Genomic DNA, 71473 nt, shown 5'->3' on the forward strand with positions numbered 1-71473 from the left:
GAGTGGATGTGGCTAACTTGATAGTTCAACTGACGCTAGGATTAAGCATTTACCTCTTTATAAGTGAGTGACTCAGTCACTATTATACAATCTAACTTTTCATATACCTTAAGGATAGAAAAATTCTCTGCTGTAAATTATCCCTCATTTTCCACCTGAAGATAAATCTAGCAGCCCTGAATTTCTATATTTTTTTTCTTTAGCAGCTGAAAGGAGTTGCCCAAATGTAATAAATGATAAAGTCTTATGTCTGTCGATCTCAAAACTGCTTTTGAAATATTTGCAACAATTACCCCCAAAACCCTCAGGCTTGCTAGACATTAGGAAAATGCATACAAATTAATTGTGCTAGATTTTCCAAAAGCACCTTGTATAGATCAGGGCAAAGCAATAGTCCTGAATATAAGCACACATTATAGGCATGACATTCTGAAATTGTAGCACCTTTTGGCACTGAATGAGGTTATTTACAGAAAAGCAAAACCCACAGAAAATTATGAAAAGACAAGTAAAATTTCTATCTTTTTTTTTTTCTCAGCCAGTTTCTATTTACTAGTGTGTAGACTATATAGTTCAGCTAATTAAAATCAGATACACTGCTTCAGCTATCTGAGCTATGTAAACTGTCATCAACCAAACATGAATACTTTAATTCCTAAAAAAAAATAAAATACTCTTATAATTCCATATTTTCTTTGTTTCTACCTTATGCTGATAATATTCTGCCTCACCAACTACTGTATTATCCCTTGGGGAGGCCACAGGCTTTGTGCTACTCTATGGAAAAATTTTTACACTTTTCTTCAAATGATATTTTTCAGTACACTGATTTCAATTGGTCACACTACTGAGAGACTTGTCTATTGTTTAAGGAACTTAATAGATTAAACCTGTTGCAATAAACAAAGCCCTACTCTTGATATAAAACAGTAATACCCAAAACTCATAGTATAGTCACTTTAAGTGCCCGGACATGCGAGGCAAGTTATCAGGTTAGTATAAATATCTCTGGAGGTGGAGCAACAATTTTTTTCCAAGGAAGTTAAGGCAACTAAATTAAATCAGCTCATAATATGGCTTTCTTAGAATGATTTAGACCGAACTGATCCTCAAAACAAAAACTAACAAAACAAAAACCAATGAGAGCAGCACATTTACCTCATGGTAAATAAGGTAAGAATTTGGTGCTTCAGTTTTTTGAGTATTCTTATTTTCTTTTTCTTTTCATAGGGTTAAAGTTTTAAAGTAGTTTAAGTGCTATTACCACTATTCTTGCAGTCTAGCATTTCCTCCAAACAAACGTGGAAAACCCTAGTGTATATGACAGTGCTACATTTTCTTAGCATACTTGCCACGTTCAACATCTGCATAATGGTTAACATAGAATAACTTATACAATTCCATAACAAATAATGGGACTGAATGGGTCTTTGGTGTATAAGGAAAACAGTCTTATTTTACTGCCTAAAAATGAACTTAGGAAATTTAATATATTCTAAAATTGGAACAGAGTTCCCTTGCTCTCTCTTAAGGTGGAAGTGATGATACTGCTTATTTTCTAAAATCTTTTGTCAATATATTTCAATAATTTTTGGTAGAAGCTTGCTGTATACGTATAAACTGCATCTGTGACCCATGTTTTTGTCCAAGGTCTTTAGACACAAGTCCAAAAGATCCTTTACACTGTGAGATGTAAAATGATCTTTAAATAAATTATTATTGGATTCTTTTTTATCAAATGTTATTTTAGGAGTCTTTTTATACTAACCCTTTCCACAAAGTCACCCTGGATAAGTATAGCTTCTCATAAATACTTCATTTCTAGAAATGTATTTATTTCAGCAAGAAGGTGAAGACTGGGCTGGCTTTTCAATTTGATTTTTCAGGACATTTTCACCATAATTAAATAAATAAATAAAAGAAAGCTTTGTACCTAAGAATAAAATAATATACTGAAATGTTCTCAGAGCTATGACTCCCTAATTTTATATTGTGATTATATCTACTATACACTACTTCTATACTTAAATTTATATTCTTTAGCATACCGAACTTTTATATGCCAGTATATTTTAAATGCTCATTCTTTACTTTTCAGCTATTATTGGTTTCCAAAAATCGGCCATAATGTCGAGTCCTATTTGCACACTCTTTGGTTTATGAATTGTTAATCTGATTGAACTGCTGCAATACATAGCAGCTGTATGGGTTCTTCATGCTCATTGTGAATTCATGTGCTGAATATTACTCTGAACCTTACTGTGAATTTATTAAGTATACAATATAGTAATTGGTAATCTCAAAAGAGTGTAGTGTTTCACTTTCTTAAATTAGCTATAAGATATTCAATTTCTTTTACAAACGTCTCAGCATATTTCTACAACCAAAGACAACCTGATTCCTCTGATTTGTTATACACAGCAAGGATTGCTTTATTATCTTGCCAATTGTATTTGCTCTATAGTATCATCATTTTTAGAAGTATTTCCTGTTGTGTATATTTCCTACTGTATGATAAGATTTGCCTTACAGTAAAGGTTATCAAGAATCAGTACTAAAAGATTTATATCAATACTACAGACAAATCTAATGAACAGAGCACAGGAGTTGTCATGCTGCAGCACACTAAAGGTTTATCTAGCTCAGTACCTTTCCTCCAGTAGTGGCCATTAGCAGATAATTTACATGTCTTTAAATGTTATTGCAGCTGTAAAAACAGCTGTCTAAATCCACAACTCAACCAAATGCAGTACATACCAGATATAACCAATGCTCCTTTAAGTTGTCAGAGGGTTAAATACAAAAAGACTGTACAGATGCATCTTCATGAGTGTCACTAGCCCTACACTAAAAAGTCTTATACAAAGCCATATTTTGGTCTAAAAAAATGCACTTTTTGTGTTTGTTTGTTTGTTTGTTTCAAATTTTATTGTCTCTCCTTGTATTTAGCAGGGGATTTCTCTGCTGTTCAATTTTCTAACTGCTCTTCAAACTTGGAAACAGCTTGCTTGGAAACTACTGCAGAGCTATTTCATTGACCATTGACTGTTTTCATTTTAATTCTTACACCTTTCTTTGGAGAGGTGCTTAAAAAAAAATGCAGGCTGCTGCCACCCTGATCCTATCCCACTAGCCATACATGTCTTGTTTCTTATTCTGTCACGTGTGGGGTGACTTTACCCAGGTGCTGCATTTGGGTATATATCTGGTTTGCAAGTGCTTGAGAGAAGAGACTGTATTTTTCTCCTGAGTTTGTACAGAACCTAGTACAAGATTCAATACACTTCAGAAACTAAGTATCTTAGCTGTCATGACAATACATAGAATAAACCCCAACCTCTCATCAAAAATCTCCTGATCTGATCATATTTAAAAATATGCACCATTATAAAAAGGGTTGTAGATTTGCACTAATGTGATTCCCCAAGCTGTGCTTTTAAAATATGTATCCACTCTGCTTTTATGTTGTTTCTAGATTTATGGCACTCATGTGAATGTTCTGCCAATAAATTGCCAGTCCTGCATTATTCATTGATATAATGCATAATACCATAGGAATCCATTTCAAAATAATTAGTTCTAGTAAGACCTTTAAATTTAACAATAGATGAAAAGCCATCTGCCTGCTGCTTTAAACTCGTTAAGTAACCAAGTCAAGGTATTTCAGAAGCTTAATACAATGAAATGATTAGAGCCAAAGTTAACAACAATTATACATTTGTCTAAAACATTTCCAAGGGCTCTGAATGCTATGATATACCTTTACATGCACAAGCTAAACAGGCAACCCCCAAGAGTGTCAATCATTATGAGTCATAAGCATTTCAGTTCCAGAATCACCATTGGCTACAGTGAGAGTTCTATATCTAACTGGCATGTAAAGATATATCCCTCCAATGATAGCTAACTAAAGATGTCAGAAAGAATGAGTTCCCATCATAAACCAAAGGGGATGAGGAGATAGCCAACAAAAATGCCCAGCACAAAACATTTGGACTTTTACACTTTCTTTTTGCATTTCCATCGTCTTAAGAGATCTCATAATTTCATATTTTAGGTATTTTTCTGGATAACACCAGTGTTAGTTGATACTGAGATGGAGCTGATGGAGCTTGTCTATGAGAGATAAAAAATCAAAAACATTTCAGGTCAATTCCCTCTTGGGACTAGACAAATTCAAAGTCACAGATCCCACTTTGAGGCATATGTGACATCCTCAACAGAGTAGCCCATCTAGGAGAAATTCCTACCTTTTCCATTAATGCTGGGTTTCTATGCATACAAATTAGAAGAGTAGGAAGGAGATGACGAAAATTAGAAGTTGATTTTTTAATCAAGTAGTGGTAACAGGAGGCCAAATGGTGAAAGGCTCAGCTTACAATTGCTAATTGCTCTTTCATTTATACATTTTATCCAGGAATTAAAAAAAATGTATATACATATATATATATACATATATTATTGGGGATTAAAAAGAAAAAGAAAGAAAAGAAAAGAAAAGAAAAGAAAAGAAAAGAAAAGAAAAGAAAAGAAAAGAAAAGAAAAGAAAAGAAAAGAAAAGAAAAGAAAAGAAAAGAAAAGAAAAGAAAAGAAAAGAAAAGAAAAGAAAAGAAAAGAAAAGAAAAGAAAAGAAAAGAAAAGAAAAGAAAAGAAAAGAAAAGAAAAGAAAAGAAAAGAAAAGAAAAGAAAAGAAAAGAAAAGAAAAGAAAAGAAAAGAAAAGAAAAGAAAAGAAAAGAAAAGAAAAGAAAAGAAAAGAAAAGAAAAGAAAAGAAGAGAAGGAAGGAAGGAAGGAAGGAAGGAAGGAAGGAACGAAGGAACGAAGGAACGAAGGAACGAAGGAAGGAAAAAAATATTGTTTAGCCAGGCTGAACACATTTCTTTTTGCCTTTTGAGCCAAGTCATTGGACCACTTTTTGTTGATTTCTCAGAACAGCCTCTTTTTAGTCAATGTTTTCATGCAAATTACTTGCATGGGAATACGCATGAGAATGTTGTTTCAATACTCCAGTACACATGCAGCCCAAATTTACCTGTTTTGCAGCAAGCAGTTTAACTCTTCTATGTAAGGCCTGATCAAAAGGAGAATTTCAAATGATGGTAGACTTAAGAAAAATACTACACTGGCTAAAAATTTTAATGTTAAAGTACAACAAAGAAATTTTTACACAGATTTCTTCTGGAGTTTATCTTGAACACTGCCCAACATAAAATAATATAAATAGATAAGTATTACATAACAAGCTTTTAACCCGATTTGCCATCCAAGTCATAAATTAGTATTTCTGTTCTCGGTTAATTTTCTGAAAGTATTTCTGGCTGCATATGTCAGCAAGACCTTAGAGGTTATTCAAGGAATATTCAAACATGATTTTTAGATACCATATTCTCTTATTATATTTTTTTCCTTACTGTCCTTTTATAGGCACGATGCTTTTTGCTTTAGTATTTTATACAATTCTCAGTCCTCAGAAGAAGGAACTGATAGAATTAATTCAAGTTTGTCATTAAAGGTATCAAGAAATGCCCAATTTAGTCATAATGATGGTCCATCCAGCCCAGTATTCTGTCTTTGAAAGTGACAGGAGAACCAAGTATCCAGGGACAATACATGAGCCTAACCCCTTTTTGTGCTCCATTCCCCATGCTCTTTGTGTTAGGGATATTAGAAATTGCATCCTTGATATTAATTCTTCCCACTACAAATTAATGGACGTACTGGACAAGAATTTGTTCTTTTTAAAGCAGCTAATGCTGACTCCCGTCACAACATGTTACACAAACTCATCAGGCACTGAATACTTTCTTTTGTCTGATTTTGACTGATATCTCCAGTTGTTACAAGGTTACATGTACATTTGGTGGTAGATTGTTCTCCCTGAAGTGTGCAGATGCCTGAAACTCTGCAAAAGCATTAAGAAACTCCTTGGGGCTCATCACAGGCAATGTATCATTTTCCTTTACAGATTATTTATCTCAAAAATTAGACGTACAAATGAGGTAAACTGTCAGAATTTCTGTTCTATGAGGAGTTCTAAAGATTTTTACGTTTTCATTGATAATGTTTGAAGCAGAATTGATAAAGAAGTTTTGAGTATTGACCAGTTCTAATGTCTGGGTTAAATGCAACGTTAGATGCTTGTCAAGTTCTATTGTACTTGTAAATTTGTTATTATTCCACAGTGCCCATTCAGAACCAGAACCTGAGCATAACAACTGCAAGTTTTCAACAATACAAAATTCATGTAAATACATCACAGTCTAACCCCAAAATGAAACAATTTTTAGAATACATATTCCCTCACTATTCAGGTCTTCACAGTAGACTTTTGCTTACAAATAAACAGATACTCAAAAAGGTGTGAATTTTCCTTTCAGCACCAGCAGCCATAAATAAATAGTGAAAGCTGTTTATCACCACTATTTGACACAGCTCAGAGTGTTTACTCAGTTCAGGCTATTCATCGAGACAGCTACTTCTCATTAATGCAGAAAATTTTATTCATGGAGGTCAGGGTTAAAGTAATTGTTGAAGTATGAGAAGAGAAGTATATGCTAAAATTGTCAGCCCCAAAATGAAGTGTGAATAAATATATAACATATTGCATTCAGTACATCATCTACAACAGATAATATGTGAAGAACACAAACACAATGATTTGCAGATTACAAAGTACTGTTGTGAAAACAGTACTGCTGTAAAAAGAGTAGTGTTTCCTGGTGTGAAATGCTGCTGATATACTTCAAGCACATTTAGGGAAAGAAAAATTTCTAAATACCAATTTACCTTTAAAATCTGTCCATAGATAATCTCCAAAAGCTAAGTAATTGTTTTTTAATAATCTACAAAAGTTAAGTAATTGTTTTTTAATGTAATTTTTACAGGGGCATCCACTGTTCTTAGCGGAAAAAAAAAAAATCAGCTTTCTGGAAAGTTAAGACTGTGTGACCAATGTGATTTATGAAGCATGGACCATGTAATCTATTTAAAGTTTGATACTGCTATGTATTTCTAAATTAATTGTTCTCATAAATAAACTATGACCTGAAAAAGCAGAAATGTCATTCACTAGTAGTTTCTAACAAGAGTATATAGAGAAACCAGTCATAAGTTTGTGACTTTTAAAATAGCCATCTCATTGATATTCAATAATAATGTAGTAGACTTAGTGATTAAGTATTACTAAACGTAGGTTTGAGGAGCTGGGACAAGACCTTTATCATTGCACTTGTGAATTCAAGCAGTCATTAATGTCTGGATGCAGGAAAATATTTGGAGTAAGATATGATTGTCATGATGTGTATGTATTTATGAATATGATATCCTGTTCTGTGGAATAAGATCATATTCCCAAAGCATATTACCCTTTTAAGTACTCCTGGACATAAAATATTGACACCACGCAATCAAGAGATAAAATAATATGAGAGACATCATGATACCACATGTGCAAGTACTTATTAGCAATGAAAGTTTCATCTCATGGTACTATGACCCATTCAAAAACCTTCGAACTAAGCCATAATTAACCCCTTTCAACACTGCTGAGACTTAAAACTATCACCTGCCTGACATTCAGTTAGATGATTCAGTCATGAAATATGCTAAATGCTGTGGCTTTTGGGAAATCAAAGTACAGCACTGAGGCTAGTAAAATCATAGCTGAGTGAAGCATTGTTTAGTTTTCAGCTCCTTCCACTGATGTGACACCTGAAAAAATACTATTGAGTCCATTTGAGAGAATTGATCCAAGTATACAGAGCAAACTTTGAAATTCTTAACCATAATTCAAATCATCATGCAAAAAAAGTGACAGGTTTGTGGTCTTTTTCAAGATGCTGATTTGAGCCAATACTACCAGCTTAGATGTAACAAATCATTATTTTTAAAATACTTTTTTATTTTTATTTTTATTGAATTTCATTCTGTTTTGTTCCATAAAGGTTGCAAATGTGCAACTGAGAATGTCAGGAAGAATATTAGAGAGAAAAGCTTAGATTTGTAATTCCTGACCCTCTTGGATAAGAATTACATGCAACCTTGAAAAGTGCACATAAATATGGGGTCACTGGACCTACTAGTGCTCAGAATGATTATTGTTCTCTTAGGGGAGAGGAAAAACACATTTCTACATAGACAACTAGTTATAAACCTTCTTTTATAAGCCTTCTTTTTCAAAATTGCATTTTTACTTCCAGGAACAGGCTGATTTCTCTTTTAAATCACACATACAAAGCACAAGCCTAACTCTTTTTTAACACCATGAGGAGTTTTAGCTCTTCATAATGACCAGAATTTCACTCTTCCTTCCTCCTCTTCCCCTTTCCTTCTCAGCTGTTGACTCAGAATGAAAGCAAGTAAACCATTGTCAAATATAGCAATTCACTAAGGCTGCACATAACTATTGAGGTTTTTCTTTTATTTGGGACTGATGAGGGATTAGCCTAAAATTCAGTGAGTAACCAGAAAAACTAGGAGTATTATTTGTGGCACTTCATTGCTATCAAAATATTGAACTTCTTCTACCCTTAAATTTATCTGTTTCAAGATTGTCTCTTCTCAGTGTCCTTCCCTTTCTTCAGGACAGCAATAATTTAAAAAAAGATACAGAGAAGCAGAGACACTATCTGTATATATATTTCTTTCTTTTCCAAGTCCTATGAAAAATCGGCAAGCAAATCTCCTTTCATCTCAAACAAAATGTTGACATCTAACAAGACATTTTCAAATAAGTTTCTATAGCCATACAATATTAATTTTTGATAATCTGCTACTGTTACAGAAATGATGCCCAAATCACCACTAAATATTTTAATTGTCTTGCTTATACTTTGCAGATATCATTTTCAATTAATACTTTCCCATGAAGTTTGGTCTTTTGAATTTTTAAGTCTTTATTTTTTTTTAGCTTTGTTTTTGTTTTGTAGATACCATGCAGCTACAAAATTTTGGAGTTTTTAATGAGTATATTCTTCCTGTGTTCTGTGCTTTCAGTATGCTTGCTTTTATAGTCTTTTCTGATGTTGGTTTGAGGCACTGCTGACTTGATATATCCTAGTTACTGCCAAAATAGTTAGTTTGAAATGCATCATGTTTAGTGAACTCCAGTGTTGAGGATATTGTTCATTATAGCTTATGTGTCCTGTTTTGTTAATTAATGATTGCTAACTTTATTATGGGCTAAATCTTTGCAGGTTCATAACTGGGATTAAGGTTCAGTTTCATCAGCTTTGCATTTTGGTGTTTGGATAGTTTCTAAGAAGTTTATTCTCTGTCTTATTTGAAAGAAAAATCTGCATTATAGTAACTGTCTTCACCACTAGATATTAAAGAGGGATTCATACTTTAAACAGGATGAAGAAAACTACCTCAAGGGTTTTATCTAAGAATAATTACAGCAACTCTTCTAATAAAAATGGTTATCCTGCAGCTATCATTGTCTCTCTTGTGATCACTTTACTGTCATGACAGACAGTTCCAGAACTATGGTTGTGGTTTCTACTGTGCTCTCAAATAAAGGATTTTACTGGATTCATGTATCCTAATTTTAGGCACTTAATGGAAGATCAGCAAAAGTTTGCTTTGACAAAGAGTGAATGAAATCAGTTTAGGTAACAGAGAAAGTGTTTAGACATGCCAGATAGGGCAGAAGTCTGGACTTATCCTACCAAACTTTCAGGAGCTTAATTTAGGGGTCAAAGCTAGGAATTAAGTGACACTTATATCAGTGGAAAGAGATTCATGTTTACACAAAGACATACAGAGCACAGGTGGACTGATTCATCTTCTAAAAGTGCCTGTCTTTGTCTCTTCTTTCTCAACATCAGGGAACTTAGAACAATTGCACTCCTAAGTCTGATGTCTTTGAGTCATCTAAGCAACATTTCTCTTAAACAGAAAATTCCATGCATCAAAATTTAATGTGTTAAACATATTATTTGATGTTTTCAGAGGTCTTTGGTCTTTTCTTGTACTTTCTTTCTATGTCTTTAAAAAGCCTAATTAAATTAATCTCAGAAGAACCTATGGAGCAGCTATCTCTCCACAATTGTGAAAGTCAGAAAAATAAAGCCTAGATAAATTTATTGTTACATATTCTGGTTGGCAGAAAAGGAGTTATCATCAAGCTGAATGTTGTGGTTTTACTACAACCTTGGTTTAACCACCACCACGAGCAGGCAGTAGCAAATCTAAAGAGGACGTTATGCTTTGGAAGAAATGCAAAAACTGCCAAAGTGAACCTTTTTAACATTCCTCCCATTCTTAGTTATAAAAGAAAATAATCCAAGTGCAGTGAAGGTGTGTGACTATCACATTATAGCTGAGGCTTTATTTAGAGGATTGATGAAAATTTGATATGGAGGGGATGAAAAGATGAGCAAATAATAAAACTAAGCACATTAGTCACAGAAACCTGAAAGTTTTTCTGAATGTTAAGGCAGAAGCCAGACAGGTGTTATGGACCTACTGTGACCTGTTGCATACCCTAAATTCCTTTTGATGTCTTTGGGAACTGCTCAGCACTATCTAGTAGTTTTAAGTCCCAGAACACCAAGAAGAAGCTTCATGTCTAAAGAGTTATGTGCATAGTCCTGTCACTTCTCCACTAGCCTTTTCCACACACCTTCCACTGATGTTTGACTTGACAAAGTACTTAATCAGTCTCCCTCTCAAAAAACAGAACTAAATCACACTTTCTCATTGCAGTGGTTTTAGCTGGGATAAAGTTAATTTTCTTCATATTAGCTCTTAGAGTGATATGGTTTGTATTTGTGACAAACCTAGTATCTACAAAATAGTATTTTAGCTGTTGCTGAGCAGTGCTTACACAACCTCAAGTTTTTTTTCTGTTTCTTACACTACTGCCCTGTCAGCAAGTAGGGTGAGGGTGCACAAGAAGCTGGGGGGGACGCAGCCAAAGATGGCTGATCCAAGTGCCCAACAGTTCCATATGTTTCATAACAGATGATTTCATGCTCAGTAATTCAAACTGAAGGAAAGAAGGAGAAAAAGGGTGGGGAGAAGGGGCAGAGCAGACATTGGGAGTTACGCATGATGGATCCCACTTTCCTGCAAATGGCTAAACATCTGCCTGCCAATGAGAAGCAGTGAATGAATTCTTTAGCTTGCTTTGCCTGCACATTCAGGTTATTCTTTACCTATTGAACCGTCTTTATCCCAACTCACAAGTTTCCTCATTTTTACCCTTCTAATTCTCTTCTCCATTACGCTGAAAGGGGTGAGTGAGTGGCTGTGTGGTGATTAGCTGCCTACTCATTTTTTAAAGTTATCCTCAATAATCTACATAATAATCCAAAATTATCTATAATATATATAAACATAAAGAAAGAAGGAAAAAAGAGTGATTTACGAAAGACAGCATGAGTTTGGCACAGCTGCAAATGTTACTTCTTTTCCTAAAGAGAACATAATTTACTGCATGTTACAGAGTGTTCAAGTGCATTAAAAAGCCATTTTAAAATGTACAGAGCTAAGGGCTTTCCACCAGAAATACTCTTCATAACATTTTGATTTAGCTAGATGCTTAAACATGGAATCACCTAAAAGAATGATATTAATATAATATGTATTTTCTACTATAAATAAGTTTAGGCTCACAATTCCCATGTACACTCATGGCATCTGCATCCACCCCAGATACTTTGTGTTTTATTGCCATCTGAAACTATGTTCATTCAACACAATTTAATTTTGTTGTTATCTATCAAAACTGCAGCCACTGTGATTTTCCTGTTGTGGACCATGTTTTCTGAATCACTAATTTGAACTACAATGATTATGGATGTATCTAGGTATGAGTGAGCTGTACTTCTTTTCTGTGCAGCAAAAGTTGTCATGGTGAAATTAAAAATACCCTTTGTACTAGAAAATGTATCTAATTAAACTAGCTGAGAGACAGGTAAAATTCATTCCTAATATTACCAAACTGTCAGTGTTTGGAAAGTGAAACAGTTGCATAGATATTTCATTCTCTTTCAAAGGCAGCTCTTTTGGAAATTAAGACGTTGTATATATTATGGTAGGCACGAAATAGCAATAACTTATAGTTTTCTCCAAGATAGCTTGTTTGCTCAATATTTTCTCCACTCTCTGAGTGAGGTGTGTGACTTCCTGATCTGTACCACTTCCAGCTGCGAAGTTCTACTCAACAGGTATCTCCAGAACTAACAATACCTACCCTTGCTTTGTTTGTTATAACTTTGTCCTTAGAGTGGCAATCAAGTTTTGTTAGCTTAAGATTTTGCTGTTGTTTTACATGAAACAACTCACACATGCTATAACTCGTCTGATGTCAGTAGATTCAGCTGAAGGTAGTCTGAAGCAAAATGCATAGTAAGCTTAGCAAGCCTGTGGAAATCTGTAACACCAAATCATTGCTATGTCACTTTTGTAGCTAGATGAATTTAACCTGGAAATATAAATTTTTAAGTAGTGCTATCCTATTCTCAGTGTTGTTTGTTGTTGTTGTTTTTGTTATTGTTTTTTTAAAGAAATACTTAGGCATCCTAGCACTGATAATATCGTGGGCTGAGAGATTTAAAAATGTGTGAATTTTGAAAGTTTAAAAGCTTTTTTCTTCATGCCTTCGTCTTTACAAATGTTTGTTCTTAACATTTTCAGACCATTTTTTTTAATTTCATAACAGCAGACAAGATACATTAACTGTCAACTGCAATAGGAAACAGAAAGTAAATCACAGATGGAAATGGTTTATAACAATTACTCAAGTGTCAGATAGGGAATAAGCTGTGAGTAGGTGGCAGCAAATCTGAAGAGGACGTTATGCTTTGGAAGAAATGCAAAAACTGCCAAAGTGAACCTTTTTAATGTTCCTCCCATTCTTAGTTATAAAATAAAATAATCCAAGTGCATTGAAAGTACCCTGTTATTGACAACAATTACCAGCTGCTCCTCAATATCATGTTCTTTTTAGTTTACTTTTATTCATTCATTTGACAGATACTTATCCTGTTTTGCAAAATATCATACAGAGACAATTCTACCTTCCAAAAGGAAAAGCTGATTAGATTAAATTCTCTTCAGGAAATAAATATGAGGGATTGAGGACCCTGTGACCATTAAATTTGACAGAAGCACATACTGTACAGAAAATATATCCCTATGTATTGTTGCCAAATGTTCTAATCTAATCTGAATCTACTGCTAATCTGAATATTCATTTTAAGAGCTTTTACTTTAGAATGGATTCCTACATGGATTCCTACTAAATGATACCTTGACTAAATCATGGGGTAGCTACCTAGACTACAGTACTGTGAAGAAAGTATCATGGTTTAATTCTACCTAGTGCCAACTCTGATTTAGTAAAGGATTTAAGAGTGGGAGTGTCCTGCTATTGGATATGCTCACAGTGCTCTGCACCTTCTGTAATCAACACAGGAAAAATTCTAGTCAGTAAAAATCCCATGGTTATGTTACAATTTTTTTTTTTTCTCTTCTAAGTAGTTCCAAAAGCAGCTAGAGGACCACCAAAATTGTTCCAAACGATGCAGTCACACTGTAATTAGTTCAGGCACGCAGAGCTACTTTTGTGTACTCTCAGTTTCATTTTCCCTGCAACACATTTAGGCCACCCTCAGAAGTGTGGAGAAGCTCCTTGTTACAGGAGGGGAATCCAGTCCCAGAACTCTTTGGAAAGAGTGCAATATTTAAGCTTTTCACTTTTATCCAGTCTCCTAGCTTGATGGTACAAAGACGTTCCTGGAGTTAATTAAGCATTTTTCCTTCCCTACACTCCACCATGCAAGAGCTATGCATTAAGCAGGCAAAAAGTTCAGGCTCCAGACTCTGCTGCTGCTCCAGCCTCTGTCCACGGACTGCCAGGACGGAATGGTTCAGCGAGAGCATTCATGGTGAAACAACTTTGCTGAAGCCAATCTGGCCTGTAGAAAGGAAAGTGCTGTATGTTCTCCTGTGGTGCTATAGCTGCCTGCTCCGTAAGTACTGCAACAAGAGCATGTAAAATAAGTTCTGATCAAGTCAGTCTGAATTTCTCCTGGTTCTCATATCCCTCAATTTTTCCAACACACTGGAGGGTGATGGGTTAGGGTTAGGGTTACATAAGCAGGCCTGTGGATATACTTTCAAATGTTAACTTTCCCACCTCCTACCTCAATTTCCCAAGAGTCTTCCTACCGTGACAAAAATCCTCACCTTCCTGTAAGTTTACCTGTAGACATAAAATTAATGTGAAGCAAGAGCACATTACAAGTGATCTGCAAGTTTTTACTGAATTGTGAATCATTATGGGATGCTCCTGGTTAAGCAGTGTTATGGCGGTCAATATGGTACTGCAGTATAGTAGTTAGAATATGCAAGAATAAAAATGTTAGGAGCTTTCCATACATCCGGAGAGGCTGTTTTCATTTTTTCATGGCAAGACAAAACTTTGAACTGGCACATCTAGTTATTCTTTGCACAGCTTTTATTCCTGGTACTCTTTCTCCAGTACAGAAATTTAGCCTATGTTGCAAAAGCTTGCTTTAGACTTTCTGAAGGAAACAAGGTAAATTATAAACGAATCCAAAATCTCAGTGCTATGGTGCAGCTGCAGCTGCTGCACTAATGTTTATCACTTTAAAACTGTGAACTGAAACATTGTCTAATCTGTTCTGTTAATTGATGTATGTAGGTTATTGAATAAAAGGAAAACTTCTGAGAAAGATCTTTCCAACGTACCCAGTTGGTATGAGTTTTTTCTTCCCTCTTTTCCTTTCATTGAGTTAAGGCCTGTTTTGTATTAAAATACATTCTGTGTTATTATGTTTCTTGTCTGTAAATCTAGTCCAGAAGTCTCTGGGTGCTAAGGGTAATCTCTGCATCTATGCAACCCAAATTTGAAGATTTAGAAAAGCTACTTTTCTAAAACTGAACTCTTTATCTTATATATATATATATATGCTATACTTTTGTTGGTTTGTTATCCTAAACTGCCCCCTTGTGTTTTTTGATGAGAAGCAAACATTTTGTTCCACTTTGCAAAATGAAGGTACTTGTGGTAGGTAAATACTTATCAAAACACAATAACACTTTCTGAAAACAATCCTAAACCTTGGCCTGTGAACAACAACAGATAATCCATATGTTCTGTTTATTTGCTTGTTTTTATAACTGGAAGCTACATATGCTGCCATACTAGCAATAGGCAGTATTTTGCAATGGCAAAGTTTATTTTGAAACTTAGTAATGTAAAATTTATCAAGATGATGTATTGTCCCTGAAAGGAGGGGAGAAAATTGGTCAACAATATGATAGAATGAGGGTCATCATCAATTTGGACTACAGAAATAAATCTCCATCAACAGACATAAGCTTCTCTCTGCAAATCAATAGTCAGGAATTTAGAAGATTAAGTGTGTTCAATGAATACCACTTTTAAACTAATCTCAAGGCCATGCTTTTAGTAAACTTTCTTCTAGATAACAAGATATACTCTAATTGAAAGTAAAACCCAAACTATCAGAGAGGAGCCTCTATCAGTGAGAAAACACATGAACTAAAAATAGATGAATCAATTCAGGGGAGAGGGGGTGGGATCAGTATAACTTATCTGAATCCTCCTTAACTTTAGAATTGAACATGAACAAAAAGTGCCTTTCATGTTCATAGCTGAGTTGTGATACAGAAGTACAGAAGTACAGAAGTACTAACATAAGGTTGAAAACCAGTTCCCTTATTTCTTGGCATGGAAAATTAACACCAAGCAGTAGAGAGAGAGATTTGCTGATGTGCAGTACCTAAAATGGCAGAAAGATAAAAGTGACAGCCACTGATTTCCTACTTAGACAAGAGAAAAATTCCAAATTTTGTCGTGGAGCTTTATAAATGAGCCCTGAAAAGACTGGTGATAAGTACCCTCCATATAATTTCCTCTTACAAAAGAGCAAATAGCTCAGATAGTGTTGTGTGTTTTGTTGTTGTTGTTTTGTTTTGTTTTGTTTTGTTTTGTTTTGTTTTGTTTTGTTTTAATGTCTGCATGGATTCCCAGCTGCAACCTTCAGTCTGGAATACTGCAAGTTTGGTAACATAGATAATAAAAATATTTACCAGTAATAACTCTTCAGTTTAATTCCAGCCAAAACTTGAAGTATCTCCCATATCCAAGAGTTACTTCAAAAAAAGGAATTGCCTTCCTGTGGAATTGTGATTTCAATACTGCCCAAGTATTACAATATTATATAAAGATTTAAATTTAATGTTGCGAGTACACCATCCCAGATTTGGGTGAAAAGAGTGAAGAATGTCATTCATCTTGAGCACTTTCAGTTACATTTGAGGTTGAATCATATACAGTCATCATGTGGAAAGAATCCTCATTCCCCTAGTTGGAAAATTAGATATCTTGTGTTTTTCATAACAAGGTGTAAGTCATTTTACCAACATATCTCAGAAAGTGTCTTTAGCAGAGAAAACATTATGCAGAGGGACTTAGACAGGAATGTTCTTCATAAGGTATACAAGCAAAAAGTTACTCAACCAACCTTAGAAAATGAATAGAAGGTTCATCCTTCACATCACCATTTGATGTTTCATTACCCAGTGACAGTAAATGCAGGTGGAAGCTGTTATAAGGAATTATGCAAGATGACAGCATTCTAACCTGACATGATATAGGCAGGTCATAGCTTTTGATCTGTGACACTAACTTTCTGATAAGCACTATGGGGACGGGGATCATAACAGTCATAACAGAAACATAATCATCATGGCAAATCAATAAAAGAAGTCAGCTTCATGTATATACAAAATATATATATATATATATATATAAGAGATGCTGAAATAACCAATAAAGGCACACATTAGGTACAACATTAATAGATTGTATTTTTTCATCTGTGTTCTACTATTACAAATTTACAGCTACTAGCTTTAAATAAATGCATTGTTTCATACTTAAAATTAATCATAAAACTAGCTTTAACTGATCTGACAAGTAAAAGATATGCTATCTTTTTTTAGAGCTCTTTAAAAAATGCATGCTAGTATATCCAAAATCCCAAAATATTTTTGTTTCATGGTGTTAAACTTCATAGCTCGGAAACGTTTTGAAGAAAAGGAGGGTTTTGTTAGAATATTAATCCCTGAAAACATTCAGTATTTTGCATTTTGTGTGCTCTTACACTGGTGCCATTGATGCTACTCACGTGAATAAGTGTTCATCGAGGGTTAGGAATAAACCCTCACACTTGATCAGAAAAAGCAGTGAGATAAGCAAGCACTGTATTTGCAACAAGAATTTAAGGCAACAAATCAAGAAATTATGGTAAATATAGTCAGATCTTAATGTGAGACTGGTGTATGTTTCATGCAACAGAGACATTTTAGAGTATGAGCTACAAAAATGTGAGTACTGAGCAAAAAGTAGTTATCTTACCAGTGCAATAACCCTTTAGACAATATTCAGGCCTGGAAGAATATAACTATCCTAAAAACATTCTGACTGTAAGCCTGTGCAATTCAAACCAACCAGGAAAGTCTATGGGATTAAATTCAGTAGAATTAAATTCATATTAAATTATTTATTCATTTGAGCCATATTTTTTAATAATTACCTTGAAAAATAAAACTAATTCCTTGACTTTTTAGATAAGAACAGAAATCTAAAGGCTACATTTGAATTTGAATTACATTTGCCCACTTTCTTTTGTTGTTGTTGTTTTTTTGCTTATCCATATTTTTAATTTAATGACAGAATATTGGCTTTGCATCCTGCCCCAGATTTTCCATTTGCACACCCCTTGAGAACATTGTACAATGTGGGAAAATAAAAGGCAAAAAAATGTATAAATGCACTGTTGACCACCAGCAGGAAAGGATTGACACTTGTTTAGTACCCTTGATAAGAAAAAAAATGAAATCATTTGATATTGTCACCAGCAATCAAGTGAAAGGACTGAGCAGAATGCAAGGAATAAGTAAGGCTTAGTGTTATTCGTAACCCTCCTATGTCAGCTGCACTGCAAACAGAGAACAACATGCCTGATGTATGATAACTTGAAGGATCCCCTGTGCCAACAAATAATTTGGTCTGTTTTTACCTGGGCAACTTTTAGAATATTTCAGTGCCACCACTCTGCAAGACATGCTGACTATGCCAAGAAGGATGCGGTTTCTCTAGAACTCCTTTTCATTAACCCCACAAAAGCTGAATATTGAGCTCCCTGCAAGTTGCTGTCTTTTCCAGGTTGTTGCTGCTGCTTCTGACCTTGCAATAAATAGAAGGTCAATGAGTTAAGCAGAGAGTGTAACCTTGGGGGAGAGAAGAAATTTTCAGGCTCCTCTAGGGAAGCCAGGTAGATGGCTCTCTGACACTGTCAGGTCACAGAGTGATTGTAGTGCAACAGGAAAGGTTTCACAGAAGGAGTAAAGCATCTTTCAGTGCTGGCTACAGGAACTGAGGTGTTCAGGCTTGAAGTGGGCATGGGTTAGATTTGGGAGATGGAAGAAAATTTCAGGGAAGGAATATCTGTTTTATTGGCACATCCAATGGTTCAAAGATAGCACAGGTAACTCATATCTGAGGGCCAAGAGTAATCGTGGTGGAATGATTGCTAGTTGGAAGACAAAAAGGGCAGATGGAGAGCAGAGAGATGGGTTTATCAGAAACTAACCTCTGCATCTCATCCTAAAATACTAGGATTATTTATAACTTTGTACAAGATCATGACAGAGAGTAGAGGATATCCTTTTTTTCTTCAAAACATTTATGATTCAGACTTTTCATATTGCCTTTGTCCTCCTACTTCCCCATTCCAGTTACAGTCATCCAAATAATGAGCAAAAGTAGTGAGATGTGGACACCATGGACATGCATGAGTGTCTAAGAACAGTTTGCTACCCGAAGGTAGCCCCCTAATTGTTATTTTGGTGCACTATTTACAGTTCACTGTGTGTACAGTACCGGACATTTCACCTTTGTAATAGATCAGTTCAGCATGCCTTTTGCCAGTCTGATTCATCTGGGTCTTCCAAAGATGGCATTTGAAAACTCACTATAGCACAAGGAACATTAAATAAACATTGAACTGGATTGTCACGAGTCAAGTTGATCCAATAGATTTTTTGAGATCTAACTATTTTTAAGGGGGAAAATCTGCTCCTTATACCAGATTGAGGAGTGGAAAATAACAAAATTAGGCATCCACAATACCATTAAAAAGTGCTGAATTTTATTTCTAGAATCTGAAGTTAATTAGATATTCTTTGGCAAGTAATCTGACAATGAAATATTTTGGTGTTACTATACTGGGAAATATAAAAAAAGTATGTTCATAAGGAACTTGGAATACAATTAATTAGGAAATTTTTGCCAAACAAACAAACAAAAAAAAAGACGGATGTAACTGGAATACTATTTTTAAGTCTTTCCAACTAGCAATAAGAAAGAATGACAGCAACAAGCCTTGAGAAAAGAAAAATATGATATTGTCAAAGCGAAATAGAGGTCACTATTTAAAAGTGGAACTCCTGGGTTATGGACCAAAAAGCAGAAAAGATAGTTCACCAAACTAATCTCATTTCATGAGTCACACTAATGGACCACTTTGGGTTTTTACCCATTTTCCTTACCCAAACTGAAAAACAGAAAGCATTAGCTTACAGCCACAGGTATGATCTACTTATTAAATAGGATGCAAAATATATGCTCATAACATGAGGTAATACATGACAAGTTCATAAGCTGTTGCAATATGATTGATTTTATTCATTTCCATTCCCTTCAGTCTGCACTTGCCTCCCTTTGACTGCTAAAAAAGATCTTGTACAAGACCACTCTATACAATTAAATGTGGATTTGATTTTTCAGATGTGTTTTCAGAGCCCTATAATTGACTCACTGTGTGAAAATTCACTGCATTTTGCTAACAGAAAGTTAATTAAGTCACTATGAAAAAATAATGAATTTTGCCCATCTAAAAAAGCATTTACAAACAGCTTTGATCTAGCGCTTTTTTGTCTCATCTTCCATCTCCATCCTTTTCTCTTCCCATTTACATTACCAAAAGAGCTCTGGTTTTGCAATGTTTTTCATAAATATCAACTCTCTTCTAATTCTATCAATATTGTCATAGCCAAGGTCAGTGTCAGAAATTTTATTTTATCTATGCCCCTGTGCATTCTAAAAGGTCTGTCATGATGTGTGCATTTCTGTTCCTTTACAGTCTACTAAAATACACAAGACTATCTTAATCCCCTTGTTATTCCTGTTAAGAGAAATGTATCAGAACAAAGCAGACAAACCATCTCACCACAGGCTGGCACTTAATAAATGTGTACGCTTAGAGGGTTCCAAAGGAGAAACTGGAAGAAACTGATACACAAGCATGTTGACTTCCTGAAAATAAACATATTTGCACAGTGGGACAAGCAAAGAATGTAGTACCTCACCTCTTCAGGCAGCATGGCAGATAACAGAAGGAATAGGAGGGCAAGTAGGTAGCCAATGAGAAGATCGGGTCAGACACAATACTCCTGGGGTGAGTAGCATCAAAAGGGTTGCACAGAGCTTAGCAGCACAGGGGAGGATCTAATGGTCTGCCAAAAAAAGAGGGTAATGAGAACTTGTTCTGACCTGATGGGAGGATCTTCCAGCATCAGGGGGAACAGATGTATGGGAAGGAGTGAGGAGACAAGCAGTGTGTATGCTCTCCCAATCATGGGCACTGCTCAAGGCTGCAATGTGGCAGCATGGGGGCTGCAAGCCTGCTCTGTTCAAAGATGTTTCCCTCTTCCCCTGACTGGCAGGACAGACCTGTCAGGAGAAGCCCTCTCCCAGGTAGACAACATCTGTGCATGAACATGTATGCCTGGCACTTAAATGGAGTGCTCCTTTGTCTTGTTAAATAGTCTTTTCTCAATCTCCCCATCTTGTTCTGGAAAATTATAGTTCTTTTCTCTGATTATACCTTTCTTGCATCTTTCACTGTGCTCAAAGGTGTCTTGATGGTAGTAGCTCAGCTACGTGTGTCATTCCTTTCTGCAGGCAAAATAACCTCTCTTCCTTGTCAGACACATTTCCTGCCTATGCTGTGCATGGTTTCCATCACTGAATTTTAAAGCTCTAGCTATTTTTCAGCTAGGTTTTAATCTGTGTTTTGCAAGAATATAAATGCTTATCACACACTGATCACAGAATCTGGTAACCCCCCTACACTGTTCCAGTGAAAGAAACACCAGAGTGGTAGTGAGAATATATTTGAGAGATTTGACTGGTAATCATGCAATTTCATTACTGTCAATTTCCTACTTTTTTTTTTTTTGGCAAGTTTTCAACATTTATTTCACCCTTGCATAATCATAAATTGAGCATTGCTGAATCAGAATACTTTGTAGTTCTTAATTGTTATTAAAAAGTGCTCCCAGTCTGTGTTATTATGTACACTGCATTTTTAATCCTATGTAATAGGACTTTTTGTATTCCAGAGCACTAAACAGGAAATACAGACATTTCTTTCTCCTACACATGTAAACTTCTGCCACATATCAGCTATTTGACAAATTCTGTCTTCTGTCTTTTCCTTTTCATACTTTCATACTCCATTGCTTTTGAACGTAATAACCTATTTTGAAAGATTATTCACAGAACAATAATTCATTATATTAGTAGAGAAGTGGTCTCTTTAGTAGGAGCTCCTTAGCATCAAGAATGAAGTGAGCAGTATAGACATTCAACTGATACTGAGAGAGGCATCTGCACAGCCTAAATTCCTTCACAGGTCTTCAGCCCAGAGAAAACTAGATACTTGTGGAGATTCTTGAGGTACTTAGGTAAACTAGTGCTTAGGATGCGTAATAAACTGCCCAGAGATGGCCAGTAAGGAACAGCAGACTACAGCAGATATGGCTCTCTGTGAATGACACAGAGCATCAGCTTCAATGTGAGGATCTCACACAATATTCCTGATTTGGGAGTTCAGCTGTTACATTACCCGTCTTCTGGGGCTTTCCTAATGTTTGCATATTCCATATTCATTTCTTGATAAAGAATTATAGTCTACACACTACCAAGCAACTGCAGCAGTTGAAAGAGGATTTTGCCTGTTCAATTTAGAATAAATAAAACTACCAAAGGGACAGTTTATTTGAAAGAATTCAGAACATTCTGGTTCTTACCAGACTAAGGGCATAAAGATAATTGAATCTGTTAGAAATGCTGTAAGTGTTTTGGCAGTCTGTGGACCAGCTCTACCACTCGCAGATTTGGGGATCTGGATTCGCCAGATCTCCCTGTAACTGAGAACGTTCTGGGCATGTGCTCATGCAAAGCAATCCTCTTTCCCTGTAAAGCAGGATGGACTTTAACAAGTTAAAGTGCAGGGATTATGAGCAACAACACATCACTGTGAGAGACAACTATTGGAAGAGAAAGTGCTTTTTGTTAGCGTAACAGAGCCAAGAAATGATGATTCAAGTATGGACAGAACCGATTCAAAGACTAGCCTTGCTGAACCAAAACTGCAATCTATTAGCAGAGCAATTTCTTCACTGGGTAGTCATTTCAGAGGGTTCTCAAGTCTTGTGAAGTACTTCATAACCAGAAGGCAAAACAAGAGGGATTTACCACTCCTGACAAAGGAGAAAAAAAAAAAAAAAAAGCCAATGGACTGAACACTGATTTAAGAGGCATAGTAGTATGTTTTCCAGCCATAACTGGAAGCTGACTCTACATGCTTTGGAGAACATCATTTAAATTCTCTGCATTTTATTTTCCCTCTTGCAAAAGGAATGTTTACTAAATATTTAGGTTGCTTCTCTCCATTTCAAACACTACTTCATTTATGGGTAGATGATATTTCAGATCATTAAGCATAAATTAGAGCAGAGGAGTCTGTCCTTTTTTCTTTGTAAAATGTTTGAAAATACAGCAGTTAAAAGTGTAAATTTTATTGTAGTTGTTAAGACAGAGTATGGAATACTTCAGTTGCAGGGAAGTGTACTCAGATCATTACAAAGGTTTCTGTGATGATCTTTGAAGCAAAGACATTAATACATTTTGAATGAAATGAGACATTGCATTTTTACAGATTTTATAAAGTTGCAAAAAAAGGCTTTAGAATTCAAGCAAATAAATACTTCCACATAGACTGAATGAAGAACTGTAAGATAATATTTCACAGTTCAGAACACTGTATCCAATAAATGCTTCCAAATATATGCTTAGATGAGAATATAAAAACAAGAGTATTGAAAGAGGAAAATATCAATAAACAAAAACACAAATTGATCATGATAGGTGTGAATTTTGATGGTGGTGATTGGACTGAAAGAAGCCACTGAAGGAAAACACAGTGTAAGTAGATAATACTCTGCTGCACTTCCTGAAATTCAAAAGCTATTAAACATTTTATTGCAGTTTCTACCCTCAAACATAGCCTTATCCAAAATTTGGTGTACACTAAATTACAGTAAATAACTTCAGGCTCTTGTTAATGAGAACACATTTCAGAAGCTTTTAAATCACATTCCCTTGCTGTCAGAGTCATTAATGCTAGGAATGTCTTTTGTATTTTAATTCTGTATTTCATAGTTAGGAATACTGTGTGTAGGAAAAAAAGTCTGCTTGCTTTGGGGTTTTTCCTCTGGTAAGTCTCATGCTTCAGATTTTAATTCGAAAATATAGCTGTCCAAGACTGAGGGAAGTTTGTAGCTGGGTTTATAGCTACACTAACAGTTTTATACATGTAAAATTACATTTGGATTTTTACATAAGGCCATCAGCATTTAAAACTAATGCCTTGATTTTGGACTGTGGCTCATAAGGTCACTAATTCAAATCAAAATCACCAGACTGCCACAGCATGATTTTTCTTGATAAATCTGTTTCATGGTATGAATATACTATTGCAGCAGCATTTTTGTGCTGTTGATACAAATGTGATGTTGATCTGAAATATTACAACTAAATCTTTGCCAGGAAATGAAATCCAGTTTGTACACCATGGTATGCATTTCTGAGATCCTAGAAACCTATTTTCTATTTAACTATTGCCATTAGCAATGTTTAATATATACAACTTTCAGGAAGGTAAGGGTAGAAGATACTTACTAATCATCCTGATTCAAATGTTATAGCAGTCACATTCCACAAATGAAAATATCTGAGTGTGAAAACTTGTCTAAAATGTTCATAATGGAGCTGAGTTATGTTTGCCCTGAGAACAAAAATATACTTCAATTACTGCTTGACTAAACTGGAGTTTAAAGTTAAAAGCTGTACCCTGAAAGACTTGGCTGCTTACAATTCAGGTGCAAAAGTGCCTGATTTTTAGGTACTGGGACCTCCGCACAGATTCCAGAACCCAGAGTTCAATATCCGTATTAAAATGTCTGCTCAGTGTATTGAGAAAGCTAGGAATGGCTATTTGAAGCAGCTATGGGCTACTTAAATGGCTATTTGAAGTAGCTAGTGCAAGGAGCACGAAAGCACTTAGAGCAAACTGGGAGGAAACAATGAGCACACAGATGCACACAAAACACTGTTACACTGCAGATGCTCGGGCAGAGCTTCACAAAAGCATCTTTTTTCCCCAGTACACTCCACCCACAATGCTCTTCTGGAAGGGATGTTCCACATTCTTTTTTTCAAAAGGATGCAACAAAGATCATTCTTTTCATTTTATAGACAGCTGGAGAGGGAATTGCTACATATCTTTCTATAATAGCTTGATTGTTAGTAAATTTGTGCATACATTGGAGTGTTGAGTTCAGTTTTCTTCTCAACCTAAGGGCATTCAAACTAACATGCTATTTCCCCAAAGAATTACTGAAAGAACTGAAGGCTGTAATAATCTTGTTAGTGAGTAATATATAGAATGGCTCAAAATCTTACAGAAGAAAGCTTATGAAATCTTATGAAATCTGTCCTGGTTTCAGTTAGGACAGAGTTAATTTTCCTCCTAGTAGCTGGTAGGGTGCTATGTTTTGGATTAGGATGAGAAGAGCGCTGATAACATGCTGATGTTTTAATTGTTGCAGAGCAGTGCTTACACCAAGCCAAGGACTTTTCAGCATCTCACTCTGTCCTGCCAGCAGGCAGGCTAGGGGTGCAGCAGGAGCTGGGAGGGGACAGACCCAGGACAGCTGACCCAAACTGGCCAAAGGGGTATTCCATACCATCTGATGTCATGCTAAACAATATATAGGGGTGGCTGGCCGGGGTGGGGGGGCCGGCTGCTCGGGGATAGGCTGGGCATCGGTCAGCGGGTGGTAAGCAATTGCATTGTGCATCACTTGTTTCGTACACGTTATTAGTAGTAGTACTATTATTATTATTACTATTAATTATTTTCCTGTCTTAACAAACTGTCTTTATCTCAACTCACAGGCTTCGCTTTCCTGTTTCTCTCCCCCATCCCAGAGAGGGAGGGGGGAGGGTGAGCGAACGGCTGTGTGGTGTTTAGCTGCCAGCCGGGTTAAACCACAGCAAAATCTTGTGAAGCAGAAGTAGCATTGTGTAACATTGATCTGAATATACTTAGTTTCAACATCAAGACAGAAACAACAAAGACCTAAAGATGTACTACCATTGTGTTCTACTTAGAGAAGAAAGCTATGTAAAAAAGATGAAGCTTCTTAAAATGAAACCAAAAGAGATAGCTAAGACAATTAAACCCTTCCCAGCAGCATGCAGATTTCTGAAAGATATCATATAGCAAACACAACAACAGTGCATGTCATCTGCTGAACAAGATTTGAAAAAGGAAAATATATTAAGCCAGCATGGCTACTCAGCCTAGAAAAAAAGATATTATTAGAAAACAGAAAGTAATTATCAAAATATTGTACAAAAATAGATAAAAGCCTCATAAATTTTGACAGCTTAGATATAAAAGTACAACTATGCAGGCCAAGAAAGGGTTTGAAGAGCAAATAGTGAAATGAATGAAAACTTTTTTAAAGCCTTCATCTAACATGACAGCAGCAAAAATCCCTCCAGTGAGTCTTGCAGAATCCATCAGAAGGGTTATGTGAAGGCTTGGAAAGGGTTGGCAGCTCCCTGGGGCCAGGCATACAGAGATGCAAGGGATATGTCAGACTAGGAGCCTCACCAGGGGTGTCCATCCTACTGTACCCAGGCAGGGAGCAGGAGCAGGTCAGGTTGGAGGACGGTGCCCAAGAGGGTGACGGGCAGCCTGGGTCAGTTATGGCACTGTGATAATCAAAACCATCATGTACATGCTGCAGATCTCTAAACCACAGATCGACCAAGAAAATTCACATGCTAGTAGATGTGGATTTAAAACTGGCTGAACATCTGGGCCCAGAAGGTGGTGGTTAGTGGTCCAAAGTCTAGTTGGAGGCCAGTAACTAGTGCTGTACACTAGAGGTCAATATTGGGTCCAGCTCTATTTAGCTGCAGTGTGGAGATCTGCTCCATGTGGGACCCATGGGCTGCAGGGGGACAGCCTGCTCCACCAGGGGCCTCTCCACAGGCTGCAGGGGAGCTTCTGCTGCATGCCTGGAGCACCTCCTGCCCTCTTCCACCTCGGTGTCGGCTGGGCTGGTTCTCACTCCTCACTCTCCTAGGTGCTGTGACACAGCAGGTTTTTTCCCTTTCTTAAATCTGCCCTCCCAGAGGCCCAACGAGCATTGCTCACTGGCTTGGCTCTGGGCAGCAGTGGGTCCCTTTGGAACTAGTTGGAACTGGCTCTTATCTGACATGGGGCAGCTTCTAGGCACTTCTCACAGAGGTCACCCCTGCAACTACCTGCTATCAGGTACTAAACTCCTCCATTAAACCGTGTCACTAAGTTCTACATCTACATGTTTCTTGAAGCCCTTGGGGGATGTTGACTCAACCACTTCCCTGGGCAGCCTATTCCAATGCTGCACAACTCTTTCAGTAAAGAAATTTCTCTTAACATCCAACCTAAACCTCCCCTGGTGCAACTTGAGGCCACTTCCCCTCATCTTGTCACTTGGTGGCTGGGAGTAGAGACCAATCCCCACCTCACTATAGCCTCCTTTAAGGTAATTGTAGAGCATAATAAGGTCTCCCCTGGGCCTCCTTTTCTCTAGGCTAAACAGCCCCAGGTACCTCAGCTGCTCCTCGTAAGACTTGTTTTCTAGCCCCTCCACCAGCTTCATTGCCCTTCTTTGAATCTGAAGATTTGCTGCATCCTTCTGAGCAACCACAGTTTCATTGTTGTCACCTGCTTCCTCAGATAAATCAGGGTTAATCAACCAAGGTTGAAGGATGGAAAAAAACTTGTAATGAAAACATTAACAGAATATAGTATTAAAGAATTGGCCATAGAACACTGAAATGATGGATAAGTAAGTAACAAAAAGAGGGATGTTATTTTAGAACTGGAAAAGATTCAGAGACAGGCAGCAAGGCTTTCCAGAGACATGGCATAACTTCCATATGACCACACCATTCCATATGAAAAATGGCTTAGTCTGTGACACTTCAACCCGGGCAAGATGAGGCTTACAGAGATGTAATAGAGGTCTACAAAATAGGAGCACCATAAAGAAGGTGGATAGGGATCAAGTATTCATTGTCTCTTACAGCAAAAGAATTATGAGCCATCATGTGAAGCTAGCAGGAATCAAATTCAAAACAAACAAAAGTGTTCTCTGAATGGGTATCAGACCAGTGGAGCAGTGTGCCAAAATCCCTGCTGAGTACAAAAAAATGTACATACATTCAAGGAGAGGCTGAAAAAGAACTTGAAAGAAAGATCAGCTGAGAAGCTAGCAAAGAGAAATCACATCAGGCTCACGAATTACTCTGACATGAACGTAGTCAGATACTGGAAAGCATCTTTCAGGGAAAGAGCATATGTGCTTACCCCATTATTTTTCCTTGACCATCCTCTCTGATGGTCATCACTACCTAGATGATCTTGGTTTGAATAACTGTAGCCTTTTCCTGTATTACTCTGGAATTTTGTCGTAAGTATAGTGATCTGTCTTCTCAAAGCATTCATAGATTTACACAGAGGGAAACAGAAGCATTGCTGGTGTGGAGAGAGAAAGGATGAAAACAGTTGTGAAAGTGGAAGGGATAAACATACTGTAGTTCCAGCTAATATTGTCCACTGAGAAATGTATGTTCAAGGTCACCTGATACAAGACCTCTGCCACCGATCATAGTACCACTGCTAGGAATTAATTACTTGGTTTTACAGGTAATCTGAAAACAATGGAACTACAGGAGAGTGTTGAGTAAGAATTCAGTCTTTCTACTCAAGGTCTCAAAGAAAAGTGTCACCTGGTAAGTAACTTGATTTCTGTTTTATTTTTTATTTTAAAAAGTCTATTTGAACCATATAATATATATATACAGGCCATCATTCATGCCAGAGAAAAAGCTCTCTAGAGGGAAGAAAAGACAGATAAGTAAATAGCATGTAAGTAACCAAAATGCTATTGCTTTATAAAATATAATTTTGTTATTAGAATTACAAATATTTTAATTCAAAACAATGGTTAAAACCAGAGTCATCTGAATATAGATGCTAGCAAACATGAAGAGATTTTAGGAACTGGAAGTCATTTCACAAAGAATGTTCTGATGTATCATGTTTCAATGGGCCACAGACTGCAGCCTGTAGAGGCAGAAGGTAAATATTTCAGGCTTATAAAATCTGATGAAGGGAACAAAAAGGAAGAGGGGGAAAGCAAATAAAACAGAATAAAAATTCCAGACTATAAGCACTGTATTATATCAAGTTATGTATTTATGCTTATCTCCTCTGAAACATTTTATACATAGTAACATGTACTTTATAGTATTTAGTTCTTTCAGGAGGAAGTGGAATCATTCAGCCATATGTGTGCTTGCTTTACAAAGTCATGCAAATACACTGCTAGCTAGAACTATAAAAAAAAAATACAAAAGAATTTTGTTCCCCATTGCCCAGTCATTTAAATTCAGGTGATGTTTTTCTGCAGTATGTTCTCTCAGACTGAATCTTTCTTTCTAAACTGCTGTGCTCAGTAGGACACTCTTGATTTAGTCAGTGACACCTTGTATGCAATGGCTTTTGGAAACTTCTTACTGACAGCAAAATGTATCAGATCACTAATAATCACTTTAAGCAATCTGAAACAGCCTGCAGTTACTTGTGAAAGACATGCAATCATTTTTTTGCATGTACACCTCTACAAACCATCACAGATGAACTCTACTGGTGAATAAACATATTAAATTAAGGTCTATTACATTTTTCATTACACACACTGGGCACATTATATGAAAGATATCTGAAGTTACTTCAGCAATTTAATAGCATAATCTAATGGTCTCACTACAGTTTAGAGGAATTATCACAGAAAAAGGGCCACTAAAGTCAACTGTTAACAGAAAGTACTAATTTTTTGTCTAACTTCAAGACAGTGGACATATAAACCCAGTAGTCTCAATTACATTACTATACCTTCCTTCAAAGCTTCTAGTGTTATCAACAGACAATACACACAGAGGCATCTCATCATTCAGATTTCCTCGATGATCTATACAGAGACACAGCAATTCACTCCACCCTAAAATGTGGATTCCTGCATTCCTAATTTCCAATTAGATGTGTACTCTGAGGAGAGATCAGCTGGGCCCACTGGTTTCTCCGAAGACAGAGGACAAGCCTGAGGGACCACATCTCTGAGCACAGAGTGCCCCCCGGGAGCTGGATGGAAGGGTTGTGAAAGGGGCATTGAGATAAATGTGAATTCTATAGTTATTTGTTGTTTCAAGCTGTGCATGAATAACAGTGTCACCAAAGTTAGCTGCCTATAGAAACTACCACAGAGTTTTAATTACATGGTCACTTTATGGTCTGAAGGAAGAATTTCTCTTTTACTAGGTTTCATTTCAGTATCAGAAAAACAGGTGCCCATCTTTTGCTGACACCCTTGTATTTCTGACAACAGCAAACTTATTCCTCACTAAATTTAACTATTTTTCCACTGAACTTCAAAGTGCAACTATACTCATCCATTATTTATTACTAGTCTGTTAACATATTAAAGACATCTCCTAATTTCAAAATGCCACGCAGAAGTCCAAACATTAAAATCCATGTTAATATTTCTAGAAGTATTAAAAATGAACTTTAAAACTTTAGAAGTGTTGTCAGGAACAGCATACGTCTGATGAGAAATTTCCTGACTGAAGGTAAATTGCTCAAGTTTATTAGTTGCTCTGTAAAAATTTAATGAAATTACTATAAATAGGTCAAGTGTTGTGAGAACAAAGTATGACTTGGATGCAAAAAAATGAATACGTACCAACTGTAAAATATAAAATTACATTTTAACTTGTATTTATGAAGGCATTTAGCATTTAGTGAGCTCAATAACCTCTTCAACAAATTTCAGTGATGGTAAATTTCAGTATGAAGCCCTCAATTAGTGATTTGCAAAATCTTATTATAATTCCTAAGGAAATATTTTTTGTGTAACCAATGTAGAGGTAAACTGAGAAATAACATAATGGTAATATAAATGTTATCTGTTTCAGCATGAACAGCACATCCCCACTCTCTGGGTAAATTTACATACTTCCCATATGGAAGGTGACAGACAACATTTTAATGATGAATAATCAAGTTAATCAAGTTAAATCTAAAGGTCATTTGTTACATTTATTCATTATGAAAGGGAAAATATCACATTAACCAAACTGAGAAACAGTGAAAAGGTTACATTTTTTGAATCACAGTAAAAATATCTCAGATCCTACAAACCTTTTACCATTCAGGTTCCAGAAATAGTTACACTCACAAACTCAGGTCATGCTCCCATAAAGTGGCCCCCTCCACACACACACACCCTTCTCTCTTCTTCATTTATGTTTGAAGTTTAAATTTTAGCAATATTTGGATACAAAAAAATATCCCTCTGGAGTCTAGATCAGATGTTATAACGGATTAATCTCCCCAGGAGACTTTTAAATTTTAATTCTGAAAAGGAAATAGTAGAAAGGAGGGAGGGGAAAAAAAAAAAAAAAAGATAAAAATACCAAGCTATTCCAATAGGCCTCCTGGTATAACTGCCTGTTTGCAAAGCCTTTCAGGGCATCACATATATAGCACTGGGAGCAATGTGGCAATGAAAACAGCTTCTCACATGCTCAGGAGTGAAAATGTCAGACTTACTGTAAGTGTGCTATGAGGGCTGGCATCTCTCTGAGGTCGGAGCACTCCTGAGCAGCAGGACCTCACCCTGGGGGCAGCCAGAATGGATCTGGAAGCCAGGGCCTTGCCCCTGGCCCCAGTCAAGAGCAGGGCAGCCAGGGGCAGCCCCAGCCCCATCCATCAGGCAAGTCCCCAAGGACAGGACAGGCTGGGATGTTGGTCCATGGGTGGGCCTAGCTTGGTGGCACACTGCTGGGGCGCACAGGAGCTCAGACTGAAAGCTGGTCCAGGGTTTGGCCTTGGCCATGGCTGCCCCACAGCACTTGAGAGCCTGTCCCCCAGGCCACCACACAAAAGGGGCCACCCTCAAATCTGCTGGCTCTGAGCTGGCCCCAAACAACATCAGCCAAACCTCTGGGAGCAGGGATGCTCTCAGATACCTTACACTTATTACTGAGTAAACTTCCCAGATTTTACAAGAGCTAAGAATACATCTTTTAAAAAAAAAATGTATATTTCAGTATGCTCTGTACTTTTCATGCCCACACGTACAAAGTGGGGAAAGATTTAGCGGAGTGCTAGTGATTTTCAGTACCACTTGCCTTTGTGAGTCAAGAAAAGAGTTGGAGTAAAACTGCTAAGAAATGAAACATTGGTCTAGATTCTCTGAGGTATCAAAAAATGTCTGCCCAGGCTCTCAAAGCACTTTCTCTTGGACTGACTGCTCCCTCTTGTCTGGTCAGATCCTTTCCTTACTGTGTTTCAGTTGCATTGTGCTCCCCTAGGGCTAAACATCAGCTTCTTCCCAGATGAAATACCTGACAAAGTCTATCTTCCCTGAAAAGACTTGAAGTTTCAATTCAGGGTAAAATAAAGCCAAGTGTATTTGAAAACAAAGATAAAAAAATCACAATGTAAGCAACATCTAAACAAGCTGTATATTAATATTGCTGCCAGATTTGCTAGACAGGTTTCTGAGTCTGATGCATGGTAGCACCATGACACAATAACCATTGTTCCTGCTCTAGCTTGGAATGAACTTGGGATCAGAGGCCTGCCCAAGCAAACGAAACAGTGCCAGAGCATGGGCATGGTCCTATAATTATCTTAACTGTTTAGGCAGTCTCTGCATTGCTGAAGCCAACCAGCGCTCTCCAAGTGTTACTGGCACAAAAGCATTTCCAGCAGGCGATTTAGATTTAGCCACCCATCTGGAAAAGGCAGCCATGGAATAAGCATAGCCCTTGTAGTTAGGTTCAGTGCCAAAATTCAGGTCTTGGCCATTTTATTTCTCAGTGGAGATACTGCTTGGTACTCTGATTTATGAAGGGATTTGACATATAACACCACCATTCATGCTGTCCTACTGGATGGTTATCTTAAACTTTAAGTATGAGCAGCTTAAACATGTTGCAAAATTTATTTTATTGAATTGCTATTTAATAACTTCAGTGTTCACATCTGACCAGGTCATTGACCAGAGCATGAAATTCACCCAGGGGTCTATGTTTCGTGTTCTCCTGCCATGGTGCTCTTGTCTCAAACACTTCCATGGTAGGGCTGCAGCCACATTACTGATTTGGATTCCATAATCTGGTGATGCAAGGCAAAAGAGAAGCTTCTGCACTGCATCCAAGATGTTCTCTATCTCTTTAAAGCAATGCAGAAGTGTACCAGCAAGCAAACTGTGTCAATGAGCCATCCGCTAAAATATATCTGGATTCTTGTGCTCCTTCTTTTATTTTTTTTTTCCTTAGATTGCATTTTTTCCCATTCTGTCATGTTTTTTCACATTTTCTGCTGTCTCTTCACTTGGTCTCTTTGTTATTTATATATCTTTAACCTTTCATAGCTATACGTTCTCTTCCCTTTCTTTTCTCATTCTGTTCCTGTTCTACTCTCCTACTTGTGACATCACTCCCAGAACAATCCTTAATTCCTCAGACACTGCACTTTCATTTATTCCCTTAAATCTGTCATTGAATAATACTCTCAGTCTTTCCAAATATGTACACAAAACCATTCCTACCAAAAAGCTTAGCAGACCTCAGACACACTCCTCACCCCATCCTGAGACATCTCCTATCAAATTACCGCAAATATCTCTTCCCAGCTTGTATTTATTTGGTACTGCAAAAGCCTTTGCTGTTTGTTCCTTAAACTATCTTTCATTTGCAAAATAATAATAACAATAATAATAATAATAATAATATCAGTAAACCTCTAAAACGGCATTGTTCTGAGTAGCTAAGTTCTCACCCTTCTCCCATTGAGATCAGCTGAAGACTTGTCCATGGAATTCAGTGGTGGCAAGACTGACCTCAGTAAAAAAAATAGTCTAGTATAATATGAAAGAATAATACAGCAGTTAGTTGGTTTTTTTTTCATTACTACTGTTTTCTTTTTCATTATCACTAGTGATGTTAACATATCTTTTTGGCATTCATTTCATTTCATTCAGCATTCCTGACAAATGAACTTATCATCTGATTAATCAGAGAATATAAAATAAACATGCTTTATATCTACAACTGTTTCAAATCAGTAGAAAAAGATGAAATATACATTCAAGTACTCTGCAGACAGTGTATTTCTTCCAGCTTATTTGCTTTGACATTAACTGTACAAATAATGTCTTCTAAGCATGAGCAAACAAACCTCTGTAAACAGCACAACAGATAATGCTGGAAAGTCTAAGGCACATCTGAGAGGATCTACTTTGCTGTCCATGTTGCTATATTATTTTTTTAACAAGTTTGGCAAAGAAAATTAATGTATTTAGATCCAAAAATGTGTCAATGAATTTGCTAATGAACTTGTTCATATCATTGGTTTCAGTCATTTTTCATAAGTCGATGATCACATTTGAAGTTTTTAGGCTGAGGGATTTTAAACTCCACTATGTCCTTCTCACTGCACCAAAACTCACACACTAGTAACTAGAAATGTAAGTCACATCCTTCAGTGAAACAATCTGTTATAGAATCATTCTAAGGTATTTTCTACAGCAAGGGATGAGCAAAGGCAAACAGCCACCTGTTTAAATCTCATGGCAGACAAGAATCACTTTTTTGCTACTTTCTGAAGCATATAAGACTGGCAACTTGCTTAAGGGGACCACTTTTACCATGGAACAAGGAGGAGAATTAGCAGAACATATGACAGCTTCTCTTGATAACAAATGTTGATAAATATCTTTGTTACGAAATCAAGCAAGCACTAGATCCCTCTACTACTAATATGTAGAACCTGGGAAAATACATTTTCAAGAAACACATTTAAAAGTGACGGATTGCCTGTTGTTGTCCATCTTGAAAACTTTTCCTTATGCTGTTAACTGCAATTTTCTACTAAACAGCTTTCCAGGAGAAGGCCATATGGTCTTTAAAGTAACTCCAACTAACTCCGACATAAAGCTAGTTAGCAATACAACTTCACTACTGTTATATGCTCTGAAGAAAAGAGCTAGCTATTGACTAGAAACAAATAAATAGAAATCAGAAATAAAAGGTCCACTGTGGGCACTATGCCGTGTCACAAGTGTGTTCAGGGGCTGGAAAAGTGGCTATTTAAAAATATTATTGCATAAGGTTTTTAATCAATAACTGCATCTCTCAAAGTGGAACCCTCCCAGGCTGATAATTTTAAAAATGACCATGAGTGACCAGCTAAATTATAACATAATGTATTAACTGATAAATTACAGAAAGCTGCTTGAAAAAAAAAATGCTATAGAAAAAAAAACACATGCCAAGCTAAAACTGAAAAACATTTATTTTCAGAAAATAATCTCTAATCTCAGAAAAGAGAAATTTCCACAGCCTAAAACTAGGGTTTTCTATTTTCACAACCCTTACAACTGTCCCATCCCAAGGTCATGAAAAATTAAATTTATACTCTGAAAATCCCATCACTTCATCAGACTAGTCAGCTATGGCAACACCAACTATCAATTCAAAAACACTAAGCTTCTAAGTGGCTATTGTGTGATATCTGATACCTGCAGTGGATTAAGTGCAAAGCAAGGACCTTTCTTTCAGTGTATTCTTAGGATATAAACACAAACAAAGAAACAAAAAAGATTCCTTGTCATGTACATACAAATGTTCCAAACTTCCCAACATAATTGTTATTACCAGAAGGGCATACTGGTTTTCAGATAAAGAAGCTGGTCTAAAGTCAACTACTGCCTTACACAATCAAAAGCATTATTAACCCCAAGCAAATGTTAAATGATGAAAGTAAACTGGACCTGAAAATTTGACCTTTTTATGTATAAATTATGTATCTGTATACATAATTTGTATACATATGTGTATACATGTGTGTGTATTTATATACTTAAATGATATATATATATCTTTTGCAACAAGATAAAATGTAGAATGATTGGTACTCTTACCTGAGTTAGAGGAGTTATATTTAAACTCTCTCTCTTATTTTTAAGTATCTGGAATAAATTGTCTAAGTGTTACAGGAGAACTAAAACACAGCTCTGTAATACATGTTAATATGAATTAATGTTCTAGCACACCGAGCTAAAATACACACTCCAGAATCAAATCTACCTGGTAGATGACTTATCAGACGTTTGGATTATTACCAGTTATTTTGAATCTATGGCTAATTCTGGCCATATGTATTAGCAATTCAATTTCTGACTCGCAGATTTTCAGAAATTAATGACTTTACTTATGTACATGGCTATATTTTAAATAATGGAAAGAACTTAGGAAAGACACTTGGGTATCATTGCTGACAGCTCCAACAATGCCCCTGGTCCATGTAAAGTAGCAGTTACTGGTTATGAGATATAAATCGAATGTCCACACATACAAAGGAGCAGGTGAGGGAACCCAAATAATGTAGTACTTACTTAAGTGTAATACTTACTATGGGTTGGAGGGATGAACATTTTGGGATTACACAAGGCATGTTATGGGAAGTAACCACAAGTGGGGAAAGAGAGGGATCTATGTGGTTGAAGGATGAACAAGCATAGGAAAATAGGGGGTTAAAGAGATAAAAGGGGCCAGTCACATGTACTGGTCAGTGTGTTAATCTAGCCATGCCCTGTACCTGCCCTGCACCTGATGAGTGGTCTGTCCTGTCTTCTCATTAAATTCCATTTCTAACTGTTTTTGTTTGTTTGGTTGCTTGGTTTGTTTTCTGGTTGAAGGGGCTCTTTATGCAGGTGCTTGTGTGAATGGAGGTCTAGCAGATGTAGTCAGACCATGCATCACAGGGTTGTGTGTCTGTGGTTCCAGCAAGTGGAGAAAGTTAAGGATGTGTGCACCAATGTGTGATCACTAGCAAATATCAAGCTTGGCTAGCCAGTAAGTAGGTTAAGTGACCTGGAAGCCAGGGGTGTGTTTGTCTCAATTGGAGTGAGACAGCAAGAATTCAGTACTGGTGGGGACATTGGGGATTGAGAAATTGGCTGGAACACCCATTTATGCATGTGTGTTTTTCTCTGGGTGTGAGGCAACTGTGGAGAGCAAGGATCCAGGGACCAGCTACTAGGTAGACTGAATGTCTAAAGCCAGTCATTGTGCATATTGTACATTATACACATACATTTTTATATTTCCCACTAACATAACTTAATCCTAACCAGCCAGAGAGGGGACCAGAATGAAACTCTTGGTGTCATTTATTGTTTCTGTGAATGCTGAGTGGTTTCTGTCTAGACAGATCTGCATGGCCAGTCATGTATATATGTATACATGTAGTAGACAGTGTGTGTGCCTATTTGGAAATGTGCTTGGCCTTGATACTGGTTAGACCTAAAGGAAGGGAGCTACAGCATCCTTGCCTTTTTCAGGCCTATGGGATTCATCAGCCCATGTCAGGGACTAAAACAAAATGTTTGGAAATACAAAATTGAGATGTCATCTCATCATTTAATTTTCAAAGCATAAACTAAATCAGAGAACATTCACCTGTACAATATTCTGTTCTAATATTAGGATTTCAGGGGGAAAAAAATGTGACAGACATAGAAAAGTTAGGACATAGATAGTGATAATAGCCATCTGATGGAAAAGCTTAAATAGGAGAAATGTTAAAATCCAAGACAAACTGAAAAATCTATTTCACTCAGGCATAGCTGCAAATGAACTATGAGGGTCTTCATAAAGGTATGAAGGAAGGTTGGTATTGTCCTTTCCTAATTCAAGAAAAAGGGATATTTAGTTAAACTAAAATCATATCTAAAAGCAATAAATTAAAATGCTTTGTTATAGTGTGCATTATCCAGCAATGATACTCATTGTCAAAAATTAATAGTCAACACAAGACAGATGGCTAAAGAGGTATTTTAGCTTCAATTTTGATATGAAGATTGAGAAATATTCACAACTGTGAATATTAAGTAGGATACAATAATAAGAATTCAAGCCTTCATACCTAAGGGCATAAACTGATGACTAATTAAATATGATAGGAAAAGAATATCATTCTAAACACATTCTTCTGTAATTGTCCAGTTATATATTTTTTTGCATCTGGTAGTCTGTGCTGATGAAGGCTGAATACTATAACTGAGTAATCCAGTAAGCTTATTCAATATGACATTCTTAGGATCTATTTTAGTTTATCTAAATTTTATTTAAATTACCTTAGCAGTGGACAGTTGCCACAGCTTTCTCACATATAAAGAAAACAGGTCACCAAAGGCTTTGAAAAGTTTAGCATTGTTCTAATATTTATTGCCAGTCTTGTTAATGCTGATGCTTCAAGCAGGGGGATGATTTTCAGGTAAATAACTTTTCTACAAATATATATGTTTATATATTGTGGTAAACATTACAAAAGCAGATAGTTGTTACCAATTATTCAGCATCTTTGCCTAATTATATTTTTCATCAGCAGAATAAAACAGCTAAATAATGAACACGAGTTCTTTAAAATGTATGATGAATTACTTATCAAAGGCAGATCCTTGGTAATGTTGTTTGCCTCTTAAAGATAATACTAATCTTAACATAAAAGTCCATATCTTCTCTACACTGAGAGGATTTGCTTTTTCTTAGCTGGAAGCCTTTGTACTGAAAGCTTTATCATGGTGAATGTACAGGAATGAATATGGCATTTCAACATTGTTATTACAAAATAGATTACCCGTTGTCTTCAAGTTGCTAAAAGTCTAGGAATCATATTGTTATTGTTGAAAGCATTTAAAATGGCATCTGCATGCTTTCTAATGAGCTGTGTTCTCTTTTAATTTGTTGTACATTTATTACTATGATATGAATGTACAATGGTGTTTCTTTTTTTTTTGACAGTAAATATTGTCAGAGGCGAAAGCCACATCTTTCAGCGAGGTTTCCTCATCTATTATTTTAGACAGTTGAATAAAAGCTCTTAGCTCACTGATATGTTGTTGTGTTCATTTTAACAACTTTTATATTAATTTAAGTTGTAATACAGAGTGAGAAGTCCTAGGATATTTAGAACGGAAAGATTAACATTTCAGTTCCAGTCTGCTAATTCTAGTTTGATACTTTTCAATAGAGACCAACTACTGGCCTGCATGGTGTAAGCTTTGGTTATAAATGCACTTATTGGCAAATGGTTTCTAACTACTGTGCTGCGTATCCTCCCAAATGCCAATTATGTCTGACAAAAGTGAAAGGTATACAGAACCTGAAGTTTTTTCATAACCTTTTAGGATAGAGGTCTTCCCACTAGGGTCAAGAAATCAGACCAAAATCCCAAGGTTTGTCTTTTTCTCTTTGTAGCTTTTTGTTCTGTATGCCATCTTTGTGTGCACAGATTTAGTGCCTGTGAAAGTCGCTATAATTATATCTCTGGAGGCTGAAGTCCTTTTATGCAGTCACAAAGAAAACAAAGTGCAAGCAGCAGTCAAATACATTTTCCCTCTGGCTTGCTTCAACCTTGACCTGATAATACACAACTGTAGAGGTGATAATATGCCTTTCCCTATTCTCCTCTGAGGTGACGCTGCTTGAATGCAATTTTTAGTGAGGATGCAAATCAGGTCACCTTAACAAAAGACACATCTCTATAAGCTTACAAAATAACCAGAAACAGTGAGTGGTTCTGAAAAGGAATAGACTTTCTCAGCTTATGTCCAGAAAGAAATTGCAGAAAGGTCAGTACACAAAAGTCATAACAAATTCCCTTTATGCAAATATATGGTCTAAATAGTCTTTGATCTAACCTTCTATGAAGTGCTTATACAGCTCACAACATATTGGACCTTTCTGCCATTGGAATCTTTAGAAAGTCTCATAACAGAAATAAAGAACACATTTTTCCTTAGCACTCACTTGGCCTCAGCATGAAAATATCTAATACCCTCAAAATCCCTACTAGATTCAGCTACAGAAGCATAACTGCAACTAGGAAACTGTGGTTATCATCATGTTATAGCCAGAGACTTTGCTTCAGAAGAGGATCCAAGCAACAGAAATGACCCTAGGCCTCATAACATGCTAATGTGCTTACAAAACTTCTTATTCCTGGGGTAGCTCATTTGAATAAACTAAGGTATTTTTAAAGAGCTCTAGCATGTTTTGTGTAAACATACACAATTTTTGGAAGTGCATGGGAATGTAGGAAAACCTATTGCTGAGAGTCTTCAGACTTTCATTTTTCTTGCTAAAACAATTTTAGGAAGAATGATGAACCATCTAGAACAATGAGAATTAACCGTGGATTGAGCCTGAGCAAGAAGGTACTTTCTCAGAACGCCAATGAGATGAGGATTAATGTGAGATGTATGTAAACACAACTTAGTGGATTTCTTCCTTTTGCAAGTAATTTTACACAGAGCATGAGTCATCAAAGAAACTGGTGTTCTGGTGTGAATATAATAGGGAGCAAAAAACAATTTAAATCTCCTTCTATCTCCATCTCACCCTGTCTTTCCACCACATTGACATTGTTTGTATTTCCAAAGCAGCTTTGTAGCTCTTTTCTGACTCCCTGACTCCCTACACCAAATCTGGAACAAAAAGGACCAGAATACTTCTGAATACCAGAATATTTTAGGAATGTAAATTGTGTTAGCTCTAGAATAGAGTAGCAAGGCCAAAGGTCTGAATCAATCCTTTCACACCATCCATACCTGGATAACATATAAAGAAGCAGCTGAGTACAAGAGTTACAGAAGCAACCTGTTTCCCTTCCTTTACAAAAATTCATACATTCCTATTTGTACTGTTGTAAGAAATCATGCATTCAGTAATATCACTTTTTTGGAGATAGAAACATTTTGAACTCAAATCTCAGAAGGCTGTAGTCAAAAAAAAAAATCTCTAAAAAAAATTACCTGATTATGAGTATTTGTTTTCATTTCCATAGAAATTCTTTCTATCCATCATCACCTCTCCTACTTGGGAACATCTTGTTTATATTGTGGAGCTAAGAAGGAGTTTTTATTTTGAACCCATTGTCAAAATGGTATTATAAGAAAATAATGCAGATCTTTATCATCCTTTTGTAGGTTTTGAGGATCTTTCATGATTTTTCAGAGTTCTCAGAAGGCAGGAGTTTATACAGAAGAATTGAGTGTATGGCTGATGCACATGTTTAAGAATATACAATTATTTATCCTGACATATTTATTTTAATATGTTCATATATATAGTTATATTGCTTTGAAATAGCTTTTCATTTTCATGCCTGAAACTATATAACAAAAGATAGCTGAGCAATGAATTTTAGAGTTATGCAATGTTTCCATCACTGGATTTTCTGAGGATATCATTTGGATTTGATATCTATGTAGAGTAAAATGATCAAAACATTTAGCCTCTAAGACTTTGTTTTCATGTTACTTTTCTCCCTTGACAGTTCTCTGTAAAGAACAAGGACAGAAAAAATGTCAAAATTATTTTTCACTCAGAGGGCAGTAAGGCACTAGAACAAGTTGAATACAGTGAAGCTGTGGATGCCCCATCCCTGGAGGTGTTCAAGAACAGGTTGGATGGAGCTTTGGGCAACCTGACCTAGTGTGGGGCATCCCAGCCCATGGCATGGGTGTTAGAACTTGAAGATTTTTTAAGGTCTTTTCCAACCCAAGCCGTTCCATGATTATATGATTTATGGAAATACACTGCATATACAGGCCAGTGGTAATATTCTACTTTGCTCCTAAGGCACAGTGGACATCGTATTTAAGGTATAAAGCACTTTGAACACCAGGCTTTGTTCAAAGGTAAGCTCACACTTCAGTTTTTGCCTCTGTAAAATTGGTGATGCAATACAAACAGGATGAACAATATGAACTAATCTATCATGGCTCTGATCTGCAGTAAGAAAAATAAATCTACAGCTTTTGGGAAAAGTATTGTATTAGCTTGCAATACACATGAGGATATCGAACTAGACAGGACCTCTCAGGTCAGCAAATACTGTTCCCTATCATGTTACAAAAGCCTGTGCAGAATGCAACAAATTTCTTCTTAAAACCAATGGTTTCTAATCCTATTTCTTTTCATAGTGTTAATTAAACCATAATTCTTCTACCATATGTATATTCTTGATTCATATGTGCTCAGTATGTGATTGTTTTCATACAAACATGTCTCTTTTATTTCTCTCTCCTACTCTTATACCCCAGATATATGGCCCTTAAAATTGTTATGGAAAAAAAGAAGAAAGTGATCACATTTTATTTCAGCCTTCACTGAATTCCAGCAGACCAAGCCCTTTCAGTGTGTTCTAGCAAGAGAGATGCTTCCCACCGTATCAGCCGAGCCAGATTGATTCTATCTTTTAATTAAGCTTTCTTCAATTTTTCTAATCAGATTCGAGCACAATGATTTGCTAAGGTAGCTCCTTGCTATTAATTCTTTCCTACATATAGTAGAAGTATTTGGGTAATATTCCTTGGAATACTTGGAACACCACAAATATTGGATTTGAACTTTTTTGATAAATGCATCAAATTGCCATGCTTACTTTCATATTCTGATTGTCTAATACAATACTATATTCAAAATGTGACATACAAAAATAATTATTATTAGCATAACTGGCATAACATCCTAATCCTGTTTGTAATCATAAATAAGGCAATCCACTATGCCTATGCCAGTTCAGCCAATTTTTCCTGCCTTTCCCTTCTATTTCTCCTTTTCACTGTTGCTAGTCATTCCCTCATGACAAAATTTCTATAATTTCACTGAATTCCAAATAGATTAAATTTGACATATTATCCTTATCTAATCAGTTATCTTCTCCATAAAGCTACCCAATTAGTTATTAAAGCTGGCTTACATTTCTCTTTTATCTCTATGCCACTAATTAGTCCTTTTTTCAGAGTATTTGTTGAAGTCCCCATAATGGTTTCATGTGAGGTTTTCTTTACTGTTCAGAAAAGGATATTAATGGTAGCAATGCATAAGATGGGATCCTGACATGTTGGAACATCTGTCAAAACATCAGTGTTGCTCTTTGGTTTGTTTGTTTGTTTGTTTGTTCTACATATATATATATATATAATTTGGCAACAACTTTGTAGCTTATCTTGCACATAAAGTGATACTGAAGTGAATCTCAGGGTGTGTATAAAAAAAAAAAAAAAAAAAGCCAGAAAGTCTGTAGGTTTAAAGTGGTAGAAAGATGAACTGCATGAAAACATGACTAGATGATCCCATGCAAGACAGTCTGTGGAGGTGTCAGTAGCAAAAGGATGTGATAAATACAAAGAGCAAAAGAAAGAATGAAAAAAAAATATTTTTTTTTTAGTTTTAGAGTAGGAGAAAGATACTGTGGAAATCCATAACTGAGAAACTGGAAAGAATGGAGAAGACAAGAAACTGGACACGAAACTTCCTTTTTTGATGAATGGATGCATAGAACAAGGAAGAAAATTAAAAAAAAAAAAAAAAAAGCAAAAGGATAGGATAGGATAGGATAAGGATGGAGAGGAGAGGAGAGGAGAGGAGAGGAGAGGAGAGGAGAGGAGAGGAGAGGAGAGGAGAGGAGAGGAGAGGAGAGGAGAGGAGAGGAGAGGAGAGGAGAGGAGAGGAGAGGAGAGGAGAGGAGAGGAGAGGAGAGGAGAGGAGAGGAGAGGAGAGGAGAGGAGAGGAGAGGAGAGGAGAGGAGAGGAGAGGAGAGGAGAGGAGAGGAGAGGAGAGGAGAGGAGAGGAGAGGAGAGAGAGGAGAGGAGAGGAGAGGAGAGGAGAGGAGAGGAGAGGAGAGGAGAGGAGAGGAGAGGAGAGAGAGAGAGGAGAGGCCTACAAAGATCAAGTCTGACTGCCTGACCACCTTGGAGTTAACCGAAAGTTAAAATGCCTCCTGAACATCGACACGCATGGGAGATCAACCACCTCACTAGGAAGTTTGTTCCTGTATTTGACCACCCTCACAGTAAAGGATTTTTTCCTGATGTCCAGTATGAACCTTCCCTGGTGCAGCTTTGTGCCGTTTCTGCATGTCCTGTCATTGGTTACTACGGAGAAGAGACTGGCACCTCTCCTCCTCAGGAAGTTGCAGAAAGCAATGAGTTCACCCCTCAGCCTCCTTTTCTCCAAACTAGATAAACCAAGTGTCCTCAGCCTCTCGCCATGGGACATGCCTTCCAGCCCTCTTACCAGCATTGTTGACCTCTTCTGGATGCATTCAAGCACCTTAACATCCTTCTTATATTGTGGAGCCCAGAACTGTACATAATATAAAAGGTAAGGTTGCAACAACTCTAAATATAGAGGGATAATCACAGAATGGTTGTAGTTAGAAGGGATGTCTGGAGGTCATCTGGTCCAAACCCCCTTCGCAAGCAGGGACACCTACAGGTGTTGCCCAGGACCACGTCCACACAGCTTTTAAAGATCTGTAAGGAGGGAAATTCCAGAACCTCTCTGGGCAACCTGTGCCATTGCCCCATCACCCACACAGTAAAGTGCTTCCTAATGGTTAGATGGCACATCCTGTGTTCTAGTTTGTGCCCATTGCCTGGCACTTGGCACCACTGAAAAGAGCCTAGCTCCATTTTCTTTGCACACTCCTGTCAGGTATTTACATACATTGATAAGATTCCCTCTAAGCTTTCCCGTCTCCAGGCTGAACAGTCCCAGCTCTCTCAGCCTCTCCCCATAGGAGTGGCTTTAATTACCTCTTTTTACCAGCTGCCTAAGCTGTGTTTAATGCACCCAAAAATGACCTCTTGGCTGCCAGGGTGCACTGTGTAAAATGACAAGGAAAGATATCAGGAAAAGAAGAAGGAAATACAGAGAAGTACATAGGAAAGAAAAAGACCTCATAAGAAAAGACTTTGCTCATTGAAATGTAGAGCCCAAGCAAGATAAATGAACACAGGTTGGATAACATACAAATGAGAAAACTTGAGCAACCCACAGAATTCAGTCACTCTCCTTGCTCTACCAGTGTGTGTTAAATAAAATTAACAGGGTGTCCAAGTGGTTTTGGTAAATTAAGCAGTTGCTGGCTATTCATAAAGATATTTCCCAAGCGATTCATGACTGTAAGTGCAGTGAGGGACTTATTCAATACTCCTAAGAGGTAATTAATTCAGCAGCAACTGAGGACCGTCAGCAGCTCACTGGACTAGGCTTTATACAGAAAGCTGCCTCCAGTACAGGACATTTTCAGAACAAATTCTTAATCATCAGTGGAGACTACAGATCCCCTAAAATAACCGCAATATTCATCGTTTGTTTTGAAAAGAACAATTTCTGGCAGCCAAAACCGTAGCATATGTATTTCACCATGACTAAGTTGGAGAAATAAGACCTTATATTGCCCTTCAGCAGTGAAATGTTCACTTTCTCATATAGGTAATTGGCCTTTCTAGAGAACAGCAAGGACACAAAGGAGACTAGAGTAAATTTAATCAGACACATACTACTGTTCTTTGTTTTGTTTAAGGCTTCATTTTGACACAGCCACAGGCTCTAATTCAGAGAAAAGTTAAAATGACCTGCAAAGACTATCATTGTCTGTTTTAGGACTTGAATGTGCACAGCACTTCAGAATTATGCATTTTGAAAGAGCAAATTCATTAGACTTTGTTGGGGGAGGCGGGGGGGAAGGAATGCAACAATTTAAGCCTAATTCAGTGGGTAAACTCTATGTCTCAACAATATACAAGCTACTCTGAAATGCAGACGTTAAAACTTCAAAAGAAAGATAGCCTCAGCTGTTGCATACAGCTTTGATATTTTCCAATATAATCATGTATGATAAGATAAAAATTGCTATCCAGGAATAAATATATATATATCCTGTAAAATAACAGTTACAGAAATGCCTTTATTGGCAAAGAACAAGAAATTCCTATGTTTATATAATGTAGTTGAGATAACAGCATTCCTGTAAACTTATTTCCCATTTTAAGCTATACTATGTAGAGTCTTAATACTGTATAAAAGCAATCTCAGAATATGGGCTCATGCTTTAAGACAAAGAGGGGGAAAAATCTTCCATGTGTAATAGAGCCAACAGTTCAGTTAAATTTAAATTTTGTTTCAATTCATTACATAGCAAGTGAGAGGAAACCTTTTGATTATTACAGTTTATAGAAAGTATTTTCTGTGAAAGTATTTGGTTTATTTTCAGCTTGCTGTAATTCATACATCATGAAATATTGCTCTCTGTGGGATATGGGTCACATTCAAAGCTAACTACAGTCAAAAAGAATTTGTGTGTGTATATATGTCTATATCAGCATTTCCACGGGCATCAGAAACTGTGGTTTAGTCTTCAAATTGATTTTTGGGGTGGGGGTGGTGAGGTGAGGTTGTTTTGTTAGTTTTTTTTTGTTTGTTTGTTTTATTTGTATGTGTGTGTTTTTCTTTTTTGTTAGTTAGTTAGCAGCTGATTGTTGATGAAGCAGTGTCTCACCTCTTTGAAAATTAGCATCTCATATTTTTGAATTGGTAAGCTTATCCTCTGATGTGGGGCAGAAAATATATAGCCTGGTTTACCAGGTGTCAGGTGCCTGAACATGCCAACAGACCATAACTGCCTTGACCGCATTCACCTGGGATGCTCTATCAGACACCCCTGGCTGCGGGCCCCAGCCCTTGTCCAAGCTGCATGCCAAGGTGCAGCAGCACCAGCAGGGCTGTGCTGCAAGGAGGATGAGCCCAGTGCTGCAGGTGCACTGCATTAGAGGAATGGTAGCTCTCTCGGCCTTCAGGGAAAAGGCCAGTATGTCAGTGCCAGAAACAGAGTATGAAGAACAGTCCCAGAGCAGAGTATGAAGTGTATTTAAAGTCTGACAAGGGTTTTCTATAAACTTTTTCTCTCTAAGATGAATATATGAGTTATTTGTTCCTTCTTTTGTTTATACTTTTTTATTTTCCACAGCAGAGCATGAATACACTGTAATTTTTTTCCTGTTCTTGAATTTTTAGTCAGCTTGAATTCTTGCTTTTACTTATAGCAGAAGCATATTCCCATCAAATATGTGATGGGAACATTTCCACTTCTGTTGGAGATGTTATATGTGGTTAGAAAGAGTTGATGTTATAGGACATTTGCTGCTTTCTCAGTACCATAGGTGGACACAGCTCATAAATGCAGTACAGTGCTGACATAGTGGATTTAAAGAGATTGCACTTTTAAAAATTCTGCTCTTATTGTATTTTTTTCTAATGTAAGCTTTTACATTTACATTAACAGAATAAGGCTCAAGGTTTAAATATTTGATGATGGTTGTAAAGCAAGTGGGATATTATCCTCCCTCTAAAATGTTATGATTTCTGGTAATAGAGTCACGTTTTCTAACAAATAAAACTTTTTTTTCTACATCTAAGCTTGTTGCCTTATTTGTGTAACAAAGAGGTTAAGAAAAGTACTGTTAATAATATGCTTTGTTACTTGAATAGATGCTGTGATCATTCATTCATTAACTTGTCTAAAATGTCCATTTTTATGAAGGGAAAAGCACGCAATGTCATCGCTGACAATATCCTGCTTCATAAAACACTACTGATAATTCTATGTAGAAATCCCATCATATATGTTTCTATAATGTCTGTCCTCAGATCTCGATCAATATTTCATATTGTTAGAACCAAAGAAGCCATTCTCACCACCTGATTTACTTCAGTTTATTAATAATAATGTTTCCCCATGTTCTTGTGGAACTTTTGCTCTAACTTCTTAATTGATAGTAGTGGTGTCATAGCACTTTACACTGGACTATGTTACACCAGAATGTGGTTCTGTGATGAAACGAATTCTCACTACTACATTTTAGATCTCCCACTTCGTGATGCTTGACAAGAAAGCCCAGGCAAAAATTCTGAAAACAAAAACAACAACAAAAAATATATTTCTCTACATCCTGTAAATCTATGCCATCTATGTAAAACCTTGACAGATTAGTAGACAACTTCTACTAACAACCCTTAAAGAACTACTTCTATATATGGTTTATTGTCTAGATTGATTTAATGTATGTTTACTGATGTAAACTTATGTTGGCAAAAATTAGTCACAACCCCTGAGAACAGGGCTTCTCTCATCAGTATGCACGAGGACCACATCTTTGCAGAAGTAAATTCTGCTAAAATCTTTGCAGTTTCAGTATTTTTCTTAAATATTTTGGAGGCACAGATAAGGTCTTGAAATAATTTCCAAATTTTTGGCTCATATATTTGTGCACATAACTTTCAATTAAATTGTATAATTTCAATTCTTTCTGTGTCTTATTTTAATTTTTATATCCATGTCTGTAGCTTTAGTCTGCAATTTAGTAATAGACTTGTTTTTTTAAATATCTCCTACCTCCATCTTATTTTGTTATAAAGTCCCAATTTTTACTTTTACATCTGCATACACATACACATCTGAGCTGCATTTAATTTCACTGAAGCAAACAGTTCAGGTTCTTCTTATAGTTTTTTTGTTTATTTTTGTTTGTTTGTTTTAACATATATCAGGAAATGGACATCTTGGTTCAGAGGTATTACAGAGATGCTTACTGGAACACTAACTTTTATTCTATCCTCATACTTGATGTTTTTCTTTCAGTTGTTTTCCCATTTGCTCTAATTGTTTATGAGAATTTTTTGTTTGGTTGTTTGTTGTGTTTGGTTTTTTTTTCATTTTTTTTTTGTAATTTTTAAAGGGTTCAAATTCTGATTCTAGTCTGAACAAGGACAACTCTACTGAAATTCTGGAGTTGCCTCTATTTCTGCTAGAATCAACATGTGGCATTTTATGATGTACTTCATGGCTTCTAATGAAAACACATTTCATTCTAATGTGACCTGGAGAGAAATAAAAAAAAAAAAAAAAATTGTACTGTGGCAGAGTGGAAAAGAGGGAGTACTCAAATGTATGTATTATTTCAGTAGAGGTCAAAGTTTTACTTATCCTAAATCAGAAGCTGTACAAATAGCCACCCTTTTTTCCAGTAGTCAGCTCAAACACAAGTCAGAGGACAAATATGTGGATACCTAGAAGGTCAGTAACAGGTGAGTGAGTATTACATAGAAACAGTGAGAGCATTTTCAAGAATAAATTTTCTCCAGAAATACAGTTGAGACAGTTGAGTCTCTTCCTTGTTCACTCTGTGCATGATACAGCTCCTGCTGATGAACTAATTCACCCTGTACAAAAACAACCTGTTGTGTGGACACTGTCTCAGCATGTCTAGAGTTTTCAGAAGGGATGCTACTTCCTGGAGGCTCACACATCACTCACATAGAGCTGATAATGATTGTATGATACAAGAAGTACTATTTCACTCCATTACCTTTGTGTCTGTGAGCACTAAGAATTGCCCCTTCTCACTTTGAAAAACATGTTCCTTTCAGATCCCACAAACTCTCCATTATTTCTCATGATTTTCAATCCTTTTCATTAACCATATGTGGATACTAAAATACTTTAAGTTGACCTGTGCCACTATGTTGTCATAAAAGATAACTGGATAAATAATAGTGTCTTAATCTAATCACAAAATTCAACTCCATGCATTGGAAAGGTGTCTTACTGTAAAGCAGGTCGTCTCCCATGTAAAACATGTCATGATGTGTATTACAAAGTCCTTTAGAGGGGAAAAAAAAAAAAAAAAAGAGGAAAAGAGAGAGTTGGTGTGAGTGTGATTCTCGTTTGACCAGCGAAGGTTCACTTGGGAGACACAGATTAGGTCCCATGGTCATTTTTGGTGGGTTAACCCTGGCTAAGGTCCAAGATTCAGGAATCATCTTTTACCCTGTCTTCTGGCTGCTGCCGCAGGTTTTTGCATTTTTCAGTGTGCTGTAATCATATGCAGTCACAGACAAAGACTGGAGAAAAGACTTACACTGCCTGATGTAGAACATCACAGAGGGGTTTCAGTTCCACATAGATGTACCCAAGGGAAAAAAAGTCCAGAGGAAGGAGCCTCTCCCTAAACAGTTCAACTGGAAGTGACCAAAGGAGCTGGAGGATTGCTTATCCCGTCATGTGAATACTTAATGCATTCACAAGAAGTAACAACCTCTACTCCAAATCTATATCTCTGCAGGAAAGAAATAAAAAAGCAAAAAAAAAAAAAAAAAAAAAAAGTCATGTGGGATATATTAACAGAACAGCTTTCTTATGGGTAATATGGAATTTCCTGATAAGAAGGAACAGGAATTAAAACTTTTATTCAAGCTCTTTCTTTCAATGCTTCCAAAAGCAAAAACATAACTTGCTTCTCAGCTGGCTATTTCATTTTGGTGTAAAACCTTTTTGGAAGACACTGGAGCAATGGAAGTTCATGTTACTGCTATGCACAACACAGGGAGAAGGAGAATCCAGAACGTTTAACTTTTCTAGCAGTCCAGACACCAACAGTGAAAAGATCAATCCATAAGACTGTAAGAAAGGAGAAATGAGAAGAATAAAGTTATAATCGAGATGATATGTGTTTTACTCCCTCTTAGTCTGAAAGGCAAGGAAATACAGCAAAAATTGTATCAGGTTATGGCGTAACATAAAAGCTATTCCTCAGCAGAAGGAAGCAATTCAACTCATAATTGTAAAGGACATAGTCAAGCTTACTGGATTTGGCATTCGGTAGCAGTGTAAAGGGCTATTAAAATATGGGTCTCATTCAAATTCCTATGACAGGGCAGAGAGATAAAACATTACAAGGTTAGGTCATGGCAATTTTCATGGTAGACTTAAGTCCAGCAAGCCAATCAATCATCCAATGCATTTAAGATTTTAACTAAACTAAGCTTGAAATAGAGGTCTACAGTTATATCAAAGATAAATGCATGAACAAGTGTGGAAACAGATTTGGAAAGAGAAAAAAGGAGAGGAGAGGAGAGGAGAGGAGAGGAGAGGAGAGGAGAGGAGAGGAGAGGAGAGGAGAGGAGAGGAGAGGAGAGGAGAGGAGAGGAGAGGAGAGGAGAGGAGAGGAGAGGAGAGGAGAGGAGAGGAGAGGAGAGGAGAGGAGAGGAGAGGAGAGGAGAGGAGAGGAGAGGAGAGGAGAGGAGAGGAGAGGAGAGGAGAGGAGAGGAGAGGAGAGGAGAGGAGAGGAGAGGAGAGGAGAGGAGAGGAGAGGGAATAAAAAAGGAAAAGGAAAAGGAAAGGAACAGGAAAAGGGGAAAAAAAGTATCACCCATTTATCACTCATTTTTGTTCCAAAAATTTACCAATGCATTACAGTATGAAAAAGAAAAGTCATGTTTAAGTACTTTTTTTTCACAGCATAAATATAATATAATAAAATCTTCCTAATTTAATATTTTAATATTATATTTTTTAATATTACATTGCACATTCTATTTCTCATAATGTATTTTGCATTATATTTGATCAGAAATATTTTGGATACAAACCTATTTAGATTAAATATATGAAAAGACAAAGAACCCTGGACAGATGAAATTATCAAAAATGAAGAAAAAAAAAATAGAAATAATGAGAGAAAGTAATACTGTATACCATCTGGGTCTTTTAATTTATTTTTAAATTATGCTTGTATGTTTTACTGAATGTTATGTAAAGTTAATGTTTATAAATATCACAGTTACAAGCTTTACTAATACTGAAAGTTTCTTTTCTAGAAGCTTTGTGAGATGACCAAAAGTGAATGAAGCATCTCAAGCAGAATGACTGTGCATCTCCTGTGCAATGAGGATGATCCTAGGTGATCCTGCTCGGCAGGGGGTTTGGACTAGATGATCTTCAGAGGTTCCTTCCAACCTCGTCCATTCTGTGATTCTGTGAATGAATAAATACCTTACATGTGAAAATGGTGCTACAGCACATAGAGCCATCCCATGATGTCTTTTTCAGATTTTTCCAGCATTTCTGTTTGTCTTCTGCTTGAAGAGATTTAATAAGATCATTGAGAACAAAGGAAGAACCAAAGACTTCTTATCAGAAAGACTGATGAGTAGTCAAGTATCAGGCAGACTCAGGTAATAAATGTCAAATTTTTATCAATGTATGTGCTTGCAAAAATAGGTGTAAAAGGCTGGATTTTTGCCTGGAAATAAGCATAAATATGTGCATATCTAGTAACAACCACTGAGAAGCCATTTGTATGGGAAATGATACACTTTTGAATGACAACTTCTCTTCAATGAGAGCTGGCTGTGCCTGCAATAGCATGTCTTTCTCTTTCATGTGTTTTACACAGATTCCTTTCAGACAGGAATCTCTGTAGAAATCTGGTTGTTAGAGTTGCCCCCCAGTTTTTTGAATCAATCATGTCAGTCCCTCAAGACATGAAGAAGAATATTTTTAAGGTATGGTCCAAAGCATAAAATAGACTGGACATATAAAATATATAGAATGTTTTCTTAACTAATGCACTTCCAAGAACTATGTTTTGTTTTAGGTTTGTGAGAAGAATAAATTGCATGATCTACTTCTTTTTGAACAATTAACCATTTGATTGCCCATATTCTATATTTGGGCTTTGAATGCTATTGTCATTAAGAGCCAACCCCTGCTTTGAATATATAGACTGGAAGCAATTAAAGCCTTGCATTAGTGAAATTAAATCACATTAGTGAAAGTAAATCACATATTAAAAACATTCTGGTAAAGTAAAATTAATTTTGTATTTTCTTTGTTAAGCTTAAAAATTAATCTTAAATTTCATCTCAATTTAGAATTTGAAAATTTATACATCCATCAGTCACTGGATGCTCTGTACAAGTCTAAACCTAACAAAAATTCAATGCTGCCATAAGCTTTAGGACAGGAAAGAGCATCATGATAACCTACAACAGTTAGCTGATAAAATTACACTATGCAATGTACAGGAAATACTTCAGAGAAAGAATAAAATAAAATACGGGGCTGAGACTTCTTGAAGATATTAGAAAGTGAGTATATACCTTCTTATTTGAACAGTTCAAATTCACAACAAATAAATAAATAAATGTGTCTCTAGCCTTTGTTACATAGTTTTCTTGCAACTTCTTTAATTATTTCCAGAGGAAAAGAAGTGCTTTGTTCATACCTTCAAGACAAACAAGCATCTCTAGAAAGAAAATGTTCTCACACAGTTTTTAGTTTGGGTGTGGTTAATGCTGGCTGTTTTCCAGACCAAGTGGCTACCCAGCCACTCTGTCACTCTCCCTGTATGACAGGACAGAGGGAGAAAATAAGATTAAAAATCTCATGGATAGAGATAAAAGCAGTTCAATAAGAAAAGTACAGGTTGGACGGAAAGAAAAGACAAAGGAAATTTATTCATTCCTTCCCATCAGCAAGAATTGTTCAGTAACTTCCTGGAAAGCAGAGCCTGGAAAGCATGCATAGTGGTTGCATCTGAAGACAAACTGCATAACCACAAATGTCCCTCCACTCCTCATTTCACCCAGCTTTCACAACAGCCAAGCACAACATCAAATGGTATGGAAAATCCATTTGGTCAGTTTGTGTCAGCTGTCCTGGCTATGTCGCCTCCCAGCTTCTTGCCCACCCCTAGCCTACTGGTCTGTTCTGGGGAAGGTGGGGAGACAACCTTGGTGCTGTGCCAGCACTGCTCAGCAATATACAAAACAGTAGTGCATTATCAACAGTGTTCTAGCCACGAGTGCAAAGTTCAGCGCTACATGACTGTTAAAAGGAAAGTTAACTTGATCCCAACCAGACCCAGGAAAATTTCTGTTCTCCCCTCCCTCTTTCACCTCTTTTTCCCTTTAGGCCTTTTAAAGAAAGAAAGGGGGAGGTTAAAAAGTTTTTACTTCCATCTGCAGAAGACACATTACTCAAAAGCCAGACTGAGCAAGCAGGCTTACTGAAGTTTCAAAAGCTTATTACTTTTCCATTCCCACAGTATTTAATAATATTTCACAAGATTAAAGGACTACAGAATCTGTGACTCCGATAATGAGATAAAGTTACACATACCACCAGTAAACACACTGGAAGAAAACATTTTAGAAGCATCCACACTTGGCTTCAGGTGTTTGCAGTGTTAGCTACTTAGCTCCCTTTCCTGTCAGGTGAAAGAAGTAGATATTTTTAATCACAGGTCCCCAAGGACCTATTTTAACTTTTTTATTTTATTCTTTTCAGGATGAGATGAACAAAATCCTGTTCTACTCTAGCCTGTAGTGAATAGGTCAAATGAAGATGTCTACCACTGATCAGATAAAACCCATCCCCATTATCCCAGATACATGTCTGATTCAAACATGATTAGTGTTTGGAAGGTATTGTTTCGCACTGGATACAGATCTTTTGAGATTAGATACATCTCTCCTTAGAAAGACAAAGGAATGGAGAAAGTCATGTAGATCTATGAATAAAGTAATCCGAGTCCTCCTTGCTTTCCTGATAGAGTGCTTACAGGTTTTGGGATATATTTCTGTTCAAGCTGTAACAAACATGCACCAGAATATTTTTGGAAGACGAACTTCCTGTCAAGCACAAGGATTCTTCTTCATCTCTTAGTAATAAAAGCTACATGCCAGAATATTGCTGTTGACAATGAATCATTATTCTCTCATTGGTTTGTAGCTAGATCATCATAAATAAGAAAGATTCTCAAAGAGCTGTTTCTTTCCAAGACGAATGATATCTTTTTTCTCTTGATTACTGGTTGTTATAATAGCAGAGCTTCTGCTGCAGAATGCCTAATTAGGTAATTTGCAGAGTTTTTATTATATGTTGTTCTTTATCAAATGACAGCAGCTACAGAGATTAATAAAGCTGTCAGCTGTGGGTAAATTCATAAGTGATTATTTCAATTTTTATTCTCAAGTGATACTTATTAGCATATTTTCTTTTTTATTGAGGAAAATACAGTGGATAGATTGAGTGGAGTTATCTCTTTAACATGAGTTAGCTTCAGATTTTGTTGAATAAAGTGTCTTCCCTAGAGATAGGTCCAGTAGCAGTAGAATTTTAACTAACTAACTAGTAGACACAGTGTTATTATTAGTATGGACTACATATTTAACTGGCAATACAGACAGTCACAAAACGGTTAGAAAAGGGAAGGAAAATTCAGCTTCAATTTTCATGTACACTTAGGCTAAATATTTGCTACAAACTGTATCCTGGTCTTTTTTCTTAAACACTTAGAAAAGTGAAAGAATTCATTTAATTATTAATATACTTTGAAGCACAAATCAGTAAATATTATATAATCTCCCCTTTCATAACTGAAGTTTGTAAGTCTTTAATTGAAAATGTTTATTAAATAGCAAAAGCCATTCATTTCATCTTGAAAAGAATGGTATGATCATACCAAGTGAAATACAGCACTGGAATTTTTATTGTTGGTTTCAGTGGACCCCATAATTCATCTTATGTCTCTGCCTTCACCTAGGCATTCATGTCTAGTGATGACCTCACTCTGTCACTGGCTGATTCTTAATTTAGACATTGATGCTATAAATGGAATCAAGAGGAATAGAAATGGATTTGCCAACATGAATCTTGTCATAGGACAGAAACCTTAAATTTAAAGGTCTTTATGAGAGACTAAATTCATACTTTTATAGTAAAATATAATTAGCAATTATTGGAAAAACTGAATTCTCTGATCTTTTAAAACATCACATGAAGCACAGCTGCAAAGTATAAATCTTGGTATTTCTTAGTTGATAAAAAGCATAGAAGATTTTAAAGGTCATAAAATCATTCTACTACTAAAATAGAAAACAGAGACAGAGAATCATATCTTTTCAACTACACTACTTGCATATTGTCTGTTACCTGAAACATAATAAATATTTGTATTGCATTTTCATTTTTCCAGCTAAGGAAAATCAGTAAGAACTGCAAAAGGCCTGTTTTGTTTTGTTTTGTTGTTGTTGTTGTTGTTGTTTGTTTGTTTGCTTTGTTTGTTTGTTTTGTTTCGTTTTGTTTTTTTTCTCTTGTGGGGAAAAAAAGAATCATCCAAAGCTTATATACTTCTATTTGGAAGTAGTGTCTTCAAAAAACTTTAATTGAAACAATAAGCTTTATAAGCTTTATACAGGCTACCTTTTTGTACTTAAACTTCCAGGAAAATAAGGGTAGTTTGTGGGTTTCTCTCTTAAGGAATATTCAAGATCAAAAGTCTCCTGACCAAAACCCCACTCTGGAGTGCATTTCTGTCCCACTTTTTCAAAACAACTGCATTTGTGTTTATGTGTTTGTACAGCATCAGAGGCAGGCACTAATTTGCAAATGAACAAATAGATAAGGTGTTTTGGTTTGTCTGGCTTGCAATGTATCTAACTCCTCCTCCTTTCTTTGCACTAAAGGACTTCCTTACTCATAAGCATATTGCCAAAGAAAATCTGTAAGCTATTTACATCTAGAATCTTTCCCTCAGCTCATTGATCAGATTATTAAATGATTTAAGCCATCCAGATTCCCATTCCAATAACAGGAACTGATCAAGTATGACTGATGAAAATATTAATAGAAATCTCATTTTATTATATTTACATTGCTTGGGACTAAATAAGTGTGTGTAAATATTAAGCTAGAGCACAAAAATATGACATATCCACAGACATTTTTCAAGCAAAAATAAAAGTTACTTTCAGTAAATGAACTGTTCTTTCTCCACAGGATGAAACTACACAAATTCAGTGCAAGGTGATATAAATGGTGTACAGAACCCCATTACTTCTGGAGAAATCCAAAAAGAAGATTTGTTTCAGGAATTACTCAAACTGATGGAATTTGTTTAATTCACTATGGCACTTTTCAATGCTCACATTTTTTGTTTTACTCTGCTACAGTCCCACTTCCCAACAGATTGTGGCCATGTCTTTATTGCGTCTATTCCTTTAGCACACTCTGACTGTCTTACTACTCTGTCATAAAGTGAAGTGTCAATCTCAGGTTTTCCAAGTCTACCCACAGCTAGGACAAACTGAAAATCTGAAAGGGGAGCAAGGAATGGATACCTCAAGGATTCACTCAGCTTTAATCAGCTTTCATACACAGATTGCCTTCAATGTAAACAAGTGCAGCCTACCACGTATCCCATCTACTTTTGTATGACATGATCAGTCACAGATAAATGCAATGGTTTGGGAATACTTCCTTTTAAAGGTTGCCAGTCCTGCCTGTTACACAGACATTGTGGATGTCCACAGTCAAGTCTTAAATTTACACTGGGCTCTATAACGGTCCTGGCATTGGCAAAACCAAGTATGGTGTGGTGGTTTTACCGTGTTAGGCAGCAGAACACCACAACCGTTTTCTCACTCCCCCTCCTTAGATGAGGAGGGGAAGAAGTAAAGGAAAGAACAACTCACGGGTTGAGATAAGGATGATTTAATTAAAGGGAAGGAAAAAAATAATAATTATTAAGGAAATATTATTATTAATTAAACAATTTAACTAAACAATTTAACTAAACAATTAACAATCTAACTAAAGGGGAAAAAAAGGAAAGGGGAAAAGGGAGGAGGGAAAGGGAAAACTAAACAAAACAAGTGAAGGCTATGTGGAAGTGCAGAGGAAAGAAATTACTCTCTACTTCCCACAAATGAGCGATGCTTGACCACATCCTTGAAGCAGGGCCTCAACGCACATAGCCGGTGTTCGGGAGGAGGACAGAAGTTTTCACAACGAGAGCCCACCCCTCCCCTCTTCCTCCTTTTTCCACCTTTTATTGCTGAGTGTGACATCATATGGTAGGGAATATCCCTTTGGTTGGTTTAGGTCAGCTGCCCTGGTGATGTTTCTTTTCTCACATCTTCGCCCACCCCTAGGGGGGTTAGAGAGAGTCCTGATGCTGTGCCAGCACTGCACAGCAGCAGACACAACACTGGTGTGATACCATTGCGGTTTTAGCTACGAGTGCAGAGCACAGCACTGTATGGGCTGCTGCGGGGAAAGTTAACATCCCAGCCCGATCCAGTACAATGGTACAACCAAAGTATGTTTGCTTTAAGGGATTAGAAGTTCCCTTGTTATCCTGAGTCCAAGCTTTTCAACTACATCTGGTTTTTGCATGGGTTGATCAAAAAGGAAAATGTTTCTGCCATATGTACCCCAAATACCCCTGAGTTGATTGACAGCCAATATGGCTATTTGAATAGAACTGGATTTTCATACAGTCCATTGGTTTCATTGATGATGACAAAACTGTATCAAGTCAACACTCTCCATCTTGATCTACAATTGTTTCACCCTTGCCTAACACCATTTATGCAGGAAAAATAAATAAAGCTAACCAGGTGTGCTGGTTATGGCTAAACATCTACCTGCTGATGTTTAGCCAATCTGAACAATTCCTTCTACATTAACATTTAACAACACTAAGTCTTGTAGCACAGGAATTTGCAAACAACTTGACAGAGATGCATTAAAAAAAAAAAAAAAGTAATAGTTACTTAATAATTTAATAGGAAATTAAGTGATCAACATTTACAGAAAATACTCTGACAAATAAACAACATTTTTAATGAAACTGTAATATATTTTAACAAAATTTGGATCCAAAGTAAGTTATTTTTTAATGTAAATTATTTAAACATATGCAACATAACAGATATGAAACCTTTTGATAGGTTGTTTAGAAAATTGACACACTTAACTGAGTTAAAAAATTACTTGTAGGTGTAAAAAAGGTGGCTGTAAAGAGTACTGTAGCATAACCAGTGATGAAATGGTACTAATCATGCAGTGGTCTGTGTACTTATCACTGATCTGAAGAAAATGCAAGATAATTATAGATTTATTTGAAAGTGAATAAAATGCTTAAAGTAAGCAAAGACTAGTGAACGGAACCACTTATTAAGATAGAGAAGCTTGAAATGCTTGATAAACTTGTCATTTGCAAACAATGCCATTTCCAGTATGAATAAAATTAAAGTTGAGAAAGGAAGAATGGAAGCCTTGCTTACAGAATGGGATACGCTATCTTTCCAATCACTGATTAAGTTGCTTCAAAATTCAGTTAAACAGTTAAAATAAAGAATATGGCATGAAGAAAAAAAAAAAAAGAAAAAAAAATGTTGATGAATAAACAGAAAGATACCAATTAGAGGTGTCTGAAAAACAGAGCCCAGATCCAGATCTAATATTGACAATTCACAAAATACAAGATTGAAAGGCCAAACAAATTTCAGGGTACTAATAAAATGTAGATTGTTATGCCTGAGTGTAATTAAGCAGGGTAACAATCCAGCGTGTTGTGGTGAATTTTCCATTCAAAGAAACTTTACATAAGTAAATTCTCTAGTCTGTACTATGCAGGAACTTCAATTAAAATCATCATGACAGTCTCTAAGTCAGCACAATATACTACTGTTTGAATGTCCATTAGCAAATGGGAGTAAGAATACAAGTGACATTTTTGTGGTATATAAGTGAACTCAAATGGAAAAATTTAATTGGAACAAAATAACCTACTGTTAAAAATATATCTATATTTGGAGTAAAACATGTTATCTTTTATTTCGAAGTCATTTATTAAAGCTTTTTAAAATTGTATAAAGGAAAAGAGGGTAAGGGCACTTAAAAGTATATTAGAGCAAAAATAAATTTTCAAGCCATTTTAGAAAGTTCTACTTGCCATTTGGGAGCAAATAACAACTCAAAGCAGCTTCATAAGTAAAGTGCTTTTTCTATAACTCAAGTTTGTCCCTTATAATTTTGTTTCTTCTTTACTTCTTCTTCCCACACAGGATTAAAGTAATATATATATATATTTGTTTGTTTGAAGCCTTTCTTTGCCTCTTTTATCTTGGATTTAACAGTCAGAAGATAAACCTTTAAAAGGAGGCTTATATTGGAAACTATGCAAACATAACTGTAATATCACAAGCAGGGATGTTATCTTATCATCATTCTTTCCAATAGGCACTGTAAACATTTTAATGTTTGTTTTCATACCTGTGGGACTTATTGGCTTTCATTTAGAAATATAATTTATATAACTTTGAATACTATACCAGTAATGTCAGGTGTAATTAGTTTTAGCTGGCAGCTGACCTGACCTGTAAATTCTTGTGGGAAACCACTGACAAGGTAAAACACAGATTTTTTTTTTCCTTTTTATAGCTAAGAAGAAATCTATGTGGCTAGAAATAATATTTTTTAGGTCTCAGGAATGAATAATCGCTAGCACTCTGTTGCTGCGTTTTTATAGTCTTTGAAAAAATGAGAATACAAGACATTTTTAGCATAAATCATGATACACATGGGAATTTTGTCAACAGTGAGTGTTCTCTCTGAAAACAGAATTATTTTATTTTATTTTATTTCAATAAGCTGATTGGCATCTGTGTGTATTTGGAATCCCAAGTTATGATCTTAGGAGCCTTGTGTCATTGTTTCCCATTTTTGGGAATCCCCATGGATTTGGGCCATTTGTTGGATCAGTTTGATCAAGCCCTTAAAAATGAAGCTATCTTACTCATCAGAACCAGCAATGACTTGCTTTATACATATATGTTGTGGTGATAGAGACTTTTTAAATTATTTTAAAATATACCTAATAACTCAAAATTAATATAGAAGCATATTAAGCATTAGAGTGTCATAATGAGCAAAAAAAAAATCAATATAAATAATTTTTTTCAAGCACTGACCTTAATAGTGATATGGTAGAAATTTAAACTCTGAAAACAGTGCTCAAACCTGAATTTTATTTACTCCTAATCTGGCTTGAACTTTCTTCTCAGCAACACAGCAAAATCCTAGACACTTTGTTACAAATACCCTAATTAGAAATTAAAAATAAACAATTACTAATTATTTTTAAATTATATATCTAAACTCAGAAGGAAATATTACTATAATATATTCTAATCTTCTCTACAGCAGGCAAATCATGTGATAATTTCTGCATCAAGCTCATCATTTTGGTGTAAGACATAATGTATCTCCTTAAATGTCATCCCACGTTGATTTAAAGATTTCAAGTGATGGATAATACATCGTACCCCGAAGTAATTTCTACCACCAGCTAATTGTCCCCATTATTAAAAGGTGTCTTAATAGTAATCTATATTTGAATAGCAAAAGCTTCCAGACACTTCCAAACACTTTTAATAAAGTATGCTTTGAAGATGAAAAGTATTTTATGATTGTTAAGTAGTACTAGCAATGGATAATTAGTATAGACAATTTCATTAACATGTTCAAATAAGGGGATTAGTTTTTCAGCAGCCATATCTTTTTTTGTGGTTTTTTTTTTGTTTGTTTTGTTTTCTTTTTTTAGTTAACAACACTATTTTTCCACATAATTTTATTTGGAAAAAAAATAGAAAAGACAAATAAAATCTCAGATTTTTTTCATAACTGTAAAGAAACTTTTTTCTAATCTCTCTATATGCAGATAATTCAGATACAAACAGTGTATTAGATGTGTATACCATGTGTCAAAAATTAAATCTATAAATGTGAAAACCCATTGGTTTTAAATTCATAAATGTTATTTACATTTAAAGTAATATCTGATTCCATGGTAACGTTACTGTAAATGATCTGGGAGAAAAAAGAGAAAAAAAAATAAAAAAAATAAAGATGAATCAAGCTAGTTTTTTAGGGAATAAAATAAGATTAAATATGGTAGAGAAAGGTAAAGACTTGGACAACAGAAGTATTTCTGTTTGCAGACTTCCTTTAAGTTGTTCTTCCCCTTTTCCCTCTCCTTTTAGAGAGTTAGACAGAACTTAACTATGTAAGAACCTCCCTAAAATTCATAAACTAACCCTTCTATACTCCTCCTCAGGCAGATTTTTCCTGAAGTGCATATGAAAATTAATGAAACATCCTAAAAGAAATGAAGTTGGTAACTTAAATATACATAGTTGAGCATTATAAATATTTCTACACATTGAAAATCATCAAAATTGTAATAAAATATAAAAAACAGTTAATGCTATCAGATAAGATGTTCCTACACTACTCCCACACCTGGAAAATACAAACCCACGTAATCTCAGTGAACTGATGTACGTGAGGAAGCTGGGTGAGCACACACCAAGGAACGGATAAATTAGTACTCCCGTGGCAGGATTTGCTTTGTTGCTGATACCATTAGAAAGCTAAAACATTTAAATTTAAAAGTCTAGGCCTAAAGTGCAAGAATTGCAATATTGACAGTCTCCTGAAGGAACAGCCTCTTGAGTTTAATGGAGTTCACTGTATAGCTTTCGAAAACCTGGTGCTCAAAATATCAATAGAGACAAACTATTAATTCAGGCTCACAGCTCAGGTAAACAACTACTGTGTAAGAAATCTGTAAGAGAAACAAAACACTAAGGAGTGGAATCCTAGATGTGACTTTACTGCTCCTCACTTTATCCAGAGCTCCAGCCTATGTTAGCTCTGGCCAATGTTAGAAGTCCATCAGTCACTGGATGTCAGACAAAAAGGGCAGAACTATTTTTACCCTGGAACCAACTTCTAGTATTTACCCTTTCACCTCATTCCAATAGCAGGTGTAAATAAGCTTGTACATATATTTCTGATTTTCAGACTTCACGTTTTAGCTGCTTACATTTCTAATTTCCTAGAGTACTGGGTGCTTAACAGTGTTGAAGACTATCAAGTTTAAGATGGCACAAATGCTTGAGAGATCTGAATTTGTAAATACTGGAGCTGAAGGAATATAAAATAATCACAAAGCATTTCATGCACCTTGAAACCCAGGACAATAGTTTTGCAATTCATTATATATGTGAAACACTCATGGGATGCAATTCTGTCTCTAAATTCCTCATGGGGTACAGTTAGATCTAGTAGCTAGTGCTATTCTATTGGTGCTATCAAAAGCATAAGTCCAAATTTCAGTATTGTTAAAGTTTTTTTTTCAACTTTCTAAAACAAATAAATACATTATTATCTCAAAAACAATGGGAAAGCAACCTCTAAGAAACTCCAGGTGTTCTAAAATACGCCTTCTTTTGATGCTAAAGATTACTTGAAAAATTTGAACTCTTCTGGTTGCTTCTATAGCAACCTTGACAATCCTTTTGATAAAATTGTTATTTACTAGTAACACAGAAAAGTCTATTTCTTTGAACACAGAAAGGCTCTTACAGAAGTAGATACTGACCTAAACTAAGTAGCATAGAGCTACTCAACCTCATAACACAGGTGCTCTGCTTTAATTGTAGCAGCAGGGAAGTGGAAGGAGGCCAAACTCTTCATACAAATTCACACGTCTTGCTTTCGCACTTTCTTGCTACCTTCTCTCAGCTTCTTTGATCTCGCCTTCATTTCTTTTCCATAAATGGGCAAGGTTTATACAAGCATAGATTCTGTTGAATTAGTCCTCCTACTCTTGCACATATTATCAGTCCTCAGGAAAGCCCACTGGAGGTCAGCTTCTGCTAAAACCTTGCTACATGACAGTATTTTCAGCCATCTCTCTACTATATTGACCTGTGGTAGTGCTTCATAACCTCCTGTTAAGTAAGCTGAAGCTTCAAAATGAACAAAGAAAGCATACTTCACTACACAGTATACAGTGTACCCATGGAACTCATTGTGATGAGATGCCATGGATGTCAAAGATACAAATACTTATAAAGACAGCTATAAAAATCATTGAAGAAAAGTGTGCTGGGGAATGTTATACAGAAGATGCAGCAACTTTCACCTCAGGAAATATCTGCATTACAGCTTTTCCAAACTGAGGGCATATGTCTAAGAAAGCATCATTCTATATATATCCTTCTAGAGATGGCTACTGTTAAAGATATGGCTCTGCACTGAAGGGGTATTTAGTCTTATCCAGACGTAGTAATTCTTATTGCTGTGCCTAAACTAACTGCCTATGTTTAGTGATCTAGTGATATGGCCCCATATCAGAATGACTTCTGCTCAAAGGTAATTGCTCTGCTAGAGCTACTAAAGAAGCTACTGCATCCCAGAAACTCTCCTCAGCAACTGAAAAAATGCAAAGTCAGTCCAGGATGCTTATCTTTTGTCATGTTTTATAAACTACTATTAAATAAGCATTGCATGTGGCAGAGTTGTAAAACACAAAACCAAGATATTTTCTGATATACAGACAATAAAATTGATTGTGCTCTCTCTCAGGACTTTACAGTTACTCTTCTAAGATGCACTACAGAGTGTATCTCTGTAAAGTTGTTCTCTTTACATAAAACAGTTCAGGAAACTGTTTCCAATAGAAAAAGATACAGACTTGTAGAAAGCTCTTGTGATGTCAGTGAGTCTCTCTGTGAATGCAAGCAGAGGATCCTGATTCAGCTGCAGTGACTGTCTGCATGCTGGCACAAAAAGGTACTTCCTATTGTGCAAGTAAGAAGAAAGAGTTGCAGTTGCTAAGGAAAATCAGCTAAAAAATTAAGACACAACATTTCTAAGGGACAAACCAGTCTTCCAATTCAGGTTTACCACGGTTAAATAATACTCATCTTATTTTCAACATGTGGTAGCATAAAGGATGAAATATATTTCTGCGGTTCCCAGTTTCAGTTATGCTTTTTTTCTAAATCTTCCTGATATGATTACTAGAAAATAGGATTATCTAGCACTGATCCCTGCTCAAAACACTAGTTACTTCATACTACACATCATTTTTATGTTATTCATTTTTCATGCTAATTCTATGACATCAGTTCTCTTATACTTAATTAATATTTTCCACCTCCACACTTTATTTGATAAATTTAACATATTCCCCTCACACACACCGTCTTCTCTCAGGGCAATTTAGATTATAGGAACTTGACAGAAAGTAAAAGAAAAGAAAAAAAACTATTAATAAATTCAGCAAAGCTTGTAAGGAGGAAAATATATTTTCCACCAGGATAAAAGTAAACAGTCTATTTTGGGTAAATGACTGTAAGTTAAACACCTATGAAAACTATTATTTCTCATGGGTCTGACAGAAACCTGGGTATAAATGTTTTAATACCTAACTGCTTAGTATGAAATCAAAGCTATGAAGCAGCCTTGCTTTTAATAACCTTATTCATTTTATATTACACTCTCATCCCCCTGATTTTCACAGAGACCCAAGATACTTGGTCAGAATATTTACTTTGATATTACATAGAATCTACCTAAAGTACTGTTTATAAAACACATTTAAAGTTATTAACATTATAAATAGTTGCAATGAATCTTTACAGCTGGGAAATTCAGTCTACTCAAAACACCGTTAATTATTCTTGCTTCGTTAAAGTGCTATTTGTGGAAAATCTTACTTAATTTAAAACTGTGTTATTTCAAATATGGAACTGCTTCATTTCCTAGCTACATCTTTACCTGGACTTTGGATTTTAATATGAAGTTTCTTATCCGCCCCAAAAGTGACATCATTATCTACATATTGTTTATATTTATTATTTACTGGTTATTTAGTAGAAAATAAAATTGGTTGATTTCTTTAGTTCTGTCTCAGTGATTCTATAACAGTTCATATAAGAATAAACTACGTTTGGTGGGGTACTGGCCTTTACTAGTAGTTATGTACCTTTAAAGCTATCTCTAAAACACAGTCCTCCCAGTAGCCAAAGGAACAGAACATAATTTGATTTTCTCTGTTCTAATCTTGAGTCTCTTTCTCATGCTGCAAAATGGTAAATAAATGTCAACTCAAGCAGCAGCAGCAATTTATATTCTTGTACACTAGAAAGTCAGCTCCAAGCTCTTAGATTTATTTTGCTTTTATGACTCTTAGATCATACCACCTTTTTGGTATTTTTAGGGTTGAAAAATAGTTCCCAGAGGTCTATGTTTCTTTGTATCATATTAATAATGTGCAGTATTCACTCCTCAAATTTGTTCTTTTTTCTTTTCTAAAGATTCTATGTTTATTCTGAGTATTAGATATAGAAGTAAATTTCAGTTGTAAACTGTGAATTATTGACAACAAAGTGGTATTCATGCCTTGTTCAAAGTCATTTTTTCTCCATGTGGCACTAAAATCACTGCCATTAAAGTCAACTTAATTTTGAAAGTTAAAAATAGATCAATATTACACTTTTAAAGCAACTTTAAATGAGTTTCCAGAGCTCCTACTTGTACAGGAAAACAGTACATATTTGTTTCCACAGAAGTAACAGCTATTCTGCATCCAACATGTTAAAACATGTCTCTTGTGTAGTACCACTGTAAAGAGGATCTTGCCAGCCTCACAAGTTCTCTGCATGAAGCTCAGTTACCTTTGCTGTAAATAAGTAAAAAAAGATTCACTTTCATGGGACACAAGTTTGTATATGGTTACCATCAATTAAAATCAGAAACCAGTTTAGTCCAGTTTCTCAGAAATCTGCCTTTCATTTTGCAATACATTAATAGAGAGATTGTATGAAATGCTTTTTGAGATATTAAATATTGTATTTATATTTCATTAGAAATATAAGCAAATAAAACCCGACTTCTGCAGTACTGAATATCTTTACTGATGTCTGTCACACACCCTGGGAACCCTTATTTCTTTAGACTTCCACCTTCTCTTTTGAAGCAGTGACATCCAGAGTGTGATCTTTGAACCCCAGGTGAGCCACAGGGTCAGATGAAGAGGTCTCTAGCTGTCTCCTGCGTTGTATTAAATTGTGTTCCAATCAAAATTGTGAGGATAATGTATATGTTGGTGCATGAAGGTTTTTGACTAAATTTGGATTTTTCTCAGAGTATTTGGATATCAGTGTTGAGGATATCTAGAGGGTACTAATGAATGCCTTCTTTATGTTGTCCCTGAAATTTGTCCAAGTCATTCCACACAAGTCAGTTTTTGAGTAAAAGTGTTTCAGTTGACTGAAAGCTTTGGTTTCTCCTCCAAAAGTCAGTTGGTGAAGATGGGATACCAACTTTATAATTAATAAGATGGGTATCTGCAGTAACCCAAGATTACTGAACTGTAGTTTCAGGGCCCTGAGACCACTAATAGGCCACTGTCCCTGCCCAGACCACTCTGGGGCCTTCCCCTCACCCTGTCAAGGCCCAGGACCTAGTTTCAGTTCCCTCAGGGCCATCAGTCCCTGCCCCAACTACACCATAGGATGTCAGTCTCCAGCTCCTCATACCACTGTCCTGTCCAGCCACAGTCCTGCTAAGCTGGGCCCACCTGCAGGCCCATGTCCCAGCGTGGCCTTGGCTGGTCCCCATCTCCAGGGAGGTGCCCAGTGCCTGGACATCCCACACGGTTCCAGGTCCCCAGCCCTAGGGAGCTTTCAGCTCTCAGGGTACCCTCTCAGTACAACTATCTTAACAAAAGAAAAAAAAATCAAATGTTTAGTGTCCTTCTTTATCCTCTTTTCACCTTTTCTTTCCAAACCTGCATGTTGTCCAGAATGCAACAAGCCATAACCACTTGGCAGCACAGACCATCAAAAGTGCATCACTCTCATCTTTGCTCTCAGAGCTGACTCCCAGCTGACTGTGATTTGAAGCTCAGCATTTAAGTCCTGATCTTGAAAGGCCAGCATGTGACTGGCCTTGGCAACCTAAAGGATGGCCTCAATCTCCCCGATCACCACCTCCCATGACAACTGCATTCCTCTGGGGAGCTGGAAATGTCAAATATCAAAGTAAGACCCATGAGCATGGCAGACAGTTTTCTCAGCAGCTGGCTTGTGACTAAAAAATTCACTGTGACGGAGATCAGAGTGACCACAAACAAAATGTAAAGCTCAGATGTTTGACCTAGCTTTATCTACATCATGATAAAAGGAAAAACATCCACTGACAAGAGGAGGCAGAGGAACACTAGGACAGATCCTCAGCTGTTGTAAAGGTGTATTTTGGATAAAATCAAAGGAGATTGTGATCATTCACTTATTGGTTCACACATGCATATTAACAGTTGTTAGAGAATGTTTTGCTGGAAAAGCTGTCTTCCAACAAAATGAAAATGATGACTTCATGACATGAAAGGCTTTTACCAGAGTATATTAATTACTTTTTAAAAGGTATCAGAAATAGCAGTTCTGGTAGTGTAACTATACTTTGTTTTGACCTTATGAAACATTTTGGGTTCAATGAAGTCAAAACATGTCAACTTTTATGTTAATTTGATGTAATGTAACGGTTAAACCATGTCAACTATTGCATTATGTCAAGGCAAAGTCACATAATGAAATGGAATATGACACCTCATGTCATAACATAATATTCCTTGGCATGTTTTGACATATGCTGTTATTGACATCACATTCCTAAAATACAATAAATTTGAAGTAATATTTTAATTGTTCTATCACAATAGAAATGCTTCAATTTCTAATCCAATTACGAACATAACTATTTTATCTATTACCTGAGCCCAGAATAAAATTTTCAGCATTTCCACCAGAATTGAATTTTCAAATTTCAAATTTTTCCCATACATCATTTTTCTAATGCTTAGATGGTCAGATACTTTAATGATAGGAATAGCACAATGGGATAGAAAAATCAAATGATGTTCACTGTTTCCTTGCATGCTTCATAAACAGGTCTAGTGATTTAGAATGACTGCCAAGCCTTTATAGATGTTCAGGTGCTAAAAAGTATTTATAAAAGCAACCAAACCATAGATACATACACCACAGTACAAAAAGGACGTAAAACTGTTGGAGAGTGTCCAGAGGAGGGCTACAAAGATGGTGAAAGTCCTAGAGGGGAAGACATATGAGGAGCGGCTGAGGTCACTTGGCCTGTTCAGCCTGGAAAAGAGGAGGCTGAGGGGAGACCTCATCGCAGTCTACAGCTTCCTCGCGAGGGGGAGTGGAGGGGCAGGTACCGATCTCTTCTCCTTAATCACCAGTGATAGGACCCGCAGGAATGGTGTCAAGCTGAGGCAGGGGAGGTTTAGGCTAGACATCAGGAAGAGGTTCTTCACTGAGAGGGTTGTCGCACACTGGAACAGGCTCGCCAGGGAAGTAGTTACTGCACCAAGCCTGTTGGAGTTTAAGAAGCGTTTGGACTGTGCATTTAGTCACATGGTCTGAATTTCTGGGTAGACCTGTGTGGTGTCAGGAGTTGGACTCAATGATCCTTATGGGTCCCTTCCAACTTGGGATATTCTATGATTCTATGATTCTATGATTCTATTTCACTAACATAGGAATTTAAGTTTTCCTTCTGTAGCTTAAAGCCATATGTATCCCAGTTTTCTCCTTTGGCAACACAAAGATAATGAAAAATAGCCTTATCACCCTAAGTTATTTGAGATATTCATCATCAAAACTGTATTTATTATGCACAGAATCAATTGAGGAGGTAAATCCATCCTCTGTGGTAAAGGTATAGGGTTTGCAGTAACATCTGTGCAGTCATCCTGATACTCTCTTTTCAATGTCACACGGGTCTGCATGGTAGAATTTTGTTAAGCACTGGGCATTTCAAACAAGGCCTGCAATAGTAGATAAGTGATGTATATAAAAGGTTTGTCTGATTCACTGTCATTTGCAGACGTAACATTATTCTTAATGCTTACGATGAATTAGGGAACACCAGAGTGAGTGTCATTCTGGTCAATGAAAAGACTCTGTTGCAGCAGATAGCTCAAAGCACATGACAAGCTAGATTTGTCACTGAAGTCAGTGTAAGAAGTTCAGAGAAGACGTCAAAGGAAGGAGCTTATGTAGGATGGAGGAAGAGATTTCTCTCTTCTTTTAGTCCTACCATCAGTTTCAGTCACAGAAAAAACATGCAATTATGCTCTGCATACTGCAACACTGCAAAGGTGTTACATATCAACCCGTATCTTAAAAATGCTAATATCCACAGAGAAAGAAGAGCAGATTCACAGCTTTAGTGCATTCACGGCTTTAGTACTATATGAGTTTTTATAGACTTAGCCAATATCTCAGAAAACTTGTTTTAGAAACAGCTTCTCACAGACCCTGGGTTAAGACCAGATACCAAACCTCTACTCAGATAGAGGAATGTCCTGTTGAACCAGAGAAATATATTGTAGGGAGAATCCTTCTGACTCAGTGAATACCTGCTACCATATCACACAGTTCTTTTGCTAAATATATTCCTTAATATAAACGGAAAAATAACAACCAGAAGCAGTTGCACAGCAAGAAAGAATGGGGACTTGAAGAGCATAATTTGAAAATTTATTAAGTTCTTATAATCTGTGTACTGTTAATATCTTGACATTGGTAAGAAAATTTAAGGTCTTGATGGTATCTTTTAAAGAATTAATAAATAATAAAAAAAAAACTCTAAAAATAAGATCTTGGTTGAGCCATTATCCAGCAATTTGAAGGAAAAAATCTGTTTGGTGTTTCTTGAACTGCTAGAAATGACAAACAAGCATTTTTCTTTATAGTTTATGCTGATGGTAACAAACAGTCAAAAGTTTAGTAATATTTGAAAATATTATTTTCTTGTACAAATTATTTCTTCAGGAGGAATAGACAGTGAGTGCATAAGATAATCATGTTAAAAACCTTGTTCCCCTACCTGTTCACATCTTGAATTCTCATGAGATTATTCAAAGAAATACTGTTCCCATAGATAGAGGAAAACTTTCTCATTGACTTTAGTGAAATTATGTCAGAAACATATGTGATATCTCCAGGAGCTTTTTAGTGATAAAGTCTGTTCCTCTCCTATAGCTGCAGCACACATGATAAGAATAATCTCTAACTTCAGCTCGATGTTTTGGGCTGTTTGAGGTTTTTGGGTGAGGAAGAGACATGAAGCAGCTGCTCTGTAACCTGAAAGAATAGTTTCCTTTTTCCAGAGTCCTGAAGATTAGAGAGCAACATTTGGTGCTTCAGGCTACATAGGACTTCTTCAGGCACCATAACTTCTTCCCTTTGCTAAAAGTTATTTTTTTAAATAACTAGTATCATAAAATGGTTTGGATTGGAAGGAACCTTAAAGATAATCTAATTCCAACCCCCCTGCCATGGGCTGGGACACCTCCCAGATCAGGTTGCTCAAAGCCTCATCCAACCTGGACTTGAACATTTCAAGGGATGGGACATCCACAGCTTCTTTGGGCAACATGTTCCAGTGCCTCACCACCCTATGAGTAAAGAACTTCCTCCTTATATCGAGTCTAAATCTACCCTCTTTAAGTTCAAAACTGTTACTCCTTGTCCTATCACTACACTCCCCAATAAAGAGTCCCCAGCTTTCTTGTAGGCCCCCTTTAGGTACTGGAAGGCTGCTATCAGGTCTCCCTGGAGCTTTCTCTTCTCCAGGCTGAACAACCCCAACTCCCTCTGCCTGTCTTCATAGGAGAGGTGCTTCAGCCCTTTGATCATCTTTGGGGCCCTCCTCTGGAGTCATTCAAATACTTCCATGTCCTTCTTGCGTTGGGGGCCCCAGAACTGAACATTCTCTCCAGGTGGAGTCTCATCAGAGTAGAGTAGACAGGGACATTCACCTCTCTTTACCTGCTGGCCATGACTCTTTTGATGCAGCTGAGGATACAGTTGGCTTTCTGGACTGTAAGTGCACATTGCTGACTCATGTCCAGCTTCTCATCAGCCAACACCCCCACGTCTTTCTCATCAGGGCTGCTCTCAATCCATTCTCCACCCAGCTTGTATTTGTGCTTGGCATTGCCCCAGCCCAGATGCAGGACCTTGCACTTGCTCTTGTTGCACTTCATGAGGTTCGCCCAGGCCCACCTCTCAAGCCTCTCCAGGCCCCTCTGGATGGCATTGCTTCCCTCCAGCATGTTGACCATACCACACAACTTGGTGTCATTGGCAAACTTCTTGAGGGTGCTCTCGATCCCATTGTCCATGTCACCGATAAAGATGTTAAACAGCGCCAGTCCCAATACTGACCCCTGAGGAACACCACTTGTCACTGATCTCCACCTGGACATTGAGCTGTTTACCACAACTCTTTGAGTTCAATGATCCAGCTAATTCCTTACCCACTGAGTGGTCCATCCACCAAAGCCATGTCTCTCCAATTTAGAGACAAGGATATCATGTGGGACAATGTCAAACACTTTGCACAAGTCCAGGTAGATGATGTCAGTTGCTTTTCCGCTATCCACCAATGCTGTAACCCCATCGTAGAAGGCCACCAGAGTTGTCAGGCACAATC

General features: G+C 36.5%; 1 long non-coding RNA gene across 1 annotated transcript; it reads left to right on the forward strand.

The window, feature by feature from the left end:
• The first annotated feature begins 25217 nt into the window (after positions 1-25217).
• LOC106040479 (uncharacterized) lies at positions 25218-56419 on the forward strand. The gene is made up of 4 exons (XR_010828568.1): positions 25218-25250; positions 28181-28266; positions 51121-51477; positions 56087-56419. It is a non-coding gene; the product is annotated as an uncharacterized lncRNA (long non-coding RNA).
• Positions 56420-71473: the final 15054 nt, after the last annotated feature.

The sequence above is a fragment of the Anser cygnoides genome, chromosome 1, assembly GCF_040182565.1.
Source record: "Anser cygnoides isolate HZ-2024a breed goose chromosome 1, Taihu_goose_T2T_genome, whole genome shotgun sequence".
In the NCBI taxonomy this organism is placed as follows: domain Eukaryota; kingdom Metazoa; phylum Chordata; class Aves; order Anseriformes; family Anatidae; genus Anser; species Anser cygnoides.